This window comes from Impatiens glandulifera, chromosome 7 (genome assembly GCF_907164915.1).
Source record: "Impatiens glandulifera chromosome 7, dImpGla2.1, whole genome shotgun sequence".
NCBI lineage: Eukaryota > Viridiplantae > Streptophyta > Magnoliopsida > Ericales > Balsaminaceae > Impatiens > Impatiens glandulifera.
The window spans coordinates 3,455,087-3,527,175 of NC_061868.1; the positions used below are offsets into that span (position 1 = coordinate 3,455,087).

The 72,089-nt window shown below is 30.5% G+C and overlaps 6 protein-coding genes across 7 annotated transcripts; 1 reads left to right on the forward strand and 5 right to left on the reverse strand.

The window, feature by feature from the left end:
- Positions 1–1,808: 1,808 nt before the first annotated feature.
- On the reverse strand, positions 1,809–8,512 carry LOC124910332 (stem 28 kDa glycoprotein-like). Its single transcript, XM_047450965.1, has 4 exons — positions 8,432–8,512; positions 3,515–3,863; positions 2,229–2,438; positions 1,809–2,120 (listed from the first exon to the last, which is right to left on the reverse strand). The coding sequence occupies exons 1-4, from the start codon at positions 8,469–8,471 to the stop codon at positions 1,943–1,945; spliced, it is 777 nt and encodes a 258-aa protein (XP_047306921.1). The 5' UTR covers positions 8,472–8,512; the 3' UTR covers positions 1,809–1,942.
- An 11,151-nt stretch (positions 8,513–19,663) lies between these two features.
- LOC124944959 (protein ALP1-like) lies at positions 19,664–20,369 on the reverse strand. Its single transcript, XM_047485308.1, has 3 exons — positions 20,289–20,369; positions 19,974–20,199; positions 19,664–19,905 (listed from the first exon to the last, which is right to left on the reverse strand). The coding sequence occupies exons 1-3, from the start codon at positions 20,367–20,369 to the stop codon at positions 19,664–19,666; spliced, it is 549 nt and encodes a 182-aa protein (XP_047341264.1).
- Positions 20,370–39,382: 19,013 nt separating this feature from the next.
- On the reverse strand, positions 39,383–41,079 carry LOC124944961 (translation initiation factor IF-2-like). Its single transcript, XM_047485311.1, has 3 exons — positions 40,952–41,079; positions 40,106–40,820; positions 39,383–39,601 (listed from the first exon to the last, which is right to left on the reverse strand). The coding sequence occupies exons 1-3, from the start codon at positions 41,077–41,079 to the stop codon at positions 39,383–39,385; spliced, it is 1,062 nt and encodes a 353-aa protein (XP_047341267.1).
- Positions 41,080–44,897: 3,818 nt separating this feature from the next.
- LOC124944995 (protein CHUP1, chloroplastic) lies at positions 44,898–48,347 on the forward strand. Of its 2 annotated transcripts, none has more exons than XM_047485352.1 (4): positions 44,898–45,358; positions 45,434–45,510; positions 46,778–47,506; positions 47,585–48,347. In XM_047485352.1, the coding sequence occupies exons 1-4, from the start codon at positions 45,139–45,141 to the stop codon at positions 48,239–48,241; spliced, it is 1,683 nt and encodes a 560-aa protein (XP_047341308.1). In that variant the 5' UTR covers positions 44,898–45,138; the 3' UTR covers positions 48,242–48,347. The 2 variants fall into 2 exon arrangements, with proteins under 2 accessions (XP_047341308.1, XP_047341309.1); XM_047485353.1 differs by having other exon boundaries at positions 44,899–45,358; positions 45,449–45,510.
- Positions 48,348–49,942: 1,595 nt separating this feature from the next.
- Positions 49,943–51,989, reverse strand: LOC124944963 (GDSL esterase/lipase APG-like). Its single transcript, XM_047485314.1, has 5 exons — positions 51,728–51,989; positions 51,453–51,583; positions 51,114–51,347; positions 50,253–50,508; positions 49,943–50,177 (listed from the first exon to the last, which is right to left on the reverse strand). Exons 1-5 carry the CDS (start codon positions 51,987–51,989, stop codon positions 49,978–49,980), a joined length of 1,083 nt encoding a protein of 360 aa, XP_047341270.1. The 3' UTR covers positions 49,943–49,977.
- Positions 51,990–61,533: 9,544 nt separating this feature from the next.
- Positions 61,534–63,028, reverse strand: LOC124945376 (transcription factor bHLH87-like). The gene is made up of 3 exons (XM_047485803.1): positions 62,839–63,028; positions 62,304–62,738; positions 61,534–62,212 (listed from the first exon to the last, which is right to left on the reverse strand). The coding sequence occupies exons 2-3, from the start codon at positions 62,725–62,727 to the stop codon at positions 61,641–61,643; spliced, it is 996 nt and encodes a 331-aa protein (XP_047341759.1). The 5' UTR covers positions 62,728–62,738; positions 62,839–63,028; the 3' UTR covers positions 61,534–61,640.
- Positions 63,029–72,089: the final 9,061 nt, after the last annotated feature.

A 72,089-nucleotide genomic window follows, 5' to 3' on the forward strand; every position in this document is an offset into this window, starting at 1 on the left:
ATTATTTTACCATCTATATACCAGTTTGAGATTCAATGAAGACCCAATTTCTCTTATCTTATTGTCAAATTATTAGAATCATAAGCCAAATACAGAACATTACAATGAAAAACTGTTCAATAGTTTCATCAATTCTGAAAATACATAACCAACCAATCATCATTTTTCAACCCCAACTATTATGTACTCTTAAATAAGAAAGCAATGATAATCAACAAATTCTCACAATGCATAAAGGACAGATAGCCAAAGACTTCTCAAAATGTTTGTACACTGAAACCACGCCCCACGCTCAACTTCCACGCCCAACCCCCACGACCCACGACCAATCCCCACGCCCAACCCCCACGCCCAAGCCCAAGCCCAAGCACTAAACCCTAAACTAAAACCCTAAAAGTAATCTTGAGGTTTTAAGCATTCAAGTTTGTTCAGGTGAACCCTAACTAAGGGTTCAGGTTTGTTCGACATTTAGGAACAGAACGAAAAACTGAATGATTAGAACGAGAAATGAAGAATATAATGTGAAAAACCTGAGGAAGCTCAGCGTCGTCCGACTGGGGCTTGGACTCGAGGGGGAGTCGGCGATCGTGGGAGTTGAGTGTTGTCGTGGGCAGCGGATTCCCGGCTTGGGAGCAACAGGGGAAGAGATGGGGAAAGAAGACGGAAGAAATGGGAGAAAAAGAAAAGGAAAAGAAAAAAAGAAAAAAAGAAAAAAAAAATAAATAAAAAGGTTATTAAGGGTAAAATTGGAAAAAAATTAAAAAAAAGATTAAAAATCAAAATGATTTATTTTGAGGTTAAATATGAGAAATGTGGTCTTTTGAGGGTCATATTATTAAATTTTCTCCTTTAATTTAAGATATTTTTAAGTAAAATTAAATTCATAGTTTTTTTTTTTTATAATTTTTATTTTGTAGATACTTCAATCATGACATCTCATCTATATATTATTTTAGATCAGAAAATAGGAATTAGGTCTAATCATATAATTTTAGGGATTACTAAATCCAATTCTTTATTTTGTACTATCTTTGACTTTGAGGATTTGCCGACTGACAATGACTGCTTTAGTGGACTTATGGAATAAGCCCATTTCTTAGTAACACGAATAAGCCCAAATTACTCATAGTCATGGAATAATTAATCATAAATCATAGTTATATATATATATTTTTAATTTCTAAAATTATTTTAATTTTAGGATTTTATATTAAATAAAGTAAATTTATATTTAAAAATAAGTTATTATTAGTTCAAATAAATAAATTTATTTAATTATTCTTTTAATTGTTTTAAATATTAATTTTATATTTTATTATATATATAAATAATAATAATAATATATAACAAAATTTAAAAAATAAATAAACTAATTACTCGATTTTAAGAATTTACAAATAATAAATAATTTTAAATAAAATCAATATTTTTTGATAATACAAAATTAAATGTTAAAATAGTTAATCCTCTAACAAAAATAAGTCATGAATAATTTTTTTTTAAAAGTCAATACAATATAATATAAATGATATTTTGCTTAAACATAATACAAAATAGATGCTTAGCTTGTCACCAAACACATATGAAACACGAAATTAACCGTTTAGAAACAAATAAAATTAACCGTTTAGAAACAAATAAAAACAAGCCCGTCTTTACCAATTGTTTAGAAGAAATCTCTCTTGTCATCCTTAGAAATATATTAATTTTAAGAATTTGTTACTTAATTTAATTAATTTACCAAATTAAATAATTTATAAACCATCAAATTAATCTGAATAGTTTTAAATAGATTAGATTTATTTGAAATAAACTCATAAACACAACAACTTATAGATTCTATCACTAGCTTCATAATAATATAAAATCATAAATGATGAAATTGTCAACTTATTAGATGAAGCATGAAGATAATATAAAAATAACTAAAAGTAGTTGAAATTCAACTAATGTAATACATAGGATCAGGCAACTTGAATGTCCGGTTACCAATGTGGGTCCCCAAGATATCACTCCACTGATCTCCTATGTTCCCCACCACACTGTATCCTTCTCTCTCCATCTCTTCCCTTTTCCTTGACTTGTATGTAATTGCATTTATACCCTTATTCTTCCCATTCCTTCAACATCAAAAACAACAAATCAAAATAAAATTTTATTTGTCTATTTTTATATTTTAATTAAACAATTAAACTATATATGAAAAAAACGTGATTTATAAATCTTACCTAAATATGAGCTTGGTCCAATGAGAATAACCCGCATTTTTCAGATTAATTGCAGTTATGTTTCGTTGATCTTCCGGTCTCCCCGTCAAAAAAACCACTTTGATGCCCAAAGACAAAAGCTTCTTATAAAGTTTAAGGGTTTCCGGCAAGGCAGGAGCTTTCCCTTCTTCAACCCATTTGTTGAATAGAATTGGATTATATTGTTCCGCCCTATGACCACATAAAGAAATGATTTACGAGTTTGATTTATTAAACGTAACTTACAAACATAAGAAAAAAAATGTAAAAATGTAAATATGCATTTATAATTAATATAACTCATCAATATATGCATGTTGTTGAATGTTGATACTATTATTTTAAAAAAAGTGATTCAAATAATTGAACTAAGTACTATTCAGAATCTAGTATCATTCTAAAGGATTATACATGACCTTTACTTTTTTAATGTTTATCTAACATTTAACTTTTGAGAGTGTTTGGATAATGATATTTTTAAGTTTGAATTTCATTTTTCCTTTATTAGTTTATTCATAAAAAATTGTGCAAAAAGTTAACTATCATACTTGTTTTAAGTGCAATTACTTATGGCTTGTTTGATTAAAGGATTGCTTATATATTCAAATTAACTTGTTTGTTGATAGATTATGAGCTTGTTTGATGTAGATCTTGTAAAGTAAGTATTTTGTATAGTTACAATTACAGTCACTTTTAATAATTGTTAAAATAAAAAGTGAAGGTAGTTTTATTTTATTTAGAATCAAACATGTGATTGAATTAAATGAATATTTTAATGTGAAAAGTGGATGATAAAAATGATTTTTGATAAATAATTATACCAAACATGTTTTGTTTTGATTTTTGAAAAAGAAAATGAAAAAAAACTAACATCAAACAAACCCACAACAGAGTAGAGTTAATTGGGAAAAACTATTATAGGATGTAAAAAAGAATTATTTAGATATAGCCTAAATTGTTTTGGTTAATGATTTTAATGCAATACAATTGTAAATGAGTATGACATGGTTGACTTTGGATTATTTGAAAACTGTTAAAAGAAGATGTGGCCATTTCAACAAATTAAACCTCTACTATCTCCTTATTTCTCTAAACAAAAAGCCAACCTAATTCTTATTCTAGAAGGTGAGGTTTTGCTGACTTGACCACATATTCTTTAACATAAACAATTCCAAATAACTCACATCAAACCAACCAACCAAAGCCAATAGTTGAACTAATATAATAATTTAAAGTCAAAAAGAAAGAAGAAGAAGAAGAAAACATACCCAAATCCATGCTTTGCAAAATAAGGAAGATTAGATAAAGAAGTCTCATCAATGTCAAATACCCAAACATCTTTCCCATCTCTACCAAGCTTTAAGCTTTTTGCATATACCAAAGCCTCAGATATAACCGCCTTTGAATCTTTCCTATATTGTTGTCCCAACATATAATTCCCAACATATTTCTCACAACCCAATGGAACTGTCCCCCATCCAATTATGTTATGAGCCTCCACCCCTAACCGCCAGCTCAAGCACGACAGTCCAAGGGACCGGCCACCACCAACCGCCTCAGGCCGCTCCCTTAAAGGGTGAATTTTGTTACAAGTCATTGGTGCTGCCATGGTTACTACTACAAGAAGGAAGAGAAAGAATCTCATTTTTAATATTTTCAAGATGGATTGAAGATGTTACAATGGAAAAGAGAAAGTAAGGTGCATTTACTTTATATAGGGAAGTTCTTAATTTGCATGGGTCATATATATGTTTGGAGGAAATTACTAAACTGCCCTTTTAATAGGTAGTCTAAGAATCTATAGCTAGATACTACTTACTAATAATCAATCGGGATAATATCAATAATTAAAACAAAGTCATCTCCACAAAGTTTTAGAAAGATAATCATTACTTATCCATAATTAAATAATTTATATTTTAAAACCTCCTAAATGCACGTGTAAACCTAGCACTTCTTTTATGTCATTTTTCTAGATTAATCACTTCATTTAAATAATCAAACAAGGCCTTGAACAATATTATTTTCTCTCTATTAGAAAAAAATGTAAAATTGTTCTTGATCATTTTATAGATTAAAGGTGAGAAAACAAGCAAAGGGTAAATATTAGGGGGTAAAACACATAAATGAACAAAAAAGGTAAAGTGGACTGTGAATAATTAATGTAAGCAAAATAAAGACTAGTGGGAGAATACCCAATCACCAATCGACATTAAATATCAATCCAAAGACTACCTAAGAAAGAATCTATTTAATTGTATATATATATATATATATATATATATATATATATATATATATATATATATATATGCTCTATTACTCTTCAAGAAGTTCACAATATAGAGATAAAAAATGCAGAGACATGCAGTGGCTGATGAAGTCAACATTATTAATATCTAAGAAAACACTATTAATATTTAAGAAGTTATCACTCCCCACCATTAATGATGGATCTACCTCATGGTTTATCTAGATTCTAGCTAGGATAACCCGAAATGTTAGGTAATCTTGTGAAAATATTTTAGTCCGGATAGATTTTAAATCATAACTCTGCCCTGGTCCCACTTCAATTTAGCGTTACCAGCTTTCTCACAACCAAAACTATAGAGTAAGTTTAGTTTACAAACACAATCACATTTATTTATGATTTTATCTAAAATTTGAGCCTAAAACATAACATGCTCTTAATCCTGGTGACTCAAATAACAAGTATGTCATCCGCCGTGACATTTTGGTCTTTTAAACCGACTCTAACTACTGGGCTAACTTGGTTTGGAGTACTAGTCTTCCTAAGAATTGAATTAGTGAAAAGTATTAAAAAAATATATAAAATGCTTCTACGTGTATGTACCAAGAGGGGGGCATGATGAACTCCCTTTTGGCTTTTGTTACAGATGAATTCTTGAAAGAAATTATTGCACTCTAATGCAATCTTTTTTCCATTTCCAAAGACAAAATTCCGTGAGCACGTCAGCACCAATAGTGTCACTTACATATTTCAATATATTAATATTTTGGCCTATTATCAAGGTTGTATGACATCTTTCGGCCGAAAGTGGCTAAGAACTGGGCCATACACTGACGGGATCATTTTCCCTTCCCTAGTCAGTTCTTATAAGCTTTTTTTTCAAATTATATTAGTAATATATCACCTTTAGTCAGCTGTAGCCCAGGCCAGAAATGACAAAACCAGTCAGAACCTACCTATTATGGTTAGCAGCATCACCACCACTTAAATGGACAGGATTAACTACAAAAAGAATTCAAAATTTTGCAAATTGTGGTATCAAATCTACTTTTGAAAAAAAAAATGTTGTATAAGTGAAGAAAAATTGCATTCAAACTACACATAATATAAAGATTGCATCATAAACATACAAACCTTTTAAAGATAATTGAAAATGAGTTCTTTCGGTCTGTTCTTTAATGACTTCTTCTAAAAGAATAAGTACAAACACAATATCTCAAAAACAATTGCAAAGATTACATATATACCTATAATGAATAGAAATAGGTGAGAAAAAATTTGATTAAGATTTAAGAGACTTATCTATTCCCGTTAAAAACACCTAAATTGTTATGTTTGCCTTCTCGGAAACATGCTTAAAATATAGTAATTTTTAGACTATTCTTTTGAGAAAATTAAGACATCCTACAAAACCATGACTCCCCAAAAGTTCTTAATTGTTCTTTTAGTCATACTTTTGGGTGCTAAATAATACTTCTTTGGGTCAAGTCAAGGACTGAGATAATATTTTTAAATTGATAGATTAGTTGGTGTAACTCAAGAAGGTAAAGAAGATCTAGGTTAGGCTCCATAACTATAATTTATTGGATTGAAAGAATGGACTAGAAGGATCTTTAAAAGAAAAAAAGTATGAACAGTCTTGAAATTTAATTAAAGGATGTTGAATTCTTTTATTGCACGACTGGGATAAGAAAACAATGCAAGTATTTTTAAATAACTTTTTCAATGTTGAAGAATTTTTTAATAGATAGTTGTTACTTGATTTCTTTTTGTTTTAAAAGCAAGTTGTTGCTCATTTTGGGTAAACATTAATTTTTAGGGGGCTATATAAGGTTTATTTAGACAACCTTCTTTTTATATAAAAAAATTAGAAAGGCAAAAGAGACCTCTAGAGACTTTTAAATATAGTAAATAAATATGAAAGTGCTAATACAACAATCCACATATATGAAACAATTTAATTACATAGTGACTCCTATAATAGCAAATTGAAAACCTATCATGTAAAAGTTTGATTGAATTGTTGATTCTATTTAATGCATTTAAAAAAAAAACATAATTTATTTATATGAAGAAATCTAACACAACTCACCTTTTGAAAATAATAATTTATTTATTTATAAGAAGCTATCACGCCACCTACTGCCATGATCCCACGTCATTTGAAACGTTCTTAATGAGAATAGAAACGGTAACATTTATTTTTTCAAGTAACTCTTTTTTGAATTAAACTAATTTGTTGGATTCTCTGTTTAATAATATTAACTTTCAATTTGTCAAAATCATTGTTTGGGTCTATTTGCTGCTCTCTTTTGTTTTAAAAAAGGTCACCAAAATAACATTAAAGATCGTTTAATCAAAATCAACAAAGACAATAACAAAAAGGTCCAAAAATAAATGAAAAACTATCAAACAAAGTCATCTATTGGTCAAAAGTTGAAAGATATTTACTTTGTTTAAGAAAAGTTAATTGTACACATTATATATATATATTTCCCTTTAAGGAAGCTGGTGAGACTTAAAACCCACAATTAAGAACATTAGAAGTGCAAAATCTTAACTAAAGCTAACACTTATTGGCAGTCAAATGCTATCTTAAAAGAATTTGTTTTCTAGGTCAATATATTATTGGTAAAGGGCGTGGCACTTTGGCACAAGTGCCAAAGGCACATACATCCCAACATGGATGAGTTGACATATAGTATATAATATGAGGAGAATCAGACAATGGAGGACAAATGAAACATTGTATCAATAGATAAGAATCAATTGATCATTAACTAGATAACCTAATCATTAAATGAATCAAATTAAGAGAAGCCTGCATGTAGTTCAAAGGAAGAAAATCATACAAATCTAAGCAATATCTAAATGCTTAATGAGTACATACCCTAATTACATATAAGAAAATCTTTATCATATCTAGTTTTCTATCCATATGTAGATCTTGAAGCCACACACACACTCTCTCTCTTTGTCAGCTAGTAGTGCCTAGTGCCATTGTGAAAATTAAAGCTGGCCCCTACACCTACAATTGTGTGGTTTCCTTGGTGGGTGCCAAATGTATCTCATTGATTCTCAATGTCTACATGTTTTTTTCACAATAACTCTGTATCCTCCTCCTTCCTGTCAAAACTGATTCATCTCTTTTTTCTAGGACTACTCCCAAAGTATATCCCCACTAGCTACACTATTTTTATGCAAATCCTAGCCTCCACACCTAACTTATAACTCATTAAGTTTCAACAAGCAACAGTTGGTCTTGATTTCATTTCTCTCTTTTCCACATGTTTTCCTCTAATTTCCAAAGATTGGCTTATCTCAAATGTCAATGAATCAAAAGCATAGCATATTGTTTGGTCATATTTAGTCCGTCGGCATTTTTTTATACCACTATCATATGTTTGGCATCTAATTGGCTGTAAATGATTCTTAATGAAATCAGCATTTTCCTTTAATTGGGTGGAAAGAAGAAGTGGCAAAAAGTATTAACTTCCTGTGCAGAAGTCGTTAGGAAAAGACATGGAATTGATTCAATTGAAAAATGTATGGCTAAAAAAAAGTGATACCTCCAATATAGCCCCATTAGTGATGAATCTAATAATGATTTGAACTTTTCTATCAAGTGTTTATTGTGCTGTTAATACTATCTCATGCAATTCAAACCTTTTCAAAAGAGAATGATTGCTTAAATATTTATCCCCCTATTCCCTTTTCTTCTCAATTCCTTATAACAAGTCTATTGAAGTACACTAATTATATGTATTATGGGTGTTGAATATAGTCTATAATACATGAATACTGCTTAAACCTTTATTCCTTTATCTACCAATAAGCTTAATCATTTTAACAGATCAGTAGCATGCATATGGTTTATGAAATCTACTAAAAGAACAAAGGATTGGGTCCATTGGGACCAGGATGAAGAGCATACCTTTGCATTTGTTGGTAAAGCATCCAAAAACGCATAGCATTCACACATCTTTGTTGGAAATTGGAACTTGGAACCCCTCCTTGATTCATTGAAACCCGAGGAAGCCTAATTAAACCATGATAAGTAACCTGTTTCAGGCGAAACAATCGAATCAGAAATAAAGATCAAGGGAATTAGAATTGGAAGTATTCAAAGGCGATTTAAATTATTTATGAACTTTGGAAGCTTTGGAGGGATTTAGGGCTAGTATTAACTGAATGGAGATGTAATGAAGGGATCCGTTCGAAGGCGCGTCGCGGTCCATGCGAGGGAACAGCGGCTTGCGTTCATTTGAAGCAGTTGATTCCTACAACTAGCGGCTGGATTTAGATGCGAGAATGAACTTTCAGCGTTGTGTAGTTGAAGAAAGCAATCTGCAATTCTCACCGCCATTGTAATGGCGGGAGTTTGAAATGAGATTTTGTTGGCGCGAATTTGGATGACAATGGGATGATGTTTAAAAAATTTCTATTAATATTCCTACGTGTCAAAAAATGAACTCGACCCGTCGACCCGACACGAGTCGACCCGAAGAATATTGGGTTAGAGTTGGAGGTTTTCGGATTTGAATCATTTCGGGTCAGACTCAAAATATAACCTGAAAAAGAAAATTGGGTTGAATTGGGTTCGGGTCAATCCGGGTTGACCTGAATTAAAAAATTAGGTCACTCATCAACCCGAACCCACCCACCCAACCCGACCCACCTAATATATTAATAAAAAAAATAATTTGTCAACTTTACAAAAAAACCCTAACCCTAACGGGCCTAACCCATATCCTTAATTTCTATTCCTTTTCTTCTTTCCGTCTTTCTCACTATTCCTTTTCTTCCATCTTTCTCGCTTCTCTTCAATATACATTCTTTCTCTAATTTTCATATTTTTTAATCTCTTGAACTCCGCAAGTATCCAACAATAAAATGAGTTCACAAATTAATCTTGATCTTGAGGAGGATAGTGTGGAGGGTTCACCTATGACAAATTTAGATGCAAATAAAGAAACGTGCATTTTAAATTTTCTAAACATAATTATTATGTTTATGCCAATTTTATTATTTTGTATTTAAATTAAAGTATTATTATTAAGCAAAAAACTTATTTCAGGTTAGTCGGGTTGGTCTGGGTTCGAGTTTGTTGTTTTCAGGTTGGTTCAGGTTCGGGTCGGGTTCGGGTTGAAAATTTTGTTATAATGCACCTCCTTCAACCCACCCGACCCACCTGAATTGACACCACTAAATATTCCCGTGGTTCACTTTTATACCATATTTCTTTATAAAAATAAACAATAGTTTGGGACGGATTTGTGATAAGGACACAAATAATTTTCCGCCCAATTCCAATCAATTATCAGTTAAATTGAAAAAAAACGTAATAAAAAGTTATAATATCAAAACCGCAAGACAAATTATAATTGTTTAATAATAGTTAATGATAGTTTATAGTTTTCCGATTCTTGTGAAGATCTGCAGATAGTATTGGGTTTTCTATTGCCCAAATAATTTCATTCATATTTAGAAGAGATTACTATTTTTTTTTTAATCTTATTTCAAAAAGAAATAATATTACTAACTATATTTTTTAAATAAAAAACAGACTAAAGAATAAAATTATTTAATAACTAGTAGTTAAATTAAGAACCCTGCTATCCTATACCCCAATTGATCCTACTAAGGATCCTTATTATACGAGTTCTGTAGATTTAATCGGTGTTGAATTTACCAATGTCTTGCTTACTCGCAAGAATTACGATAAGTGGTCACGTTCTATTATTTGTGCTATTACTTCTTACATGAAGCTTACTTTTCTTCTCGGTAATGTGGAAAACCAGTTACAGATCCGCCCAAGATGGAGGATTGGAGGTGTATTCAGGCTTTGCTGGTTTTTTGGGTGATTAATACTATTTATAATGATCTAAAATCTCAAATATTGTATCATACTAAATTTTTTCCTCTATGGGATATGTTGAAAAAAGCGTTTTCAGTTAGGTAATGCCACGAGAATTCAGCAGTTGAAAAAGAAATTGGTTCTTTGTGAACAAACTACTACTATGTCGGTCGAGGAGTACATGGGTAAATTACAACCTATTTGGGAAGAACTTCATAATCTTACGTTTTTGCCATTATGTAATCGTAGAAATTGTACTTGTAATCTTCTTGAACAACAGATGGAGATTAGGAAGACTGTTCAGTTACACGATTTCTTATTTGAGATGTATACTGAATTTTATGGTACAGTTCGATCTAATATTTTGAATCAGGATCCTCTTCTATCTTTAGATATTGTTTACAATTGAATTCGTGATAAAGAAGCTTTGAAGTTGAAGGCGTTGCATGAGCGACATGTGGCAGATTTGTCGGCTCTTAGCCTTCGAGTTTCCCCCAATACAACTACTCCTTGAGTGGATCGTTCCAAACTAATGTGTACCCATTTTCGTAAGTCAAGCCACATCATGACTTACACTAATGATGCTTAATTTTTAAAGTGTCTGGATTGCCGGGTCAAGAACTGTGGTTAATTTGGATATATATGTTAGAGTAAATGTATATTTGAGTCGGATTGTGAGTTGACCCTCTCATAAACTTAAAACGATTAAAAATAAAATTAAAAATGTTATATGTGTGTTTTGAACTTACAACCTAACAAAACATGTATAACTTTTTAACCAAGTGTGATTGAGATGTGATTTTGCGAGAGATAATAGACCGATATAAATTGAAAGTGGTTAAAAATATATGAATCAAATATTTTATTGACCAAAGTTAAAGTGTAATGTCATAAGATGAGAGGTTCATTCGGAAAAAATATGTGAAAATATAAGTTGTTTTATCGAAATGAATAAAATGTGGAATGAGAGTGTTCTATTTTTTATTTTAATATATTATTCATAATTTATTAAGAATTTTTAATATTAAATACATATTATTATTATTATTTTTATTAAATTTCTTTTTTTTTACGAAAATCTTTTAGTTGTCATAATACTTCATATGTTTATATCTCTTCGTTCAAGAAAAAACAATTAAAAAAAATAGAGTATAGACATTTCAATCAATAGTTTCCATTTCTGAAATTTCAAAAATAAACCAAATTTTAAGAAGCTTAAATTGAAGTAAGCATATAATTTTTGTAAAGAATCTTCAAACTGTTTATAAAAATGGTAAGCAATTGTTAAATGCTGAGAGGAAATTGTACATAAATCATAACATGAACAAGGGCCGAAACACATCAAATTTTGGACTTGTCATGGATAGGGAAAATGAGATACTACAATTGACTTAGTAACACTATAGCTCGTGTAATGGCCCATTTACAGTCGTGGCAACCCAAATGGTTGTGTAAGTGTGTCTGAGGAACTTGTTTTTCAAAAAAAATATATATAATAATAATAATAATAATAATAATAATAATAATAATAATGGGCTTATTTCCTAAATTATGGGCACAAATGGGCTTAATTAATAATAATATATTATTTTATTAGGGCGTCACAATAATATTTCTATATTAGTCATCAAAACTTTCTATAAATAAATACACGAGGAACACAATGCTAACATAACCCTAAAGTTTGGGGGCGCCGCCCTCAAACAATTTCCTCATTTCTTATAATAGTCACATCATTTTTCTTTAGGCAATTATTTTATCGAAAGTTCATTTTCAGTTTCTTTTTAGTTTATTTCTCATTCATGTCAAATCCTCTTCGATGACTACATATCAAATCATATAGTTTGTTGAGTTTTTCAGTGAGATTCCTAGATGAACCATCAATTCATCGTCATTTAGCCTAATCTTTGATTGGTTAATTAGGCCCGCTTCCTTCGTAATGGCATTGATTAGTTTGCATTTTTACGTTATTTTGAAACCAGGACCTTGCTCGATTTCTTCTTTAGCTAGTTCTCCAAAAGGTACGAGGATTTACTAATTTATTTTTAATTCTTTATATTTTGTATATATATATATATATTATAAAACTCTCTTTACCTTTGATTTTATTCTAAAACAACTAAAGATCTATATAGGTTACAAGAAGCAAAGACAACACATATCAAATCAGAAATCTGAAACTCAGAAACGAAGAAACACCTTTTGAAGAACTTGAATTTGCTCAGGAGGAAACCGAGCAAGTTTTGGTTTCAAAATATCGTGAAAATGTAGAACTAATCAATAACATTTTGAAGGAAGAGGGTTTGACCGATTGAAGACTAGGTTAAGTGGTGATTCATTAATCGTCAATCTTGGGATTCTTACGGAAGAACTCAGTAAAACGTTATGATTTGATCATTAGTCTTAGATAACATATCTATTGTAGAAGATTGTGCTCTTAATAATTTGAAGATTTGTTTATTATTTTGGGAATTATTTTGATATGGCTTATATGGACCTTTATAAAGTTTTTTTTGGTTTTGTTGGAGACATGGTTATATATTTAATGGTAAACATAATGTTAAATTTTGTTAGTAAATAAGTACAACATAAAACTATGTGAAATATTACGAGTTTCTGAATTTATAAATTATTTTAATTTTTCGATTTAATAAGATTTTATAAAATAAAGTGAGTTTATATTTATAAATTCTTAACAAATATTATAATAAAAATTAATTAATTATTTTAATTGATTGTGTAATTATAATATTTTTTTATATTTTTTAGAATTTATTTTAATTTTATTGTTAATTATATATAAATAATAATAATTTATAACTTATATTATTTTAAATTAAGTTTAATGATTTAAAAGTAAATTCACGATTTGATTGACCAACCATTTGCAATAAATCTAGATTTTAACAATTTTGTTTATGTTTAATTTTTTATTTTTTTTTGCTAGAATGACCAACCATTTTCATTGAATCTCGATTTTAACAATTTTGCTTGTGTTTATTTAATTTTTTTCAAATAGGTTAGAAGATAATCTATAAGAAATTATCAAATACATGAATCTCTGACAACTATCATCATCTGCATTGCATTGCATGTGGATCTAAATTTTGGAAGTTTATGGAAAATAAAATATTGGGATAAATTTTAAAACAACCCATGAATTTGCACCTCATATTTAATAATAATTTTGAACTGAAAATGAAACAAATATATCATCAAATTGGTACAAAATATTATAAATATGGTTGAACTTGGAAAAAGAAAATACCTATTTACATTCAAGGGAACCGTCTTAGGGATAATAATAAGCCGAATTGAGAAGGACAGACTTACTATTCTCATTCCGTTCCTTTTTTCCCGATGTTTTACTACCATATTTCATCATGTTTGGTATAAAAAAATTCTCGCTTTAACATATTTTCTAACCATCAAAATTGTCTATTATAAAATTATGTTTTTATATATATTAAAAATTCATATTATTATAAAATATAAGCTTACAATTCTTATGAAATATGAATCATAAATAAATATAGAGAAATAATAGAAAAAGAGAATTTAGAGGATGGAAAGACATTACACAATCTAATTATATGAAAAATAAAATTAATTTTCTTTTTTCTCTCTCCTCAAATTTTTTCTTTTTCTCATCAATAATATGATGTCATATTACCCCTCTTTCAATTTCTCATTATTTATCACTCCCCATAAATATGGTAGTGATGTTATATATTTACTAGTGTTCGAGTGGGAGATATAAAATCTATCACCGCCATCCCCGGTTAGTTATATTTTCGGTCAACTACTTATTAAACCGCCGAAAAATCGTCCCAAACATGACAATTAGGATAAAAAAGGATAAAATACTGCTGTGCAAATTGTAATGGTCATCTTTAATTGAGACTAAACATATCTAAGCTTTGATTTTTAAAGATTAATTAATCATAGCAGCCCTTCTTCCATTTTGAACACCTAATGAACAAAATAAACAAATCCAAAATAAATTAATCTCATGAAATTAATCTCTATACATTAGGTATAATGAAAAAGAAGAAATTCAATAATAGAAAATAGATTACAATTATAAAGAAAAGAAGTGATTGTTTTGAGGGTAAATAGTAAATTTACGAAAAAAAACCCACGTTTTCAAGATTGTAACCTTATATAATCTATGTATCGAAACACTATCATGAACATGTTTTTTTTCAAATAAAAAAAACTACAAACCTAAATCAAATGTTTGCGAGATGGAATATAAACCAAGTATTTAGTTTTATAGAAAATAACTTTTTATGATGTATGATAGGATCGGTGTAACCAATAGAGACCAATGTCTGACTATTGATAACAACTCACGATAAACGATTCGATTTTAACTCTGTTAGAAGTTAAAATTTGTTTCTATTCTTCGCAAATTCTTCGAACTCTTAAAACGGTTTCAAGTGCGAAAGTGTTCGTCGAATTTGAAGCTTTGAACCAATGAAAGATAAAGAACTGGAAGTAAAGAACACAACAGGTGTTTATGGATGTTCAGAGCAAACTCTCCTACGTCACCTCTTCTTCCACAACCAGAAGGATTCACTAAATTCTTTGAATCAAATACAGTTTACTAATCTAGATAAACACTCTGTTGAACAAAACAACCTCTATTCAACTTACAATAATAAGAACAACATTCTCCCAGCTAGACAATTTTGATTTTTTCTCTCTTGAACTTGGAAGATGATAGAAATCAGTAAGTACAAGAGTAAGCTTGTAAGATAATAATGTGAGCAGAGTAACCGGTGATTCAACCGTTGTCCTTGAGCATCTATTTGTAGTAGAAGGACACAAATGGTCGAATCAACATCATGGGCACGTGGAAAGCGTCCATTGGAAGGCCGCCCAAAGGACAAGAGTACAACAAACTTTAAGCAATTGGAACGTGGCCGTATCGAACAGGTAGTGCGCCGAATATCCTTTCTGATATTGTCTTGTACTGGACAAACCGTTGGAAGGACATTTGTGTACATGGCGTTCGTTCATTGGATGCAATTAGCTTGCTAATCAGACTGCACATGAGTGAGTGGAGCAGAGTAGCAGACAACTAGTTGAGTGGGTAGACGTATGCTAACTTCATACGGCTGCTGAAGCGAGGCATTAAACGTGCTCCATTAGACTGCCTAGTCTAAGGAAGTTAGACGTCAACGTCTAATAGCGTGTTCCATTAGACCACACGTCTAATGGAGTTAGACTGCAGCGTCTAACTACGCATCCCTTCAGACTTGTCTGAAGGAGTTAGACTGCACGTCTAACTACATATCTGTTAGACTGCACGTTTAACTATGTATCTGTTAGACTGCACGTCTAACTACGTATCTGTTAAATTGCACGTCTAACTACGTATCTGTTAAACTGCACGTCTAACTATGTATCTATTAGACTACACGTCTAACTACGTATGACGTCTAATTAGCTTACTTAGACCACGTCTAAGTTAGTCAAGTCTGATGAACTTGCACAGAAACAATTTAGACGACTTAGCTTCATTCATATCTAAACATCATCAAAACTCAGTTTTAATCATAAATAAGTTTTAATGAGATATCTTCAAAATAAAGTTGGCATAGAGTGAATTTATTCTCATAATTATTTTAAATCAAATAATTTGACCCAACAATTTCCCCTTTTTGATTATTTAAGCTAAATGATAAAAATCCAGAAAACTTTTCCCTTTTTGATGATGTTAAAACTTAAATAAAAGATTAACAAAAAAGCAGTAACAAAATATTATACATTTAAAATATTTGGGGAAATGAATAACATAAGCGAAAATTTCCCAAGAACAAAAAGATTGAGTCTTTTCTTATCCCTTTCTATCATTAGTTCTCCCTGGGCCTAATGCCACTTCTCTTACTTTCCCCCTTTTGAACATCATAGAGAGAGAAAGATTCCTAATATGCCCTTTCATCCAAATAGGCTGCTCAATTTCTTCTTTTCAACCTGAGCCTACTTACCCATAGAACATAGTCGAGAACATTTTTGGTTTTTCAAGACTTTGGATGGATTAAAGTGGACACCGTGTCCAGCTTCAGAGAGGAGACAACAAAGGAACATGCTGAGAGGAGCATCATATCCATAGTGTTTATTTGGAGAAGATATCATCTTCACCAAATTATTGACAAGAAATTTCGACCAATTGATGGCTACACCCCTTGTGATGACCACCATTATTTCAAAGACTTTGTTGCAGTAGATGTAGGATGAGTCCTTGGAAAGAAGAGATTTTGAAATGATAGTTGTTGAGTAGAGTGAACTCAAATTTTAGACAGGAACTCTTTCCGTGAGAAGCAACAGGAAAGAGGTGCCCTTCAAAGGATTGGTCTGAGAAAACGAGTTTCATCTTAGACAAGATTTCATCGGAGGAGGAAGGGAACTCAGAGATCCCTTCAGATGGAAGCCTGGAGAAAAGAGCGAATGTTTCCTCGGTGAAACAAATGCGTTTACCAAGAATGGTTGAACGGATATACTTGTTATGGTAAAATCCGGCCGTTTCAAAAAATTCACGAACCGCCTATTCATGAAAGATGCAGTTTATACTCAAAAACTTCTTCAGCCCAGAAGTCTCTAGAGATTTAAACATAGAGACCATTTTTGGAATTACTAGGGATGAGACAGATGCAAAATCTATTTGGAGAGATTTTTCAGTGAGAGAGCCCATTTCAATAAGTTGAAAGAAGAACTTATGTTGTGTTTGGTATACAGGGTTGTCAGGTTAGAATTTTTATCAGAATTGGATTTAGATTAGAAATAGGTAGATTTGGTATTTTAATTATAATATTATGTTTGGTAAATAATTAGAAATAAACCCAGTAATAATTTTCCAGTGTTTGGTACATATAAAAACTGGACTTGGACTTGTTGTTAGATTACCAAAATACCCTCCTTTTACTTTATCACTCCACCTTGTTCCAGCCTTAGTAAACATATCCCGCCCAAAATATTGTGCCAGATTCACGGTGTGTTCCTTTCGCTCAGCTCAAGAAGGTCGTTCCTCTCCACGGTAAGTATTCGCTTAGGTGTGTTCCCTTCGCTCAGCTCAAAGAGGTCGTTCCTCTCCACGGTAAGTATTCGTTCAGCTCAGTTGTGGTTCTCCATACTTAATTTTTTCTCAGTTGTATGTTGTAACTGTTTAGGGTTTGTGAAAGCGATATCTACATGATGTATTATCAATTTTTCTTCTAATTTTACAATTAGGGAATTAAGGAAAATCATGAGTTCACATGTGGAAAGTGTGAATGGGAAGGTTTCAACCAGAACAAAAAGATGTTGGTCCGATGAAGAGGACGCATTGCTTATCCAGATTCTTCTTGAATTACATATCACTGGGAAGTACAAAGCAGATCGTGGATTCAAGCCATGGCTATTTCAGGCAACCGAAAGAGAATTTAAACAAAAGATGCCCGGTTGTGGAATTCGAGCTGATCCCCATATTTACTAACGAATTAAAACATTGAAAACACATTTCAACACAGTTTACGACATGTTGTACGGGTCAACAAGCGAATTTGGTTGGATCCCATCCGAAAATGTGTTGTTGCTGATAAACATGTTTGGGACTCTTATCTGCAGGTACTCAAACACTTGTAATGTTGTTATGTTCTTCATTGATAACATTATACCTTTTATATGTTTAATGTGTAATTTGGAAATTGTGTAGAGTCATAAGAATGCCGCTCCATTCAAGGACAAATCATTTCGCTACTTCGATGAACTTGCAATCATTTTTGGAGTGGATCGTGCCAATGGGAATGGCGCTATCGATTATGTCCGAGCTGAGGATGATGTCAATCGAGGGGATGAGCAGTTGGGCTGTAATCTTGAAGATGACTTTACTGACCATATTTCAACACCTGTTTCCCAGCCTACTACTGAAAGAAGCTCGCTAGAGGGAAGAAAACCTAGCCGCAAGCGAAAAGCTTCCAAAGATGTCGACTTGGTTGAGGTACTAAGGGACAACGCAACAACAATAGTGGCTGGCTTTGAGAATGCAACTGACAAGATTTGTAATGCAATTACCGACATTGAAGTGCGTAGGAAAAGGGGTTTGCTGAATGGTGAGCTTCTAAAGCTAGTTGGGTTGATATGTAGAGATCGCATGAAGGCATATCATGTGATAGGTTGCAGCAAAGATCTAATTGAGCTCTTCTTTGGTCTACCTGAAGAGCATAGAGAGGAATGGGTTCACTCGCTCATCCATGATAGCATATGAAGCATCACTAATCACGTTTTTTTGTTATAAGCTTCACCTTTTGATTAATGCAAGAACACTAATGATATCTTACTAATCACATTATTTTGTTATAAGCTTAACCCTTTTGATTAATGCAAAAACACTAATGATATCTTTATATTTGTATTTTGACAATTGTAATACTACTGAAAGCTGAAAGATTTTTGCATGTTTATTGTTGTTTCTTGCATTAGCAAAGGTTCTATATAGTTGTTATTGTTGTTAGCAGAGAACATTTGGTTTTTTTAACCATTTATGACTGCCTTTCATATTAATATGCAGATTCAGATTTTTCAAAGAGTGTTTCCAAATATATAACTGTTTCTTACATGATCTAAGAGACTAAGACAATTTATAAACTTTGTCTATAACTTATACAGATGCATTGCACTGAAGATAACTTATACAAATGCATCTTTGTCTATAATTTACCAATCCAATGCATCTTTACTACAAACCTATAATTTATACAGATGCATTGCACTGAAGATAAAAAATATTACAAACCTGAACATTGTGTCAATAATAGAACTATATGAATTATATGAATTTGTCATGTATTTGAAAACAAATATATAAAAAAGAAACATGGATAAGTGATAAAAAACAGTAATATATGCTTATATAAACATTAACATATTGTTCTTCAAAATATTTTCCCGTCATAAGTGATATGTGAATTCTTAACTTCACTACACTATAATTACTCCGAGAATACCAACAAGAACTGGAGATTTACAAGTAGAATTGAGAATCACAATAGCCTAAAGGACTCTAGAAACAGAACCTCGTCTAGAAAGGCTTCTACTTTCCAATTTCAAACATTATCCATAGTGTGAACTTGCCCACTCATTATACATGTTATGCGCTAGGTGTTCTCGAAAGGAGGTCCATGCATCAGATGTTTCAACCCCGGTTATGCTTTCAGAAAACTCTACATTGGGTTGACTTCCGCTCGAATGAATGTCATCTCCCAACAGATCAACCAACATGATTTTCTTTATATGATTATGTAACAAACAACAAGCCAACACTATTTATGTTTGGATTCCAATAGGATAGAAAGAAGGACTTCTAAGAATAGCCCATCGAGCTTTAAGCTGACCAAAACACCTTTCTATCACGTTTCTAGCTGATGAATGCTTCATATTGAAATATTCTTCGGCAGTAGTAGGCCGATGTCCATCCCTCCAATCATTCAAATGATATCTTTGTCCTCTATATGGTGCAAGAAAGCCCTCACCATTAGTGTATCCGGCATCAACAAGATAATACTGACCTAAAAGTATAATAATTCATCATTTTAGATAATGCAATTGCAATCACAATCACAAAAAAATTAATTACCTATAGAAACCTTTAGCCCATTTGGTCTCGAAATTGCATCACGCAAAACTCTACTATCAGCCGCAGATCCTTCCCAACCAGCCAGAACATAAATAAATTGCTCATCCGGTGAGCATACTGCTAAAACATTTTGAGCAATCTCCCCCTTTCTGTTCCTGTATCTAGGTTTGTCTGTTGAGGATACCCTAACATTTATGTATGTCCCATCTATGGCTCCTAAACAATTCTATCAGATCACACACAAAAAATCAAATTAGGTTTATATAACTATTGACTGTATAAAGATAATGTAAGACTAAAACCTTTTAATTATACCTTAAACCATTTCCACCTTTCATCTGTGGAGTCAATGGGAATTGGTTCTGGTATCTTCAACAAATCCTTGTGCAGTCGCATAATAGAATTTAAAACACCTCGAAAATGTCTACTAATTGTTTCACCTTATCGTCGAAATCTAAACTTTATCACCCGATTTTTGACATGATGGGCTAGAATGTGTAGAAAAATTGCAACTTGTTCATCAATCAACATGTGCTTTGTATCTCGCAACCTTCCTTTAACCTCAAGCATGGTGCATAATGTCTTAAAAGTATATCTATCCATTCTCAATTGCTGAATACAGGTTTCATCACTTTGGTATACTAATATATCCAAATGAGCCCGCCTAATGAGAAAGTCATGAAAGTATCTTCTCTCTAGTGATAGATTACGAGTGTTCATGATGACAATCACATATTGATGTTCAAGAAATAACAACAGCAAACGCAACATACACAACCAGTGTTGTATTAACAGAACAATTTTATTAGTTTCGTCGACTTCCATCTCAGTTACGTCTAATTGATTCATGCTTGCAACCAAAAAGTTTGAAGTAAAAAATCAATTGCAATTTCTTTGATATAGAAAGAGCTATCAATAATATATCGTAGAAACTCTAGGGTTCGACGATTTGGTGGATTCAGCGGCTAGGGTTGAAGAACAAGTTGAACAAGTCTTTAACGTTGTCTAAACTTGGGAAAAATGAGGTCTGGAGGAGGGGCAACAATGGAAGACAATCTGGACGAACAAATTTTTTGAGATAGAAAGAGCTATCAATAATACCTTGCAACAACGCTAGGGTTCATCGATTTGTTGTATTCGGCGGCTAGGGTTAATGAACAAATCGAACAAGTCTTCAGCATTGTCTAAATTTGGGAGAAAATGAGATCTGGAGGAGGAGGGGCAACAATGGAAGATAATCTGATGAGAGAACTGAGAAAGATTAGAAATAGAAATCCTTGGATTTGAAATAGGAAATGTATTTCAGGAAGAATAAGGAATTATTTTGCCAATAGGAAAACAACTCCAACTCTATGTTTAAACCAAACATGGAAAACTGTCCAATCAAATGAAAAATATTACCAACTCTATCAACTCAATGAAACCAAACACAACATTAGGGATTCAGAATATTTGGAGACAAGAGAGGATTTCTTAGAGAGAGAGCACTAAAAGAGATATTCAGACCCTTGAATATTACCGTTCTTTTATAGAAGAAAGTAGACGTTTATTCATTAAAGGTAGTAATTATATGAACCGTCAAAAACAGAAACGCATGTTTCCAAGAAGTGCATCACTTAATGATAAGCCGCAATTAAGAGTAATCATGAAAATGTGTCATTAAGGCAATACGCGCAGTAAAGAAACATCAGAGATTTTAGTCATTCTTTTAACATTGAAAGATACCTGTCTTCAAGTTATTGAAGAAATGAATTTTTAATTTTTGGCGGGAATAGTACATATACAATTAATGTAGCAGTAGACAACTGTTCCACTAGCCTGAAGATGAGCAGTCCAAGTACACATGTAGTTAGACATTTCAACTTACTGTCTACATTCTTTGCCTCTAAGTTGGATAGGCGTCTATTAGACGTCGACGTCTAATCACGCATGTCTTTCAGACAACCAAGAGTCTATTAGACTTCAGACGTCTAATTACGCATAAACAACACGTACTAGACGTGTGTCTGGTTAGACGTTAACGTCTAATCACGCCAGTCTTATAAACGTCTAAACGTCTATTAGACTTCGACGTCTAATCACATAGATTTTAAATCAAGACATTCCAACTTGGAAGCACAGACTGCTTAGGCAAGAGTACGTCTAAGTAGGTGCATTCCTTAGACTATTGATCTGTTAGACAAATTGAGACCTCCATCCACATGAGTCTGTCCAGTAACATTTAGGCAACATGTTCCCCTCAATTTATGCACGATCAAATGAGATAAATTAGTCAAGATCAACAAGACCTAAAATATTTCTAAAGTAAGAAAACTTAGTCCCGGGTAGTGGCTTCGTGAACATGTCTATCACTTGTTGATCTGTTGGAATATATTCCATGCGAATATGCTTCTGACTGACATGCTCTCGGATGAAATGATGTCTGATTTCGACATGCTTTGTCCGAGAGTGCAATTACTGGATTGTAGGTGATGACAATTGCACTTGTATTGTCACAGAAAATTGGAGATTTTTCTACTTTAATTCCATAATCCCTTAGTTGTTGTTGAATTCACAAGAGCAAAGAGCGACAGCTTCCTCTACAAGATATTCAGCTTCAACTGTAGACGTAGCAACCGACGTCTGTTTCTTGCTAAACCAAGAGATCAAACGATCACCAAGAAACTGACAAGTTCCACTAGTGCTCTTTCAATCAATCTTGCAACTTGCATAGTCTGCATCTGAGAAACTCTTTAGATTGAAACTGGAATTCTTCGGATACCACAGTCCCACATTTTGAGTCCCCTTTAAATATTTCAAAATACGCTTAGCAGCAATAAAATGAGATAGTTTAGGATTAGCCTGAAATCTTCCACAGACACCAACAACAAACTAGATGTCTGGCCGGCTGGCAGTAAAATAGAGCAAAGAACCGATGAGTCTTCTATAGGCAATGATGTCAACGCTTTGTCCATCTTCATCTTTTTCTAACTTGCTGGAAGAGCTCATTGGAGTGGCTAGTGCCGAGCAACTCTCCATCCCAAACTTCTTTAACAATTCCTTGGTGTATTTGGCTTGGTTGATGAGAGTCCATGTTTCAAGTTGGCGAACTTGAAGACCTAGGAAGAAGGTTAATTCTCCCATCATACTCATCTCGAATCTGTCCTACATCAGCTTGGCAAATTTCTCACATAACTTGGGGTCAGTTGATCCAAATATGATATCATCAACATATACTTGAACTAGAAGAATGTGAGAGTCTTTAACAAATCTAAACAATATTTTGTCAACTGACCCAATAATAAAGTCATGATCAAATAGAAACTTAGTCAAAATATCATACCATTTAGTGTCCTGACCCTTCTCTCAGTAATACTATTTTGCTGTGGAGTTCTGGCACTAGACAACTCGTGTCTAATACCAGATTCCTCGAGATATGAAGTTAGACGTCTATTGGTGAATTTGGTTCCCCGATCACTTCTAATTCGAATAATGCTTAAAGATTTTTGGTTTTGAATTCTTCTAAGGATCTTAATAAAATTCTCACCCGTCTGATCTTTAGATTGAAAAAATACAACCCATGTAAATCGTGAAAAATCATCAATAATAATTAGGGTGAATCTCATTTCTCCCAAACTCTTTACAGGAATTGAACCAAACAAATATGTAAAAGTTCCAAGCACCGGTCGGACTGATATTTCCCTTTACTTTTGAACGATGATTTACTCTATTTGCCTAACTAGCAAGCAGGACAAACCTTGTCCTTTGAAAACTTCAAGTTGGGTAAGACATAAACTAAGTTATGCGAACAAATGTTGTTAATGGTTTTAAAATTGAGATGATTCAACCTCTTATGCCATAACCAGTTTTGATCAGTTTTAGTAATCATGCATATGTGATTAGATATTTCAGTTTTCCAGTTCATTTTGTAAGAATTTTCTACCCTACTTCCGGTTAGCAAAACGTTGCCATGTTGATCCTTAACTAAGCATGCATGAGTTTGAAAATCAACAGAAAATCAATTATCACATAATTGACTAATACTTATCAGGTTATAACACAAGTTTTCAACAAGTAATATGTTGTTGATGGTTAGATCACCATGGATAATCTTACCCTTACCCATGGTCTTACCCTTGCAGTTATCTTTAAAAGTGATCTTAGGACCTAAGCATTCTGTTATATCCATTAGATGCCGTCTTTCTCCAGTCATGTGTCTCGAACATCCATTGTCCAAATACCAAACTGAGTCCTCTAGGCAGCTAATCTACACAAAAACATATTTACAAATTTTTGGTACCCACATTCACTTGGGTCCTCGATTAATCAGTCCCTTTGGAATCCATATTTGAGTTATTCTGATAGACTTCCTTTTTGTGTAGCAATAAGTCCGTATGATTTAGGCTTAGCAAACGCCTTCCTGCTAGCAGTTGTTCCCTTAACCTTAGAGAATGATTTTTGTTTAAAGCTCTTTGACTTCTTGTCAGGTTTTGGTTTGCCAGACTTGCTAGCTGTTTACTTTCTAGGTTTCAGCCAACTAATAGTTGGCAGAATATGAATAAATTCATCCTTTAATGTTAGATTCTCACAGCTTGGATCAGTTTCATTATCAGTTAAACTCCCTCTAACAAAGTTTATAGGCTTAAACTTGTCTGTTACCGAGTTCAACTTCTTACAAGAGTTGTCTGAGTCATTGTTATCAAATCCTAAACCAGATTTGCATCCGGCAGGCCTTAACACACTTATTTGTTGTCTGACAACGTCTCCAGACCTCGTTCAGAAACTAACCACATATGTCAAACGTTGATTTTCTGAAGCTAGAGTTTAAACTTTCTCTTTGAGCATCTCATTCTCAGATGAGAGTTCATCCACTTTGTTTTCAAAAATATTTTGTTTAGAAACTTGAGATGAAGAGAAATTATTGGCCTCATATTTTGATTTCATCTCATTAAATGAGTCTGATAACTTATTGTACTCAATGACCATGTCATTGAGTGAAATAGTTAACTCATCTCGTGTAAAACCTTTTGAGGAAGAGTTAAGTACCTTGGATTGGTCATTTGTCATCAAGCATGTGACAACTTCGATATCACTTTTGCTAGATGAGTCCTCTAAGTCGCTATCGATCCACTTGGACTTATTTTCAGCACATATAAGAACCTTCTGCTCTTTTCGGTTCTTCTTTGTTTGAACATTACAACCATATATTTAAATCAGCTTCTCCCAAATTTCTTTAGCAGAGGAGCAAGACTTGATTTCACTAAGTATGTTCATGTTGATCGATTTGCACAAGACATCTTTGACAACATTATCAAGATTGTTCATCTTCTTTTTTCTTCAGTTGTCCAGCTACATCTTAGCTTTTCAATCTTTATCGGACCATTAGTGCTGACATTCCACATGTCACAATCAAGGGCAACCAAATGAGATTGCATTCTCATCATCCAATACTCATAGTTTTCTTTTGAGAGCACGAGAATTTGGTTGATGACAGACATGATTCAGGTTCTTGTTGCTTGAGAATAGAAAACTTTGCTCCGATACCAATTGATTGGATCAGTGTAACCAATAGAGACTGGGGTCTGACTATTGATAACAACTCACGATAAACGATTCGATTTTAACTCTGTTAGAAGTTAAAATATATTTCTATTCTTCGCAAATCCTTCGAACTCTTGAAACGGTTTCAAGTGCGGAAGTGTTCGTCGGATTTGAAACTTTGAACCAATGAAAGATAAAGAACTGAAAGTAAAGAACACATCAGGTGTTTATGGATGTTTAGAGCAAACTCTCCTACGTCACCCCTTCTTCCACAACCGGAAGGATTCACTAAATTCTTTGAATCAAATACAGTTTACAGATCTAGTTAAACACTCTAATGAACAAAACAACCTTTATTCAACTTACAATAATAAGAACAATATTCTCTCAGCTAAACAGTTTTGATTCTTTCTCTCTTGAACTTGGAAGATGATAGAAATCAGTAATTACAAGAGTAAGCTTGTAAGATAGTAATGTGAACAGAGTAACCGGTGATTCAACCGTTGTCCTTCAGCATCTATTTGTAGTAGAAGGACACCAACGGTCGAATCTTCTTCATGGACACGTGGCAAGCGTCCATTGGAAGGCCGCCCAAAGGACAAGAGTACAACAGACTCTGAGCAATTGGAACGTGGCCGTACCAAACAGGTAGTGCACCGAATATCCTTTCTGATATTATCTTGTACTGGATAAACCGTTGGAATGACATTTGTGTACGTGGCGTTCGTTCATTGGATGCAATTAGCTGGCTTATCAGACTGCAAAGGAGTGAGTGAAGCAGAGTAGCAGACAACTAGTTGATCGTGTGTAGACGTATGTTAACTTCAGACGGCTGCTGAAGCGAGGCATTAGACATGCTCCATTAGATTTCCTAGTCTAAGGAAGTTAGATGTCAACGTCTAATAGCGTGTTCCATTAGACCACACGTCTAATGGAGTTAGACTACAACGTCTAACTACGCATCCCTTCAGACTTGTCTGAAGGAGTTAGACTACACGTCTAACTATGTATCTGTTAGACTACACGTCTAACTACGTATCTGTTAGACTGCACGTTACGTATCTATTAGACTGCACGTCTAACTACATATCTATTAGACTGCACGTCTAACTACGTATCTGTTAGATTACACGTCTAACTACGTATGCCGTCTAATTAACCTGCTTAGACCACGCCTAAGTTAGCCAAGTCTGATGCACCTGCACATAAATAATTTAGACAACTTAGCTTCATTCATATCTAAACATCATCAAAAGACAGTTTTAATCATAATTAAGTTTAAATAGATATCATCAAAATGAAGTTGGCATAGAGTGGATTTATTCTCTTAATTATTTTAAATCAAATCATTTGACCCAACAATGTAAGATATGATGAAAGAATGCATTTAGTATAACTTGTAAAATATTGTAAGATATGATGTACAACTTGTATATATATATTGTAAGTTTGTGGTCCTCCAAGAAGCAACAAGAAACAAGAAATCAACTCCACTAGGTATTTATGTTTATAAAATAGAACAATATAATAACATTGACAAGATACCACAAAAGGATAACCATTTAGAGAATTATTTATTACAAGTAGTAAAACAATAATTATATTTTAATTGTTTTTAGTTAATTTTTTCTTGTTAGACAAACACCTTCTTCATTTTATTTATTCATCTTTCTCATTGTAAAACACCTTGAAAATGCAGAACTAATCAATAACATTGTTGAAGGTAGAGGGTCTGACCGATTAAAGACTAGGCTAAGCGTTGATGAATTAATTGCCAATCTTGGGATTCTCAAGGAAGACTCAATAACACTTCATGATCTGATGATTAGTCTTCAAAGATAGAACATATATGATATTGGTGGTAAAGGATCATATCATATCTATCTATTGTAGAAGAATGTGCTCTTTCTTTCTCCCTCGGGTGCTTTCCTAAGCTCAATCAGGCCCAAATTTTCCGACACCACCGCTTGTTGACTCCTCTCTGTCTTTAGTGGGAGCTCTTATCAGACTACGAATTGCTTAATCAAGAAATTTATTCTTATTAAGCCCCTTCTCTCACATAAGGACGGTAAGGTCATTCAAATAGCGGATATATCTTAGAGGATATACTTTAGACTCTACTAAAATAACTTTTTCTAAGACTGCTTCTACAGGCGTTAAGAACTCTAAGAGGTCGGAGCTTTACTATCTATCTTTATTATTAACACTAAAGAGCATATAAAAAAACACTTATTTGAATGCAAGGAAAACTTTATTCCATACCTCCTTCTTTTGTCTTCGATTGCCCACGCTTAGCACACATACATGTTTTTATTTTGACATCTCCTCTCAATAGGTAAAAGAATACTAGCTAGGAAGATAATTGGCTACTTTCTTTTCTGCTTTCGAGTTTGATCCCTATGTTCTGCCTATTCACTTTTCCTAATGCTATCGAGAAGGGATTGATTCTATTCACAGATAGCTTTCCTTCTAGCGGCTATGAGACAGATTCACAGTAAGTAGATTCACAGTAAGCACAACTTTTGCTTATCCCCTTGTTATCATTTCATGCTTGACACACTAAGAGAGGAAGGATTTCCACGCAGGGTTGGGCTTCTTAGTGAGCCTTATTGTGCCTAAGTTCATAGAAGGTTAAGGAAGAGCAATACTTACCTTACTTACCATACAATAGTATATTGGTCCATTGGGAGTTACTACTGATTCCGGCTTGAGATTCCTAGAGTTCAAAGGTCAAAAAAGGCAACAAAGACATGCAATGAATCTAATAAAGAAGGTCGACAAGGTAAATATAGAGCTCCACACATAGTTTTTAGTAAATATAGAGCTCCACACATAGGTTTTAGTTCAGCGCAAGGCTAGCTCTCATCTATTATTCCTTATATGCTTTTTGCCTACCTTTAGGAACCTTAAAATTCATCTCGCGTCCTATCTACACACGTACTTGCCTCGTTCCAGTGCCAGGACCAATAAAATCCAAATAATTCTACCAATAAGATCTTAACAAGCCATTTAGTAGTAACTCTGGTTTATTTACCGATCGACGAGAGAGGTCATTCTGTAGCCTGACCTTATGCGCCTTATTTTCTTTTCTCTATGCGTATGTCTCGATAATCTTTTAGGATAGCTTCCATGCCCATCTTATTCAATTTGAATCTCATCTCTTACTATCTTGCTTGCCTGTCTTCGTCATCATACACTTGAGCAAACCTAACTTCTCTTGTATGACTAGCTCTTCTGATACCACATAGTATTAAGTTCAAGACAGGTTTTATCTCTAGAATGACACTAGCTAGAGATAAGGATCAATGATCAAACTTATTACTAAGAATTAAGCTATAAAATAGATTTAACTCATAGAAGGAGATCGTAGAAGCCACCATCCTCTTTTTATTTCCATGTGTTTTCAAGTAGTTAGGAAAGAGGTCAAAGATGTCGGAGATCACACATTCCTTTCTTCGCTGAGCTATTGAGTATCATTACTGACCAATCAGTCTTTCTGGAGTACTCTCTGTGCTGGATACTCAACCCTGAATTATTCTTTGTGTTTTTTAAAAACAATTTGGTTTAGCCTTATACATAATGTATTTATCTAAACACTATTGTGAACCAGTTTTTTCAAATAAAAAAAACTACTAACCTAAATCAAATGTTCCCGAGATGCTATATAAACCATAAGGCTCAAGATATAGGAGCATTTAATTTCATAGAAAATAACTTGTTGTGTTGTAAGATATGATGAAAGAATGCATTAAGTAAATATAAGTTGTAAAAATGAAGTTGTTCTAATTAAGTATAACCTGTTTTGTTCATTTGTGGTTCTTCAAGATACAACAAGAAACAACAAGAAACAACAAATCAACTTCATGTTTATAAAATAGAACAATATGATAACATTGGCAAGATGCCACAAAAGGATAACCATATAGAGAATTATTTATTACAAGTTATACACACTCATTTTATACCCCAATTTATAGTTTTAAATAATCTCGACGCAACGAAATTAATTTCCAAAATTCGTGCATTGATCTAGTGTATTTCTAAGTTTGAATGATATCAATACCTTCTAACTACTATTGGCAAGTCGTTGATTAATCTGGATTCGTTCCATTATTCTTGGATTAAAAAAAACATCTGATTCATCTGAAATATTTTGATAACCAAGTTCATAGTCATAGTTGCTGCTTATGTAATTCATATTATGAGTCTTCCTGGAGGTATTTTAGAATATGTATGCATGTTTGTGGATGTTTGATTTGAACAATAACATAGTTTGTGAGAAGGTTGTAAGTTGAACGATTTGTTTTCTGATTTTCGTGATGAGTATGGTTGGATGAAGTTGTACTGGTAATTGATAATGGAAACATGTTTTCCTAACTTTGATGATTACATACATGTAGTTATTTGATAATAATAATAATAATAATAATAATAATAATAATAATAATAATAATAATAATAATAATGGACTTATTTCCTAAAATATGGACACAAATGGGCTTAATTCATATAACTTGTACTTTTTTTTAGGGGCGTCACACAAATATCTTTTTACAATAAATGCATAAGGACTATAATGCTAACAAAACTGGGGGTGCCGCCCCTGCACAATTCTCTCCTTTCTTACCGTAGTCGCATCGTTTTCTTGTACGCAATTTTTTTTCTCTTGAAAGATCTCATTCTTCTTCAGTTTCTTTTTCATTTTATTTTTGATCTCATAGTCTAGGAGTTCATTTCTCATTCGTGTCATCCTCTTCGATGACTACATATTAAATCATGTGGTTTGTAGAAGTTGTTCGGTGAGATTCCTAGATGGCCTATCAGTTCATTGCCATTTAGCCTAATCTCTTATTGGTTAATTAGTCTTGCTTCCTTCATCAATGACATTTATTAGCTTGCATTTTTACGTTATTCTGATGCCAAAATCTTGCTCGATTTCTTCCTTAGCTAGTTCTTCAAAAGATACGAAAATTTACTATTTTGTTTTCAATTATATATATATATATTATAAAACTCTATTTCCTTTTGATTTTATTCTAAAGCAACAAAAGATCTATATAGGTTACAAGAAACAAAAGCAACAAATATCAAGTCAGAAATCTAAAACTCTGAAACAAGCACCACCTTTTGAAGAATTTGAATTTGCTCACGAGGAAACCGAGCAAGTTTTGGTTTCAAAATAGCGTGAAAATGCAGAACTATTCAATAACTTTGTTGAAGGAAGAGGGGTTGATTGATTGAAGACTGGACTAAGTGGCGATGCATTAATCGTCAATCTTGGGATTCTCACATAGACTTTAAAGATAGAACATATATGATAGAGGTGGTTAAGGATCATATCTATTGTAGAAGATTGTGCTCTTAATACTTTGAAGATTAATAGATATTATTTTAGGAATTATTTTGATATTGATGATGGAACTTTTATAAAGTTGTTTTTATTTTTATAGTTGACATTGTTATATATTTAATGTTAAACAAAATGTAATATTTTGTTAGTAAATAAGTGCAACATAAAATTATGTCAAATATTACGAGTTTGTGAATTTATACACTATTTTAATTTTTTTAATTTAATAAAATTTTATAAAAATAAAGTGAGTTTATATTTATAAATTCTTAACAAATATTTTAATAAAACTAAATTAATTATTTTAATTGATTGTAACTATAATATTTTTTTATATTTTAATTCTATTCTTAATGATATATAAATAACAATATTTTATAATAAATATTATTTCAAATTAAGCTTTTATGATTTACAAGTAAATTTTCGATTTGAACCAATAATTTTTAATAAATTTTTAATTTTAACAATTTTGTTTCGTGTCTATTTTTATTTTTTTCAAATAGGGTATACAATAATTGATAAGAATTTTCAATTACATTAATTTTTGGATTAACAGCCATCTGTGGATCTATATTTTTGGAAGTTCATATAAACTAAAATTTATACATAAGATTGAGAATTTATTAGAATAAATTTTAAAACAACATATGAATTTGCACCATATATTTAATTATATTGAAAAGGGAACCAAAGATACATCAAATTGGCACTAAATATTGTGATTATTGTTGAACTTGGTAAAAAAAAAAATTACCTCTTTACATTTAAGTGAACAAGTAATTTGTATTGGATTTCCAATTCTCAGGGTCGATCCTGAGTCTTACCATTCTCATTAGGCTCTATTTCGAAGGGTTTTTACTTTTTACTACCATATCTGTCACATTCCGTTGTACCATATTTTCTAACAAATTAACGTTTTATATAATATATATAAGTTTCATCTATAATAAGTGTACAAGGAACACAATGCTAACATAACTCTAAAGTTTGGGGCGCCACCCTCACACAATTACCTTATTTCTCACTGTAGTCACCTCATTTTCTTTTAAGCGTCTCTTTTTGTTTTCAAAAGTTGTTCTTCTTCTTCCTTTTCTTTTTCATTTGATTTTTTATCTTATAGTTTAGGAGTTTAATTCTCATTCATGACATCCTCTTCGATGATTGCTACATATCAAATCATGTAGTTTGTTGAGTTCTTCAATAAGATTCCTAGATGAGTCATCAGTTCATCGCCATTCAGCCTAATCTTCGATCGGTTAAATAGACTTGCTTCCTTTGTCAATGACATTGATTAGCTTGGCATTTCTACCTTGTTTTTGAGCCAGAACTTGCTCGATTTCTTCTTTAGCTAGTTCTTCAAGAGGTATGATGATTTATTATTTGTTTTCAATTCAATGTACTTCTATATATATTTATATACTATTATAAAACTCTCTTGCTCTTTGATTTTATTTTAAAGAAAAGATCTATATAGGTTACAAGAAGCGAAGACAATAAATATCAAATTATAAATCTGAAGCTCCTCGGTAACAAAACGCTGACTTTTGAAGAACTTGAATTTGCTCACGTGGAAATCGAACAAGTTTTGGTTGCAAAACATAGTGAAAACTAATGCAGACTAATCAATAGCATTGTTGGAGGTAGATGGTTTGACTGATTGAAAACTAACCTAAGTGACGATGAATTAATCAGCCCTAAAGAATACAATACGTTGTTCTATTCCATCCAAAATGTAAACTATAAATAAAAGATTATAGCATTGAGGTCCACTAATATAGTCATTAATTTAGCCACTAATTTAGAGATCTGAAATATATTAATTAAACAAACCAGTTATAGAAAACCCAAAATAATTTTTAATTGATTACATTTAGGTAATTTAGTCATTAATTTAATCACTAATCTAGAGATCTCTAATATATTAATTAAGCAGACTACTTATATAAAAACTCAAGATAACTATTAATTAATTATATTTAGGTACAACTCGGAATTACAGAAGAACACAATAAAACTTCATTATCCAATCAGTAGTCTTCGAAGAAGAGAGATATAAAACATATATGATATAGGTGGTGGAGGATCATATCTATTGTAATTGTATACTTTGAGCATCAATATTAATAGAGGTTATTATTTTGATATTGGTGATGAAACTTTTATAAAAAAAAAAATTATTATTATTATTTTGAGTAGATGTTATAATATATTTAATGTTTAACATAATACAAAAATTGGTTACTAAATAAGTACAACATAAAAGTATGCCAATATTTTTTAAAGTTAAATTAAACTAGCTTAAGAAATTAAATGTCAAGTACAACATAAAAGTATGTCAATATTTTTTAAAGTCAAATTAAACTGGCTTGAGAAATTAAATGTCTAAGAACAAGTACAACATAAAAGTATGTCGATATTTTTTAAAATCAAATTAAACTGGCTTAAGAAATTAAATGTCTAAGAACAAGTACAACATAAAAGTATGTCAATATTTTTTAAAGTCAAATTAAACTAGCTTAAGAAATTAAATTTCTAAGAACAAGTACAACATAATAAAAATATGTCAATATTTTTTAAAGTCAAGTTAAACTAGCTTAAGAAATTAAATGTCTAAGAACTTCTTTAAAATAAGTCTCCATAAATTGTGGTCGTCTTGAAAGTCTAGTTAGGCTTTGAAATTTGCTCGAAGTTATATTCATCCTTAATAAGATATATGTTGAAATTATGTAACATTTTAAATTTAAGAATGAATAAGGTTAGATGTTGATTATTGGAGTTGAGATTAATATGGAATATATTTTATTATTATCTTCATAATCTTAGGATTAGTTTAACTTTTTTTATTGATGAGTTTTCCATAAGAAATAATATTTTTTTTAAATTATATTTTTTTTACTAAAGAGTCATAATATTTTTTTAATTTAAAAAAGCAAATAGTTATAGTGATCAATCAAGTTTTTTTAAGAATTAGGTTTGAATTTTATAGAATTCTAATATAATAAAACAATTATTTCATCCACTATTTATCAATCAAATCATATCACTTATTAATTAAAATATCTTCTATTTTTTCTAAATTATTTTATTATTATTTATTAATACATTTAATTATGTTTAAAAAAAAATATCTCTTTAAAATCACTATAAATCAATATTTTTTAAATAATTCATAAATTATATTAATAAAAAAAAATCAATATTGAACTAGACCTTAGTGTGGGTAATAAATTATTGTTGATTGGTAATCAATTAAATTATATGATCATGACAAAAAAAAAAAAAAAAACAAGAACAATAACCTGGAAAAAAAATTTCATCTCAAGATTCAAAGCAACAAATAAATGTAAAATCTTATATCAAGTGCAAAACAAACTTACACTAATTCAATCATATTGGAATTACAATACAACTAATATCTATTATCATTCAATGCTATAATCTAAACTTCTAAAATAATTGATAATCCAATTTCAAATCAACCAAAGCATGCATACAACAATTCACTTTTTGATTGATCTAAAGTAATAACAAATGTAAACGCGAGCCAATAATACTTTTTATGTTTAATTTTTTTCTCATTAAGGACAAACAATTCATAATTAAATGTATAAAAAAAAAGTTCAATCCACGAATTTGTAAGCAAGAAAATTTGACATGCCCTATTTTATAAATAATATATATTATTATTTTTAATAATATTAAAAAAATATTTTAAATTTTTAAATTTAAAATAATATAAATAGAGATTAAAACCAAATTAAGGGTTAATTATAGTGTAATTAAACATTAATTAGAAAAATTAAATACAGATCTAAAAATAATTTGAGATTAAAATTTATTTACCCAAATTAAACCTAAAAAGGAGTTGAAATTATTTAATTGTGATTTTAAAGATAAATTATGTTTAATTTATTACTAGAACAATTAAATAAACTAGGAAAAATTTCGTACTATACACACGGATAAAAATATAATTAAAATAAATTTAATAAAAAATATATATGTATTTAATGTTTAAAATTTTTAATAAATCACTAATAAAAATAAAACGCTCTTATTCCAAATTTTATTTACTTCGGTAAAATAACTTATATTCTCACATATTTTTCTAAATGAATCTCTCATTTCGTGACCTTACACTTTCACTTTGATCAATCAAATATTTGATTCATATTATACATTAGTTAGTTAAAAAGTTGAACTTATATTGTTAAAATATTCCGCATTCATCAAATTTAGTGTTGAATTTAAATTATAAAGTGTTATTAGTCTAGTTGGTTAAAAGGTTGTACTTGTTTTGTTAGGTTGCAAGTTCGAAACACACATATATCATTTTAAATTTTATTTTTAACCGTTTTAATTATATATGGGCGGGTAAACCCACAATTCGACTCAAGTATCCATTTACTCTCACAATTCGACTCAAGTATCCATATCCAAATTAACCACAACTCTTTACCCGGCAATTCGGACACTTTAAAAGTTAAGCATCATTATATATATATATATATATACCATAAAATACCCAAAAATAAAAATAATGAACATAATTTTTATTATGTTTCCAAAAATATTTTTTTGGAATTTTTGGTGAAGAAAAACGCAAAAAGGGATTAAAATTTGATTCAAATACCATTTTATTAAAAATAAAACTGATAATGTGGTATAGCCGAAATGATTAATAGGTTACATCAGGATTCTCATCCATCGAATTAGTGCTGGATTTTAATCTAACGCCCAGGAACACGTCACACAGTCGTTATAAGCCTGTAACGGAGCCAACATGTGCCCGCTCCAATGGATCAACTAACAGGATGGCTAAGTCCATTAGCCCTAGATTGCCCACATGTTGACGAACGAGGACAGAACGCCAAACAACACCACAGAACGATGTTGTTTTGGGTCTTCTTCTTCGCTGAAACGGGACACTTGCCGAAATCGCGACTGATCGGAGGCGATTATTCTAGAAGGTCTAGTTCTTTCGTCTCTCAACCTTATCCTCTGATTTTTTCACCATCATGCACGGCTCTTCCTCGCGATCATTATCACTAAGTCTATTAACCCTATCTTATCCTAGAACTAGGCTGCCATGAATGAAAATAAAAAAGGAGATAAGAATGGGAGAAAGCGAAATTCAATCCAAATTCGATGAGGGAACTGACCTAGATTGGGTATAAATAGTCCATCATCATTCTTCTATCAAACCATTAAATAATCACAACATATTACACTACATATCGAAGAATTCAAATTCCGCCAAGAACAGTTTTTATAAAAACTTTCTCTGATGATCTCATCTTCGATTCAGTCATCAGAAAAGCTTCCAACACATCTAAGGAGTGTTCTCCATCTGTTGGTATACTTCCATATCATTTGTATATCGATTAGTGATTGAGAATTTGATTTTTTTCAAAATTTTCAAGTTTGATCGGTTTGATCTGTTCTAGGGCTTAATTATGTGTGTTCTTTGTTTAATATCACTCCCTATATCATGTATGAATTTTCTGTTGAAAGATAATTGATTAATTAACCTAAAATAAAATTTTCGAAAAATTAGTTTGAAAATTTGGATTTTTTGAAATTGATGTTCTTGAGCTTTTAGGCTTGAATTTTGATTCAAATAATTGCCTAACATGTTTTAAACATGTTAGGATGAATTCTAGATCATTGTAACATCATTTCGATCATGTTTGATCAAACTGTATTTTTAAAATTTTTAGTTTGAATTTCATCTTTAAAAATGGTTCCTCTGATGATTTGATATTTTTGTTTTAGTTGTGTTCGACTATATTTATCATTTCAAAGTTAATGGAACAAAAATCAGATCTTGAAATGTGTTAGGATCGGGTACAACAATAGCAGGAGGTTGAATATTGTTGAACTCGAAATGACACTTTCAATTCGATTTTAATCATATTAGGGATGAAAATTTATTTCTATTCTTCACAAATCTTCGCAAGCTCTTGAAAGGATTCAAGTGCGGAAATGCTTGCTCGATTTGAAGTATCAGATAAATGATTGGAAGATGCAGAAATTAAATAACACAAGGCGTTTTATGAATGTTCGAAGATAAAACTCCTACGTCACCATTCTTTTGTTTCCAAAAGGATTTTCACTAGAATCTTTGATTCGTATAGCAACTACACAAACCCAGTCAGACACACAGGACATGACAACTGACTGTTAAATTCTCTTATCACGAATAACACGATCGGCACGAACGACACGATATTGGAGAATGGGCATACTTACATAGGATCAAATTGCATGAAGCTGAAAAAGTGGTCAGAATAGATGAATCTACAGAGTAGACCAAAGGAAACTGCCCAGATTTGGTTTAAGCTCTGGAATATTCCAGCCCACATGTACAATGCTGAAACGATTAGTCACTTTGCAGGTACAATTGGGAAACTATTATATATGGACCCAATAACTGAAGAAGGGGAGCACTTGTCCTTTACTAGAATTAGCATTGAAGTGCATCCTAGGAGTGTCCTGCCAATGAAAATGGCAGTTGTTGACAGAAAAGAAAAGCACAATGTCATGGAGATCTCTTATGAATGGAAACCAAAAAGGTGTGCTTTCTATAACACTTTTATGCAAAATAAATGTGATAAAGCTAAATAAGAATAGTAGAAAATCCAGGAAACAAAAAAGAAAATGAAGGAAACAGAGGAGGCTAAACTCAAAGATCAAACATTTATAGAAGAAAGCAAGAAGGATTCTGAGAAAATGGAAAGCAACGAAAGAAAGAAACTAAAGGGAATAAAGGTGAAGAGGAAAAGAAAATTTTCTGTAATGCAAAGGATTAGGTCTAAAATGGAAGATGAACCTCAAGTTGTTGTTGAGAAAACTCAAGATGAAAATACCAAGAATTTCAAAGCTGAAATAGAGAATTCTAAAGCCGATAAAGAAGATTCCAAAACCGATGTGGAGTCTAAAGCTGAAGCTGAAGATAAGGAAAACAATAATACATAAATTCAAGTTGAAGATAACAAAGGTAAAGTCCTGAAATTCTCAGAAACAATTCTTTATATCAAATTAGAACGGGCTCGTACAAAGAGAGAATTCAAAATGAGAAAACAACAATACTCATCATCCTCTTCAATACAATCTCCTTTTATCGTTAGAAGAAGAGGAAGAGGAAGAGGAAGAGGAAGAGGAAGGGGGAGAAGGCCTCTCAATGAAGATAGATGGCATACGAAAATCCCAAGTTGGGATGATTAGGTTTGAACGTAGTCTTTTCTATTTGTAATCTCTATTTTTTTAGAATGTATGAATGTTACTAATCAATTTTTTTAGGGTCTTTTGATTGTCATCCTTAATCATAACTAGGGTTTGTCTAGCTTTAATTTCTAACCCTCCCACTTTTGAGATTTTAATGAAATGATTTTAACCCCCAAAAAAACAGCTGACTATTACTGAACTCTTAGCTAACACTCTATTGAATAGACAACCTCTATTCAACTTACAACACTGATAATACACTCAGGTAAAACAATAGATGAATTACATAATGATCATAGAACGAGAATAATCACAGCGCTATAGAAATTCTTAATTCGTGTAGAGATGTTGTATAAATCGAGAGATCGAGAGATTCACCATTATATTTTGATCACCTTTTATATTGAAGTCGGGAAACAGTCAAATTCGTCTATTGAATAGGTGTCAGATTTCCGTTAGACGTATGCCAAGTGTACGGGATCGTACATCAGAATATATTCGTTGGATCGTGACGTACCAGATTGTACTGTAGAAATTTTGGTAGATCGTTGTGTACGGGAAGGTACAAGACGGGTTGATGAAATATTTGAGTACTTGGCAGTTAAGCATATGAAGCTGATTAGGCACACGACTGATAACGAATACAAATGTTCATTATTATAATAAGTTGATTAGATAAGCGGACGCTTCTTCAGACGGCTTCTGAAGCAAGACATCTGCTCACACTTCTTCAGACCAGAGCGTCTTTAGATCTTAGATGCCTGCTCGTGCACTTCTTAAGACTAACATGTCTGTAAAAGTTATACTTCTGCTCGCACACTTCTTCAGACTAACATGTCTGTATAAGTTAGACGTCAGTTCGCGCACTTCTTCAGACTAACACATCTGTAGAAATTATACGTTTGTTCGCGTACTTCTTCAGACTAACACGTCTGTAGAAGTTAGGCGTCTGCTCGCGCACTTCTTCAGAGTAACACGTCTGCTCGTGCGTCTTGAGATATATCTGCGCATAGACAATTTTACAACTTAGTTTTGTTCATGAGCACATCATTAAAACTATGTCGTATTGATTTAAATGTATTCTCCTAAGTTTATTAAAACATATTTCCTTAATTAATTATTTCACTTTTAATTAATTTCCTTTTTTCTTTATTTAACTTAATTTAATAATTTCTCCATTTTTGATGATGTTAAAACTAAGTTAAAATTAAGTTAAGAACATGGAATTTAAAAAATAGTCAATATATTTATATAAATATGAAAAGCATAAGATATACAAGGTTTTAGATCCCCTTTTGGTCATGAAACTTCAGCCATCAAGGCCTTTATCGCCGGAGAGGAGATGTTCCAAGCCTCCACTCATTCCTCGTCCTCTTTGTCCTCTTGCACTTCCTCCACCACGTCCTCCACCGCAATATGCACCTCTACCTCGAACACCTCCTCGGCTACCTCCTCGTCCTTCTTGGTCTAGCTTACTTATGGAACGAGTGCCCCTAGAGGAAGTTTCCCCTCGATTGCTACCTTCCCCCTTTTTAAAATTATCAAGGGCGAGAGCCGCATCTTCTTCAACTTGGAAGCGTTATACAACTGCTTCAGCATCTTCGATTCACTCAGCTTCTTCTATCTTAAGGGATTGAGAAATTTCCATAAGTTGGTGGACGATAATTTTTATTGAAGACTTTGTCTCTTTGTGAAGATCGAAATTATTATTGAGCAGAGTGGTCTTCATCTTGGTCATCTGAATTATGAGCTTCAATACATCACACGAAGTCCTCAAAATTTCTTTGTTTGCATCAGATTGAGCCAGGGCTACTTCAGTAGTAGCTTTTGCGTTCGTAGAGGTTTGCTCTTCAAGACTCTCCAACTTATTAAATATTGTCTTAATTCTCTACTGTATAGGCTCAAGAGCTTCTAGAATGAAGTTGCGAAGATCTATTGTTCTCTGAGAGGACTCGTCAAGGGAATTGGGAGCCAAAGAGATAATGAGTGAACCAACAGGGATATATTAAAGAGGGATTTGGTGAAAGCTTACTTGAATAGATTGCACGGGAGACGCGACTTGAGGCACATTAACCATTACCCGCGATTCGTCGTCTGCCCCTTCAATTTCTTCACGCAAGTCCTTTAGAAATGTCGTCGATTTTTCAGAATGAAACGATTTAGATGAAATGGATTTCTCAGATGTAGCAAAGATTGAACGCTTGGACTTTGGGGAGGCTGACTGCTTCTCTTCAGACGCCTGCCCGTCTGATGATATCGTCTGAATGGACGAGGTCTTCTTTGAGACAGGGGTTGAGCTCTGATCAACATTCTTAGAAAGTCCCCCCTCATCAGACGACTTCTGCTTAGACGATCTTAGATGCTTAGGAGTAGATGAGAGCTCCTTCTCTTGATCTAGGGAGATGAGCTCCTCAACAACTTTTGAATGTTGTTCATCAGCAGTCTTTGAGGATTGCTCCTTCTCAGTAGAAGGAACTTGTTGCTGAATAGTAGGAATAGATAACTCCTTTTCAACGGAAGGGAGTTGATGTTGTTCTTCAGGCGCAGGGATGTGCTGCTGCTTAGTAAAGAGAAGGTCAGGCAAACGCATCTCCTCAACGGATTGAGCAGTAGGAGGCAGCAATTTCTCAATGAAAGTAAGCTCCTCTTCAGCATCCGAGTAGTTCAGCTCGGGATTAGATGCCTTATTGCGGAGTTCTTCAGTTCTGGACGACTCCGTGCCATGAATGAAACGTAGAGCTGTCGAACTATAAGAATCCAAGATTAGTTACAGACGACTGTTCACTTTGCCGTCTACCAAGGCCGTCCTCTCCGGGGGATTATAGTTAGCTTACTTGTCTTATATAATCAGAAATAGGGCACACCCTTTGGCGATTACAGTAGAGCTTCATTAATATCTTGGGTGTGGGTCCAAGAGAGGACCGATTTCTCCAACTTGAGTAGTGTCTTCCATTGCTTACTCACATTAACACCTTTAATAATGTCACTAAACTTCGTATGAAGCATTGTTTTAGTTGTGTTTGACTATATTCATCATTTCAAAGCTAATGGAACAAAATCAAACCTTGAAATGGTTTAATTCAAAAGATCCCAAATTTTGACCTAAAAATAGTTCTTAAAAATTGATCTTTAAAGATAGAATGATCGTGATTAGGGTTAGGGCTTTTGTTCTCCATAATCATATGAATCATCTGTAACTTACAGATAATGATTCCATGATTTCTATCAAAAGTTATGAGATCTGCAATTTCTTCATACCAAATGAAGAACTCGGTCCTATGACCAAAAACTTGTAGAACTGGGACCGAGAAATAAGACCGAGAATCTTCGGTCAGGACTTTGACCAAGGATTGATGTTCTTGAGTCGGGACAAAGACCAAGAACTAATGTTCTTGAGTTTGGACCAAGACTGAGGACCGGTGTTTTTGAGCTAGGACCGAGAGTTAAGATCGGTGTTCTTGAGTTAGGACCAAGACTAAAGACCGATGTACTTGAATAAGGACCGATGAACCCAACCGAGCTTTCTAATCTCGGACCGAGAAGTCTGACTTGGGACCGAGCCTCCTAGTTCACGATCGAAGAAACCTAAACCTAGTACCGAGCCTCCCAGACCTAGGACCGAGCAGTCTGAGTTCAGGATCGAGCCCTCTGGTCCCTCAACTAAGTAGCCCGAGTTCGAGATCGAGCCTCCCAAACCCAAGACCGAGCCCTCCGGTCTCTTGACCCATGTTCCCGAGCCTTGGTCTAGACCACCCCGGCTTAGATCGAGTCCGTCCGAGCCTAGATCACTAAAACTAAACCCAAACCCTAGGACTCTGGTCCTAAAGTTTGTTTGGTTCCACTTTTCAAAATCCAAAATTATTTTTCTAATTTTGGAATCCGAATCCAATTTCAAATAATTCTGAAAGGTCAGAAAATGATAGTTAAATATTTTTAGGATATTTTCTAAACCAATATTATTGTCTAAGGCCCTATTTAGAATTAATTTTTAAATTTAACACTTTTCTAATACTTTTTAGAGTTTTTACTCAGTACAATATCAACGCAATACATGTATGCCCTTTTAAATAATTTTGTATAATTTTTTATGCATTCTAAACATATCTTTGTTTAGGACCATCGAATTACTATTTAAAGAAAATAAATGTTATAAATAAATCTTAAATAGCCAGACTTTGTTTATTTTAAAATTTTAAAACCGTCATTTGACGGGCGCGGAGGACATAGCGTTAAAGCCTTTTCTCGAGCGTAACCAAAAATTGAACCCCTTATAGAAATTCTGATAAAATACGTTTATACACACATCATTTTATTGATTTTTCTAAAATCATTTGGTGACTCTAATTTTAAATAAATAATCTTTTAAATTAGTTATGTTTAACTAATTTAAACTGAGTTTTAACCAAAATTGTTATTTGGCCTCCTAAATTATTAAAATTTGAATAAAATTAATTATTTTTACATGATTAATTTCAAAGCTCCAAACTATTATTTTAAAACCTTTTAAAATAATATTTTCTTTTAAGTTGACACGCAAACCAATGTTAAAACATATCGAACATCAAGTCACCCCGCGATATTCCATGTATTGTTACGTGTCTATAATACGTGCTAAGCTACCAAGAGAGCGATTCCTGAGAATTATAGGTTTCATCCACAAAATTCCAAACATAAAAAGTAATTGTTAAATACAAAAAGAAAATAGTATTTGGATTTAATTGGTTGGAATTTAAATAAATAAATAAATAAAGAGTTAATGACATTTCAATAATAAATAAAATATAATAACATTGAATAATAATTAAAATAAAAATAAGTCATTTGGATTTAATTAGTTAATTACTAGTAAAACATTTTGGTTATCGTAACAAATAAAAATAAATAAAAGAGGGATTTGATTCTTAGAATTATTATAATAAAGAGAATTTATAAAAATTAAAAAAATAATTTAAGAGCTTTTTTAATAAATAAAAAAAATACTTTAATTTTTAATTAGTTTAATTATTAAAAAAAATATTTAAAATTTAAAATTAATAAAATTATTTAGTATTTGATGTAATGAAACGTGATTGTAATGAAAGTGATAGGAAAGAGGACGGAATTTATTAAAAATAATTAAAAGAAAATATTTATAAAAATGCAGATCAATCATACCTCTAAGAGTCAAATCATATCATTTATAACGAATAATCAACTAGTATTAGTATTGATTAAACTAGCATTTAGCCCTTACATTTGCACGAGTAATAATATAAAAAACCGTGAAAAAAAATTACGGATAATATTTTTAATTTTATTTTTAACCGTTTTAAGTTTATGGGTGGGTCAACCCACAATCCGACCCAAATATCCATTTACTCAACATCATTATATATTAGTTAGTTAAAAAGTTGAACTTATATTAATATTAAAACATCTCGCGTTTATCAAATTTGGTGTTGAATTTAAAATATAAAGTTTTAGTAGCCTAGTTGATTAAAAAGTTGTACTTGTTTTTGTTAGTTTGCAAGTTCGAAACATACTTCTAGCATTTTTAATTTTATTTTTAACCGTTTTAAATTTAAAGGCGGGTCAACCCACAATCCGACCCAAGTATCCAAATTAACCACAGCTTTCGACCGGCAATCCAGACACTTTAAAAATTAAGCATCATTATATATATATATATAGATTAGTTAGTTAAAAAGTTGAACTTATATTAATATTAAAACGTCTCGCGTTTATCAAATTTGGTGTTAAATTTAAAATATAAAATCTTTTTAGCCTAGTTGGTTAAAGAGTTGTACTTGTTTTGTTAGGTTGTAAGTTCGAAACATACCTCTAGTATTTTTAATTTTATTTTTAACCGTTTTAAATTTAAAAATGGGTCAACCCACAATCCGACCCAAATATTCAAATTAACCACAGCTCTCGATCCGACAATCTGGACACTTTAAAAATTAAGCATCATTATATATATATATATATATAGAGATAAGTCATAGTAAATTTTTTTTTGTATACATTTGTATTTACAATTTAATGTTTGAATTTAAGAAAGAGTAATGATAGAGGAGAATTTTTAGAGAGGAAATAGATGAAGGAATAATGTGTCACCATATATTATTCGTTGAAAAATGATAAAAATTGAGAAGAGAGTAATTCTCTCTTCCAAATTTCCTTCCTTAATCATTTTTTTTAAATAATAAATTAAAAAAAATCCATTTATATTAATAAAATATGAAAATGACCTAAGTATAACAACAAAGTATTAAATACAAAGAAAAAATAAAAATAAAAAACTTTACTTAATAGGATATGGAGCTCTTAACTACTAACTAGTCCAGAAAGAACAATTAATTACTAGGTGGAGGCGTCATTAATAACATTATAAATGATATTAATGTTAATTAACTAAAATTATTGAAAGATTGACCATTTATCATGATAGTCCACCAAATAATATTGTGATAATAAATCAGATATGTAGTTATGTCATCCGTCCAAACTTCTTTTAACAATTATTCAAAGATTTTAACATAACTCAATTAATAAATATATAGATAATACACGAGTAAGTGAATTGTTTTTCGTAATATATAATAATTTATTATTATAATATATTTATTAATTAGTAAATAAAAAAGCTATATATATTAAATGATGATTATTAGTCCCACCAGTCATATCAAAACAAAAAGAAAGTCATCTCTTCGGCATGTTTAAAATTTCCACTTTTTTTCTTTTCTTCCCCAATTCAAATTTTCGATTTTGCAGGATCTTATTCTCTTTCTCTCTCTACCTTCTTCGTCCAGGTCACAGAAGACGCAAACTCTCTGTAATAATAAACACGCGTTTGGCAAGGGGTGGTTGTGATAGTTAATAATCGAACTCAACACAAATTCATCAAGGAATCCTCGTCTTCAGAGAGACTTCATTACCAATTCATGCTTTGTTGAGTTTTCATTCCTTACGCAGCCGTTACGGAAAGTATTTGATTGATTCATTCATCGGATTGTCTTTCGAAGTTGATTTCTCTTTCTAGAAGTTTTCCTGATTGGTAGACTCAACGCATGGAGCGAGTAGATGGAGAATGAGGAAGGTGAGCTGCGATCTGCATCTCTTCCATGGTTCTATTTCCTCTTAATTTGTCTAGGAAACGAGATGACGATGTCGAGAGAGAAGAAGGGGGATATAAGGCCTTTCTTATTCAAATTCGGCTTGACTGTTGCTCTTTCACTCGGCGGGATTGTTTATTCCGTCTTCAAAAACAATCTGAAGATTAAGCAATCTCAATCATCTCCAGGTTTGACTGTTTTCTCTATCTATGAATTTCATTTCATCTAGGTTTTGATCCAAATCGTGTTTAATTTGAACTCAGATCCTGTTGATTCAGAAGTGAGGAGAGCTGAAAAGGAAATTGATCAACGATTGAATCCAGTAGCTATAGAGAAACATGTAAGATCATGTTCTTCCCCCTCCTTTTACTTCTCTTTAAATGAATATAGAAGAAAACTTCTACTTGCTAGGCAATGGAAATTCATCTTATGGATCAAATTCATGATGATACTCTGCAAGTTGATGTTTGTGCTGAATTAATCAAACTATGATTCTAAGTTTTGATTAATCTAAAAGTATAACTGCATTTGATCAATCACAAACACAAACTCTAATCGAAAACAATAGAGAATGGTGAAAAAGAAAAGAACATGACTCGCCTGCTTTGTGTCATGTTTTAGGGTTCAAAAGCTCGAAATACCCTTTAGGATAAGTAGTGAGACATACTCAACAATCTCTACCTTGTTAAATATCAAGCTTCTTCCAGATACAATCACAAAGCTTTCATCTAACTCCAACTTGATTAGGCTTACCATGCTACTTCATTGACAAGAGATGACTAATTGACATTTGAGCACACTAGAATTCAACATTATGACTCTGTTCAACAAAATCTTTACCCTTGTTTTCCACAAATTGAATGCCATTTTCCTCAAGATTGGCCTCGACTTTGACTTAAACGAGGATAATCAATCAAGTAACCTATGCTTTGACTTAAACGAGGATAATCAATCAAGTAACCTATTTATGCTTTGACATAAACGAGGATAATCAAGATTGGCTTTGACTTAAACGAGGATAATCAATCTTTACCCGTCACCTTTTGGTCTCTTAGGAACAACTCTTGTCACTTGAGATACTAATTGACATTTGAGCACACTAGAATTCAAAATTATTACTCTGTCCAACAAAAACTTACCCTTGTTTTCTACAAATCGAATGTCATTTTCCTCAAGATTGGCTTTGACTTAAACGAGGATAATCAATCAAGTAACCTATGCTTTGACTTAAACGAGGATAATCAATCAAGTAACCTATTTATGCTTTGACTTAAACGAGGATAATCAATCTTTACCCGTGACCTTTTGGTCTCTTAGGAACAACTCTTGTCACTTGAGCTACCTACCTTAGCGGGTTGTTTTACGAAAAAACTTTGTTGGATGAAAATGCATTATTTAGATGACTAATATAATCCTTGTATGTTATATTTAAAATGTTATAAAGAATAAATCAAGTGTATTTTGGTATTCAAACAAAGCCCTGCTACTGACTATAACCGAGAAGAACCAAAACAAGCATCCAAACCCTGAAAATGTATTCTCTATTGCTTACATTAGTGTTAGTAATTGTTCTATTTAATGACCATTTTTGTGATTTTGAACTGCAGGACGACTTGTCAGTTAAAGAGAACATTTCAGTAAATAATTTGATCGCGTCTCTATCTCCAAGTCATAAATACAATGAAGAGAAAGATGAATTCCTCATTTCAGAGTTCATGGAGCTAGTAAAAGATTTCGATGTCATAAACACATCTCAATTGGAAATAGAAACACGCGTGATAAGAGAAGACTACGAAGAAGAGATTAAGAAACTCAAAAACACAGTCAATTTCCTCAAGGAGAAAGAGAGGTCATTGGAGTTCCAATTGCTCGAATACTACGGCCTCAAAGAGCAGGAAATTGCTTCCATGGAGCTTAAAAACCGATTGAAGATAAAAAACACAGAGGCGAAACAATTTGCTCTCAAGGTCGAATTGTTACAGGAAGATAACAGAAGATTGAAGAGTCAAGTGGCTGATCACACTAGAATTGCGGTTGAGCTTGATCTTGCAATGAAAGAAATCGAGTTTCTGAAAGGAAAGCTCAGGTCTATAGATGAACATAATAAGGAACAGCTTCGAGTTCTTAAGGAAAGAGTTCAAAAGATGCAAGAAGATGAAGCTATTGTAGTAACAGATGTTAATACCCGAATTAACCTTCAAAGGCTGAGTTATTTGGAAGAGGAAGCTCAGAGTTTAAGGATGTCTAATCAGAATTTGCTGCTCGAGATTTCTGATTTATCTCAGAAACTCGAACACACTCAAATGCTGGCTAACTCTGTTTTTGAGGATACAACGGTAATTTTAATAGTTTAACCAATTCATAGATTCTAGAGTCGAAAATAACAATATAAGCTGTTGGTATTTTCCTCGCAGGCAGAAGAATTGAAGAAAGAAACAGACTATCTAAAAAAAGAAGTGGAACAACTAAAATCAGATCGTTGTGCAGATGCAGAAGAACTCGTGTATCTAAAATGGATAAACGCATGCCTACGATACGAGCTAAGAAACTACCAGCCCGAGTCTGCAAACAAGACAGTTGCTAGTAACCTAAGCATAACATTAAGTCCTGAATCAGAGGAGAAAGCCAAACAGCTAATTCTCGAGTACGCAGATATGGAAGAAACTCAAAAACACTCAAACACATGCGAGAAAGGAATCAACAACAGCCTCTTCGATTTCGATTTTGACGGATGGTCATCTTCCTCACAATCAAACAGAACAGAATCATCTTCAATTGACAACAAAACAACCAGCTCTTCTTCTTCCACTAGGATGAAAGTTATTCGAAAGTTGAAAAAACTTCTAGAACTTGGAAAAACTAAAACATCGATGGATTTATCGAGGTCTTCCTCTGATATTCAAACGATAACGAGGAGTGTGAATGTGGATAATTTGGTTATAGGACGAAGTAACAGCGACGTTGGACAGGGGGAAGAGAAATTGGTGAAGTATGCTGAAGTTATAAGAGATTCTTATGGGGAAATGACTTATAATAGAGTTAGAAGAGTATCATCTTCTGTTTCCTTCTGAGAAATTATTGATGATTAGTGTCGATAATGTTTGTTTGTAGATACCCGAAAACCGACAGTTTGTTAGTTGGTACCTTAAGCGGTTTTATTTTTAAGTCGTTTTTTAACATGTTTAAGAAAAACTTTGCAATATACCATCTTTAAGATCTTTAATTAGTTGGCAATCATAATAAATTTGTTGTTTGTTATAAATATAAATTGTAAATTATGTTGCGAGTTATAATCATAATTGTATTAATGAATTGAGGAAGGATAAACTCAGCGAAAACAAGACCACGAATCCGATGTGGTTTGCTACGTTGCCTCCACGTGCTGAAACGCTCATTTCGGGTTTCGCAACACTCATTTTGGGAGCATAATTTTTTTTCTTCTTGAAATGACCGTTTCGGAACATTTTTTATTTTTTTTCTCCTCCCCGTGTGCGTTTTGGGACAGTTTTAATTTTCTTTCTCCTTCCCACGTGCATTTTAAAAAAAAAAATTCTCTAACACATATCATGTCATGTCGATCCGTGAACTTGCTTTCTCTGAATTTTTCGTTAAATTTATCATTTTTCTAATAAATTATATAGTGTATATATTTTTTTAGAAAATTGAAGTTCATTTAGAATGATTATAAGAGTAATTTATATTTAAATTATAAATAAAAATATATTTATTGAAAATTGTTGTGATATTACACCTAATTTTAAAACATATTTTTAATTTATGGTGAAAACTTGAATTTTCATATAAAGTACTCCTTCAAACTCAATTTAAGTAGCACTAACTTAATATAAAAAATAAATCCAAAATAAAAATGCATTTTTTTAGAATCTAAACCCTAAACAGAATATAATTAATTGTTTATCTTAAAACTATTAAAATAGTAGTGTATTATAAATTTTAAAAATTAAATATAAAAATATTTAATATTAATAAACAAATTGAGTTGACCTTAGTTAAAGTAGAGCCCCTACATAAAATCCGCGCACATGTTGGTTATTTGGTGTCAAATATTAATACATTAATAAACATAAAATTAAATATGCTTGTGTGTTAATATAATTGAATATATAAATTTTATTTGATATAAATTTTCTAGAAATCCTTTGCTTATAAAGTACTTAGTCAAACTATATATAACATTTAGAAAATGTATATTCTTTGTTATAATAATTGTTAAAAAAAATGATTTATAAATTAGATCATTAATAATTTTTATAAAACTTTTGGTCATAAACCAGTTGAATAAAACAAATAAACTAGATCGTGAGTAAAATTAAATACATAAAAAGTATAAATATATATTTTTAAAAAGTACAAAAACTTGTATAAATTGAGTCATTTCTCCAGAAAATGTAGGGTCGAAATATTTGACGATAAAACCAGGCTCATTCGGTATATTAGAAATATGATATTTTAATTGCAAACTATGTTTTAGTTATTTGATTGTGACATATTCAATGTGCTTTTGTGTAATAGATTATACATTATTTATTTAAAACCAACCTGGCAGGGGGGCACTCCTAACTTGTGTCATCCAAAATATGTTTATCATTCAACTATAATATAAAAAACAAATATCAAGATAAATAATATAAATCCAGATAAAATAAAACTTTAGGATATATTTACAGGGATATTAAGAAGATAACATTGCAATAATATTTGTAGATTTAATTAGAATATTTTGGTAGTAAGTAACGTTTATTTAGAAGGAATGCAAACTTGACGAGACGGTTCGGCTAAGAGGTCATCAAATGAGTTTGATGCCTTCTACAATAAGCGAATCAGCGAGGACTTGATTAGCATTCTCAGACGGATGAAGACTGTCCCAAAATACATATGTCGTCGCATTATCGCATGTTCCAAATGAAATAGGATTGCACAAGAGGATTGTGGCCTCTACTAAACCTGTCCCACAACAGCCCCTCCTTGCTTCTGTAAATCCTGAAAAAAAAAAAAATCAAAGGATACATTTTTTTTGGAAAAAAAATCAAAGGTGATATAGAAAAGTGAAGTTTATATTACCTTTGCTTGATGGAGATTGAACTAGGTTATATAAGGGTGTGTAAATGTCCAAAATAACTATTTTAAGGCCTGGAAGTTGATTATGAAGATTTGATGCTTCTGAATTGATTTTCTCATTGAATTCTTGTGCATCATAGTTGAGTTTAGGTATGCAACCATTTTGAAGAAATCCAAATATGGTGATGGCAGCTGGAAGACAACCCATTGGTGGTAGTGAAGTCACCCCGATTTTTCTAGCACCTAAATCGTACAAATCCTGTTCATTTTCTTAGGTTAAGGCGTTAGTTTTGATTCAACTTATCTAACTAAATATTATTTTAGTATTTTGATTTAACGAATTAAATGAGGTGATTGATAAATAGTGAATTTATGTTTTCGTGTCAGATCATGATTTGATTTTTGTGCTATAAGTTTGTAAAACTTTATATCTCACACCCATGTTATTTTAACAAGAAAATTACTTAATTTATCAACTATTTTTTTTAACATAAAAAAATGTTTTGTATAATTCATTATACAAAAAATCCCAAATAACTTACTCTTTTATCAAATAATTTTTTAAAAAAAATCCAAGATGAAAAAACCCTAATTTTCTATACCCATTTGGAAACACATTTTTCTGAGATACTCTAAGATACATTTAAAAGTTTATTAAGTGTTCTTATCTAAATCTAGATGTAAAAACAAATCTAAGACACTATGGGCTAGCTAGTTTCATCTTAGTATTTTTTAAAATTTTAAAAAAATATTATATCACATAATTATTATTCTAATCATCAAATCACTTAATTTATCTAACGAAAAATTCAAATAACCAATTTTAAAATCAAAACAATATAATTTTGTTCATATAATTTATACCTGGATGAAATCAGAAAATATGTTGATAAGGTATGAACCATATTGATCAGGAGAATAGAGCTGATTTAGCAAAGGATTGATATAATAGTTTTGAAGAAAGTCACTACTTCCAAAACTCACTATATACAAACCATCCTTTATTATGGATATTGCTTTCTCATCACCACTCACTTCTATCAATTTTTCCATATACTCTTTATATAAATCAAGTTGTTCATAAATTGTAATAGCATTCTGCAAAAACAAATTTAAATTTTAATATGGGTAAGCATTAGTTTTTCAATAAATTTGAAATTTTTTTCAAATATCTCATTCGAATATTAATTTAGATATATTTACGTTTAAGATTGCTGTATTGTCATCGTAACCAGATGCAGCCGATGCAAAGTTAGCTCCGATAAGTAGATTTTTTCCTCTGGCCTTCGGACTGAGATATGCTAGTGGATATGTCTGAAATCCCAATATATCAGCTGTGAAGATAGGAAATTAAAAAAAATAGTTATATTAGTTGTTTAGTGGTTAATGTGACAATTATTTCGTTGTCACAATGATTTTGCAAAAGAAAATTTAAATAAATAGAGTAAGAAATTAAATTTTTTTTTTTATATATGTACCAATGAGATCAGTGGCTAGCTTTCCATTACAGAATCTTCCAGTAGGTTTATTATTGATGAAATCTCTACCATAAGGTGGGAAATTGGCTTTGAAAATTGTGTGAAGATAATCATTGTTTCCGACATCAACTGTGGAATCTCCGAATGTTATAATCGCCGGAAAGAGGGTTGTCGGGACCTGAGCATTTCCGGCGGTGATGAGAATGCAGACCAGTGTAATTACATCTATCAAAGATGATTCTCTCATGAAGAAGATACCCATTTAGCAAGAACACTTTTTTTTGTTTTTTTTTTTATTGTTTGGATAGTGAATTGATAGATTGATTATAGGAAAGTATATATATATATATATATATATATATATATATATATATATATATATATATATATATATATATATATATATATATATATATATATATATACTTGATGAGGGGAAAGATTTGTAATTATGAGTTTTTAATATGGGATGATGTTTGAGAGAGATATCTTAACTTCTACATTGAATGAGTTACATATGATTTTTCATCATTTTGGAAAATTCATATTTTTAGGTCAAGCAACAATTTGGGATATACCAATTATTATTTTTTATAATAAGAAGATGTAATAATCAGTGATGTTAGATATTTTATTGGGTTATGAATGAACAAAATATAAAATATGATTTAAAATTCAAATATGAATATTAAAGGTGTAAGTGTTTAAAGCAGGGTACAGTTATAACAAAATTATGAATTTTTTAAACAATTTTGATAAAATTATATATTTTTTTATTTAGGAATATATTGAATATTCAACCTAGCATTAACTCTACTCTTCTATTTTCAATAAATTGTTCGACTATGTTTTGCTCAACTTAAGTTTGACTTTGACTAAATTTGAGTTGAGCTCGAGCCGACTCGTTTAATATTCGAGTCGAACTCATATAATATTTTTTGATGACTTATCGAGCTTGATAATAAATAATATATAGTTTTTATTTATTTTAATATTAAAACATAAAATTTAAATAAATATTTTTTTTTCACAAATATTTGAAAATTTAATTTTAGTTCAAGTTTTTCGAGTCGAGTTTGTAGGTATATAGTCGAGTCGAGCTCGAACTCAAATTTATAAACTCGTTCGAGATCGAGTCGAGTTAATAAATATTTAATCGAGTCGAGCTTGAGCTCAAGCTGCCGTGAGCTCGACTTACTCATTTGCAGCCCTAGGTAAGACAACCAATTCAGCCGCCTAAGGCCCTTCAATCTTAGGGCCCAAAAAAATACATTAGAAAGGTTTAAACCTACGACCTCTTAAAAAATATTATACAATTTAACCAACTAAAATAAACTCTTTAGGTTAAATAAAATACAAAATTATTAATCTTTATCCTATAACATAAAAAAATAACAAGTTAAATAAAAATAAGAACAATTTTTTTCTTTTTGCATAAGCCCCAAAACTTCGAGGTTGTTTTGGAAAGCCCTGAGCGTTCTTCGTGCAAATCATAGTCACCGACTCTTTTTACTTAATCTATTATTGTGAGTTATAATTGATTCTCTCTATCGCTAAGTTTGAAGATTTTTATTTTTTTCAACTCAAAAGTCTCGTTGAAATGATATTTTGTGATCGACAAAAGTAGAAACAAAAGGAAGCAGATCTATGTATGAAAACTTAGTCATTTTGTGAAAAACCATAATCAATGGTTAAATCACATTAAAGACTTAGCTAGTCTCAAATGTGCCCAATTATGGTAATACTTGATGGTCACATTTTAAATTAATTTCTACCAAGTTTTTTAAAGAAAAAAAATTCTATAAATTATATTAAAAACATTTTTTTATATTAATTATGTGGCGAGAAAGAAAAGTTTTGAAATGAGATAATATTCTACTTAATTAGACATTTATTTATAATTTTATTAACATTTCTTGCTTCAAATTTTAAATTCGTGTAAAATTTTAAAATATCACATTAGTGAAGAGGCCCTGTTAATAAATTAACTAACAATTTATTTTCTTTTACTTTTTTTTGTTTATGTAATTTTTCATCGCAACTTAAATCAATAAGAAATATAAGATTTGAAAAGTTTATTTCACTAAAACCAATCTAACAAAGTTTAATATAAATAATAACATAAAATGTCAAAAATTAATCAAATGATGTTATCAAAATGAAATGTGAAAAAGGAAGAGCAAATCTCCAAAACATCCTCCAAATTTCAAATTGAAAATCTTCAAATTTGTTTCCCATATTGGATCCAAATCATTATTGTCATTATTATTAATTTTTAAGTGGTAATTACAAAATTAAAAAAGAAACCAAGTTAAGAAACTTATTAGTTAATTTTGGGCTTTTCAAAAGAGCCTTTTTAACTGTCAAACATCATTATTTTATATTTTAAATCAAAAGTCCAATCTTAAATTTGTTTGTTGAATTCGAAGCCCACTTTTAACCTAATAATTCTTTCTTTAAAAGAGAGAATTCACAAATATTTCCATACTAGGCTACTTATCATGTTATTGATCCACAAGATTGTAAGGCCCAAGATTTGGCTAACGGATAATTTACTGGTAACATTTATTTTATTTTATTGGGCTATATATAATGTCATTGATCCACAAATATTGTAAGGCCCAAGATATTAAGGGCTCGTTTGATCTAATATGTCCGGTTCATTTGAAATTAGTTAAAGATTAATTTCAAATAACTACCGTACCATTTTATATTTTCTCTTATCAATTATATAATTTAACTATCAACTAAAATATCCTCTCTTTTAATATCATGTTTATGCATCTAATATCTTTTTATACAATTAACATTTATTTAATAACTAAAAAACAAAATTATTTAAAAATTATATATAACATTCCAACAAGGCCCAACCACATTGACTCACTATTTCTATCTATGATATAATATTAAACTAATCATATTTATTTTTTTTATTTCTTTTAATATAAAGACTATTATATTTAAATAATTTATTTCTTCATTAAACAATATATTTTTTTAATTATTTTATTTTAAAGAATAACCTACATCAAACAAGCTAAAGAAACATCCCTAAAACTTTCTTATACTAAGTAAGATGCATATAAGAATACATGTCATGATACCCTTAATTATTTAGAAAACTTAATTAATTGAACCAAAATATACATTTAAAGATAATTATAACTTAATAATTTCACAAATTGGTATTTTGTGTAATTTTATAGACTTCAAAACTTAAGAAAATCTTACAAATAAATTTATGTGAAATCAATAGATTTCACAATCTGGTTACAACATTAGTAATTAAATGGTAAATTAAAATTATTTTATTAAAAAAAATACAAAATTTATTATAGTATTTAATCAATTAACCCCCAAATAAACTTTTTTTTTTATCAAACAGTAATTTTGATTCAAAAAATATCTAATAAAATTCCTAATAAACCTAACATCAAACAAGGTCCAAGTGACCTTTAATTATATATAAGTTAATAATATTATAATTTATAAGCAAACAAGAATGATTGATCATGATGATCATCATTAGTCATTCATAAGGATTTTGTGGGCCATAAAATCAAGTGATTTACAATTATTCTAAAATTAGTCAACTGGCCGTTAAGATATGATTCGATCATAACACAACCATTAGATAATGTTTTCAAATGAATCATAGGTAGCCGTTACAATAAAAAAAGTCAACGATATTACTATCTACGAAATCATCAAGTCTATATTTGAATTTTTCTTTGATAATGCATGCAAGCTGCAGCATTATCATCAAAATTTATTTTACTATTAATGAATATTTATTTAATAATTTTTATTTAAAGATCTCTTATTGCCTCTATGCAATGGCGCCAAGGTGAATTATTAATTTTGGGATACACAAATTGAATTGGGCCAATTTGATGTCATTTGGAAACAATAGATGTTGATGTTTGTCATATTGTGTGTTATTTGTTAGCAAAGAAATATAAGTGGTTTTGAATATATGTCGAGATAGATCTCATCGACATGGGTAAACATATAACCTTCTTAAAAAAAATTAGGTATGTGTTAATCGAGTTTACGAATTTAAAATTTGTTTCTTTATATGTTGTATATGTCTTTCATTTACTGCGGTAATGTTATCTATCACTTACAATTTAAAAAATAATAATAATAAATTTGTTAGTATGAGTGAACAAAAAGTCATACAATACTAGTCACTAATTGTTTCAAAATAAACTAATATTTTTTTTATAAGCTATGACCCATTTGGAAACAAGTTTTTAAATTGGATTTAAGTCGAGTTTGGACGAAAAAATTCAATAAATTTTCTTTAAATAACTTTATTTTGTCTAAGTGTTTTATTCGAATATTGATAATTAGATATAATAATATTTTAAAACATAACTGATTTAGATCGATTCACTGAAATTTAGATACAAAAATTTGCATAAATAATTTGTAAAATGTATTATTAACCAGCTGTATAAATCTATTTAGCTCACAAGACTCTTCTTAACTTGGTGTCTTAATTTATGATTTTCAAAATGGTTATAATTTATGTTTCTCTATCTCAAATTACAAACAAAAAATTTAATTAGTTCATTAAATATATAAATTGTATGTAATTGAACTTTTCACACATATATTTTTGGAGAACCAATAAATCCAAATTTAACGCCTTTTGTACTACCCTTTTCGGACTCCATTAATAGAATCCAATACATATATAAATATTATATATGAAATCACATATAGAAAAGAAGGATTACATGCATTAATATTAAAATGGAAAGGTTAGAAAAGAAACAGCTGTTACAAAAAAGAGAGGGAATAATAGTAAATAGTAATAATAATAATAATAATATATTACTTACTGTGCATGAATCATGTGCAGAGCAATAAGGAATTGTTGGTTGGGTGGGGGCGATCTTCTCAAGGGGCACGCCTTGGGTTGAATCAGGGAGACAATGCTCCTGACTAGTTCAAATCGTGTGCTAAGAATAATGTCTCCTTTACTCATATCGATTTAAGAGACTTAACTCGAAAATTAAATCGGAAATTATATATATTACAAGCAAGTTTGAACTCTTGACACGTAATATCGATTTTCAATGAACTTTTTTTTGTTGAATTGATGTCATTATCAATATTGTAGATCACAAATTTCTATGTTTCACGATAATAAGACTTGGTATTTAGTATAACTAGTTTACAAAATATAAACAATGCCAAATAATATAAGAATATATATATTGGACATTCATGATATTATTCAAAGTGTGAAAAAGTATTGGAAATAGTTATTATAATATTAAAATAAAATTAACTATAATAAAAAATTCATATTCAAATTATAGACTTTAAACTATATCCAATAGAGAAATGATTTAGGTAGCGAAAATATAACAAAAACAAGACTACGAATCTGACGTGGTCTACCACGTGTGTATGACAGAGAAATAAAATAAATTATGTTTAAAAAAATAATAATAAATTTTAAAAAATGGTCATGTTCGAGACATTTTTGACAAACCATGTCACAATATTGCTTCTTTCTCAACTTCGTTACCCTTATGATCACGAGTCCTTCAATATAATTCTACACAAATAATTCTTTTATTTTTATTTGGGATTCAAACTCTAGACTTAACTTTTGAACTTGTTATATTTGAATTATATATATTACTAAATTAATAATTATATATATATATATATTATTTCATCGTAATTTTTAAACTATTGTGACTTTCTAAAATAATCTGACATGTTAATCACAATACAAAATATAATATTTTGATGACATATTTACAATAACATAATGAATTTGAGGGGATAATTGGAAGGAAATATATCATTTAATTTAATGTGCAATGACAATTAACGGTGATAATTTAATCCGATTATGTTAGGAGTCACAGTGATTTGTTAGAAGCCAACTACGATTAATGGGGTTAAACTCATGGCTATTATAATTGGGTCATATGAGGTAACACACTTAGAGTTGGCAGAATAGATTAATGAGAATGAAATCTAATTATTAATAATATATTAGATATTATTAATAATTAGAAATAATATATAATATTTTATTTATGAAATAAAATAATTAACCATGGTAAATTGATTATGGAAACGTGATATATCAAATTAATTATGAATATAATGATTTGAATAGATTTTATTTAGAAAATAAAACGTGTATCATAAATATTAATTGCAAAACGGAGGAATGTCAAAAGATGATTTTTTGATTTTCTTTTGCCATGACTCTCTAATTTAACAGCTTAAAAGAGGGATATGAGAGAGGGTGAATAGGTGATTGAAAAACTCATTTTTTTTTCCATAAGCAATTAGATTGCTTCTGTTGTTCTTTCGTCCTAACAGTCGAAGTCAACTGAATCTTGACGAGCTCGTGTGGACCAATTAGAGGAGCAACATGTGGGGCTCTCATCCTTTATACTACAAGATATACCCGAATTCACGCATCAAAGGTATCACCTTTTCGATAATACTTTTAATCGTTAAATGTATGAACATCCTGAATAAATGTTAAGATATTATCTTATTTTCCGCAACATACCTCTAATCTAATGAATGTCAACATAATTATCAATATTCAGTCTTAAATTAGAGAACAAAAATATATATTTTTAGTTATTCAACTCATTTAAACTCCAATAAAAGGTGAGATGTAAGATAAATTTATACTATAATCTTCATGATTATTTTATATTTTGTAAAATTAAATGATTAATTACAAATTTATAGTGGAATGAGACATTACAAATTTTATTTTATTTTATAAATTTATTGATTCGATGACTTAGCTTAATATTTAATTAACTATTTTAACATCACATTTAAACCATTATATTTGTTTAATTGAAAGCCAGTTTCTTAATTTTTTTTTTTTTTTGAAAACGACTTAGTGTAATTTTATTAAAATCCCAAAACGGGAAAGAAAACGGACATAGTTTTCTCTAACTTTCTAACAAACCTAAAAAGTTAGAATAAAGTTCAAGAACCAAACAATTTTAACAAAGCAACATACATGACTTAGTTTCTTAATTTTATATTAGAAGCAAGGTGTTATGATTATATGAATTGTTACTTACTAAAACAAGACTGCTTTGTTGTAGGGTCGATATTGATATGAGGCTTCTTTTTAACTATGGAATTACTTTTGTAACTATAAAATCCTACTTACTTTTGTAACTATAAAATCCTACTTAGTATACTTTTTTTTGGAAAAAGAGTTTATTCTCAAAGGAATTCCTATGAATAACCAACAAGTGATCGCTTTGTTGGAAGGTCGATGAAATTTGCAACACATCGATCTTATCATCCATTGCCTTATTGTTGAGATTTAGAATTTAATGTGGGAGGCCATTGACAACTATATGATTTTCAATTTCATTAATGTTCAATTTTAAGATGCTTGGGTTTGGTGGGGAACAAAGACCAGGATTGACAAGTTAGTGGAGGAGGTTGGCTATGGATGGAATTGCTCTTAATGTTGTTCTTGGACCATTGGATTTTTTTAATCATAAATTGCGCCCTTTGATTTGTCATCCAAATTTATATGATATTTAAGAGAGCAATGGTCACAGATTTAATTTCCACTAAAAAAAAGATAACTTACTAAATTCAAAATCATATAGAATCATATCTGATTTTGATTAATCAATGAACTATTTGCTACTCACGTGAGAAGTCAAGCAATAGTACATTTCTGCATTATGCATGCATTACAGAAATACTCAACATGTGCTAAATTGGGATGATTTCCCCCCTAATTTAACATAGAGGTTTGATATAAAGGTTATTGATTTTTTTTAAACAAGCAGGAAACTGATTGGGCTAGAATGGGGTGCATCAATCCGATTCACATATCCGTTTACCGAAATCTATATGGGTTGATAACGGACACGAGTGTATATAAGGCGATGGTTATGCCTCAATGTTCTATTGTTGTGTCTTCTTCATCGGGAACAAACACATCAAATTTGCTTATGTTGGAGCCATCGACTTTGTTTAGGCAAATGAGAGAGTCGGTGATAACCATATTTTACGTTATTCGAATCTGTATAACTGGTCTTACGGATGTTGAAAAACTAATTGTTGAGATGATAAATTCGGAGAGATTTAATATGGGCAAGATGGATGTCGTGTATACTGAAAGGGATTAAATGAGACAATAAATTTTCGTGAGGCTGGGATCGAGTATTCACAATCCACAGGTTGCGATGCCAACCCGAATATAAAAAAAGGGAGGGAGGGTGCAAGTGATTGCTAAGGACCAAGAATGGTTCCCATTTTACTTTGTCAAGTTTTATCTGAACGTAACTTCAAACGATCTCTAGTCACGAGAAAATGTTATAAGTGGTGGAGTATCAAAAGTTGAGGTCATTAAACTTATCCTATTTTGAATTTGTTGTCCGAACAAGAAGCGATTGATGAGGTAGAAAAGGGATGATGGTCACCCGTGGAATACATAATTCAAGTCACCCCTATTAGAATCATGTATCCTCAAATTAAAATTCATGAATTGACAGTTTTCACTTGTCCGATGAGAAATCGATTAATTCTTAGTCAAATTATGATGTCAATGAGAATATTTAATAGAATTTTTTACACATAATATAACGTTGAAGAAAAACAAACCCCCTTGAGAAATTTATTAGATTATAAACTAAAGTGTAGCCCAATGTGTGCGAGATCACAACATTTTCGTATACTTTCCACCCAAGCTCTAACTATCAACATTTTCAGCTAAAAAAAACTAAATGTATCACAGAGTTATATGCAAGAGGGAAATCGTGTCTCGAAGTCGAGAAATGATTACTCAAATTTGATTTCATCAATGATTGGAAATATTATTGTTATTGTTATCGTTATCAAAGTAAGCCAACCTATGATAGTTTGGTTCCCAAGATTAGACCTTAGCGAGTCGGACCACAAGCGTTAAGTCTTTGGAAAAGTGATTTCTCGAGAGTTGTCCAAGGAAAGGAGACTCGAGAGCATCGATTGTCGAAGGGATTCCCTAGATCGAGAACGTCGTACAAAGGTAGGTCATCGGGGACTATTAACCAAGACGGGTGAGTCGTTAATACCTTAACAAAAAAATTAAGATAGCAACGCCTGTAAGAAACTAATTCCGTTAACTTTAAAAAAAATAAGAAACAATTTTATTTTTGTTCGTTATACTTGGCCATTAACGAATTAGGATTTTTTTTACTGTCACTACTACTAGTAAATTGATGACTTTTAACAACTATTTATTTACCTTGGATAAAAGTGTACTTGTGATATGTGTTTTACTAGGTATATATGGAAAAACATAAATAAATTCTATCAAACAAACTAGGTAAATATTTCACAATGAAGGGAGCCTAAGGTTTTTTTATTATTATTTGATAGATTGATCTCTGCTTTTCATATATAAAAAGTGACTTTCTCCATTAAGCTTTTTTGTTACTGTCACGCTTACTTACACCCTTATCGAACTTATTATTATAATAATTATCGGAAGAAGATATCAAAGGCTGAATTTCTTTTAGGGTTTGTGAGGACCATCATCATGATTACCATGATTAGGTCAAAAACACTTTACTCATGATCATATATAATGATCACAATTTTTATTATAATTTAATTGTGGCCCATATAAGTCACCTAGGATTATTACTAACTTAGTTTGTTATTCACAAATAATTTTAAAATAAAAACTCTAAATAAAGCTAGAAGACATACAAATCAAACCAAATTTGTTACATGGACCATGTATGATATAAAAGTTTCGAGTTTTATATATAATATCTCATGACTCATGAACAAAATAAAATTCATGGGATATTTACAAACTCGATGAAATTCGACATTACAATTAATTAGTGGTGAACTATAAAGCTAAGAATTACAAGGACAATTATTTTTATCGGGTTGTCGGGTCGGGTTGTTGGGGGAATATCATGTTTTGGAGAGAGAAATGTGGGAAAAGGAAAGGATTTGGAGTGGGACTTGGAAAATTAACAAAAGGATCAAATTTGTGGCCAACGTTTTCTAGTGATTTCACCTGCGACCTTAAAAACTTGAGGTAATTCGCAGCCTCATCCAACATTGAAGCAGTATCCATCTTGTTTCCTCCTGGTACTAACCTTTGTAAAACCCTAATTCTCTCACTTATCCTCTCTCGTCTCTCTCTAGCTGCAACCGTTTGTGGGTCTTTGGATATCCTAACGTTTTTCCTCTTAGGTTTTTCAACTATTTCTGGACCGAGAGTTACAGGTCGGAAGACGGCTGCTCTGTATATCATCTCTTTCATCTGCGCTATTGCTTCGGAATCAGGCTCGTCAATTGATGATGCTGCTGATGAGTTGTTGGGTTGTTGGAAACTTATGTTTGATGATGTCGGAAGTTTGTTGGATCTTGGTTTTTTAGGGTTTGGTTGATATTGATCGTGTTCGGTTATGAACTTGAATGACCCTTCATCCTTTGATGGAATATCTGTATGTATGAATGATCAATAATAACATATAATTAATTAGTCGCCACAAGAGAGTTAAATATTCAAGAAAAAACAAAAATAAATTTGTACCCATTTTGATTTGGCTCCTTTTGTTGTTGGGTTTCCAAAGATTTTGACATTCGGAGAAGATAATTGAAATTCCATCATCTTCAACGGAAGTGTCGGTATTGATGCTGTTAGTTCCCGACAGAAGACAATGATCAAGAGAATCTAGTGAAGATCCAGTCGTTGAAACGCCGGCCATCTCGCGATCTTGATGAACGGTTAGATTGTGAAGTGGGGTTACATTAATATTATTATTAATATTATAATTGTTACCCATAATAGAGGGAAAACTCAATTGGGGTCCATCCTTTGATGACATTACTAATGGACCAGAAGCTTCTTGAAAATCAAAAATAGAGCCAACGGTATAATTCTGATGATTATTGCCCCACAACAAGGACGACGACGTCGTATTCATTGTCACATCCCTCCATCCCATACTGTCCATTGTTCAATTTTCTAAAAAAAAAAATCAAAAAATCAAAACTTTATACTTTGAATTCAAAGGTAGAACTAATTAACTACATGAAATGATCAAGATCATGATATATATACTTACAATAACAAAATGAAAGCTCAAAATCAATCTTTTTCTCTAACCCTTTATATATAATGTGATGAATCACAAGGAACTTCAATGCATGGGTAAAGAAGATGGAGATTTTCAGTTAGGGTTTGAAGCTTCCATGGCTGAAGATATAGAGGGGACAAATGAAGAAGAAGAAGGAGAAATAACTCAAAACCGTGTGCATATATGTGAGTTGTCTATGTGTATATATATTGGAAATTTTAGCTTTAAAACAAAACAAGTATGAAAAGGAAAGGAGAGGGGGATTTGATAAATGGAGGATTTTTTTATTTATTTTATCTTTTCGAGAGAGAGAGAGATAGTCATAAGGGCTTTTGGTCAGTTTGGTGGGGCTGTATAATTTTTATTAATTAATTTCTTATTCAGAAAGAGGGAAGCATGAGCTAGAGTTCAGAGAAGAGAAGAAGAAACAGTTTCAATTATAAAATTTTAATATTTTGAAAAATAATATTATTTATTTAAAAGTATGTTTGATATTGAGTTATTAAAGAGTGAGTTAGTTGTTGAAAAGATTTAGATAATGTATTCACATTTAATGAAAATTTATTTATTTAAAAATAAATAGAGAGTATTTTAGATAAATTAAATTAAATTAATTACTTTGATTTATGAAAAATAAGTGAGAAAATAATAAATTATTTAAATATCTAATCTATTATTCAAATAAATTTAACTCATTAAATGATAAAAATAATTTCTTAGAGACCAAATATCTTAAGTTAAATAAATGCTATGACTATGAAATAATGCTGTCATGCATTCTACATTAAAAAAACATTTTATATTCTGTTTAATATATATATAATTTAACAACCAATTAATCAATTAAAATACAAAATTATTTCTATTTTATTATTTTTAAAATTTAATATAAAATAATAATTTAACTTAAATAATCCTAATAATTAAATTATTTAGTTTATACTCCAGAATTTTTTCCAGTAACTCAAATCAAACTATATATAAGTTCTAGAATTTTTATTTGAAACTTAACCATATATTTTCATTGGAAAAGATAAAATTTTATTTTTGAAACCCCATAAAATAAGGTCTAATATGAAGATAATAATAATAATAATATTTTGGGTGGAGAAAACTGTAGCCTGGGCTGGACTGTAACATGCCATTGGTGTTGCACTTGCTCATCTTCTCCATGTTTTTTAATAAAAAGGTTCTGAAAAGAACTGCAGTAAACTACTCTGACCATTTTATATTTTTCTATTTCTTCTCCAAAGATTTTTTAGTAATCATATAGTTTTGATCATAAAGCAATTAATCATTCTTCAATAATCATGTTTCAGAAACTTTATGATCATTAACCTTATGTTTCAAAGTTTATTCTTTCCAAATTTATATTGGACAAAGATATTTGTGATAATTTCAGTTTATTCATTATCTTTACAAGGAGCTTGTTTGATCTTTTGATTATTTGAGATTTTTTTTGGGTTTTGTTCAAAAACAAATCTTGTTTATATAAAAAAAAGTAAGTTATATTAAAAATACTTTTATATTTAAAATTAAAATTTAATAAAATTTAAAATGTGAGTATTTTAGTATTTCAATTGATGAAATAAATGAGAGAGATTTTTTTTAAACTCCATAAAATCCTAAATCCCCATATCAAACTAGCTCTAGGTGTGTTTGATATGCTAGCTAGCTTGAGGTATTATTCATTGTATTTACAATAATTTATTTGTTAAAATCATTATAACAACTTATTTCACCATGCTTAAAATTTAAATAATTGATTGAAGACATCATCACATCCTTTTATTTGTAACTCCCCCAAAAAATATTATATTTTATCCTCATTTCAATAACACTTATTGTGAGAATAACATTACATAAGAAGATATAGTTGCATCTTGCTGATCATCACGAAATTATCAATTGTACAAAGTCGTATATAAGAAATTAAAAGATATTGTTTATCGAATCTTGTTTAATCTTTTTATATTTTTTTTATGTTAAATGATTAATATGGAAGATAAGTTGGGCGAGTCAAATTAAGTCGAAAGAGTTTAAAAGACACGCAAAAGAACTTGATTTCTCCATATTTCTTTTAAATTAAATTTTATGAAATGGATATATTTTTTTTTTCTCTCTTTTTTATGCGAGTTTACTATAACTAGAATCCTCGTATATAATCATGAATTCCATTTAAATTAGATTATATTAGTAAACATGAAACAAGATGATTGATCTCAGGTATGATTCTTAAGTCTTGACTATGGTAAATTAACGAGTTGATAATATTATTTTTCCGCATATGAACATGATTATAAGGTATGTATATATTCAATGTTCAAACTCTAAATCAAATCAACATTTTGGTTAATTATATGATAATAATTGAGCAATAAATCCAAATCGATCACTCAATTTCTTGAAAAACAATCTTTTTCGTAACATAAATTCTATTGGCATCATGTATGACTGTTGGATATATATGAGTATGTATGTGCATGCTATTGATAGATCGATAGAGACTTATTTTGTATTATCTTATGAAATTTTATATACAATAACTTAATTTGAGTGACAATATATAATCATGTCATCCCCACACCTCTTGTCATTTTATATATAGTATTTGATTTATGAAATAAATTAAAAAATAGAATAATAACTAAATATAATATTTAATTAATTAATTAATGTCAATCTTAGACGTCATGCTTTTCAATCTTCTTTTATATTAAATTACTTAATTTGTCACAAATCATTTAATGTCTAGTTTTTTTAATAACTTAATTTTGTTACATTTTAAAAGAAGAAAGATATAATAAAATATAAGGATTAAAAGATATTTTTATCTTTTTATTTAAAGTGTTAATATTAATACAATTTTTTATTGTTTTTTTTATTAATATCTGATAACATAAAATTTGGCAAAACAATATAAGAGACATGAAAAAGCTTATTATTGGATTGGGCAAGATTTTTTATTTGTTTAAATTGAAAATTTTGTCACCTTAAGATTTCTAAGGAATAATCTTTTTGGATAAAAAAAATGTTTCTTTTGATAATGAAATATGAAATTTTGTTTTATTGAGAAACTAGATTTGAGTGAATAGTCCGACGATATCAGTAATTTAATATTGTTTTTATTGTGTATTTCTGTATAATTTAACATCATCTTTATAAATACTATAATTTTATATATCCCTTCAAACTAAATGGTTTGTAGCTAAATACAAGTATAGTCAAATAAGATATTGAAATAACTTTTATTATTTTAACAATATTATAAAATCAACCCAAAAGCTATAAATATATATAGGATTTGAAAATATTTTTAAAGAAATTGTGATGCTCATTGGTAGAGCTCAAAACAATATAAGATAATATATAAAATTATAAATGCAAATAAAACCAACAGTTGATTAATGGAGTGAAAATGGTTGGCAGTGAGAAAATAGAAAGTGAATTAAGAGATCCAGAAATAGATCTGCGAGGTTGTTTGTATTTATTCTTCTTGGTGCTTATTTTAATAATTTTATTTTTCTAAATTTTTAAATAATAAATGTTGGCAGACAAGCCAACTTGTTTGTTTAATTTGAGAATTCTTTTAAGGAATATTGCATCTATATTAAAATTAATATTTATATCAGTACTAGCTATTTTAGTTTGATCTAATTATTAATTTCTCTAAGAAATTAACTTCAATAATATTAAAACAATATAATTGATAAAATTGATTAATGAGAAATCCAGGATCTTTTTGTTTTTCTACAAAAGATAATTTATTAGAAAAAATTGGATGAGAATAGAAAATAGTAATAATGGAGCTGACCCTATTTGAAAACCATTTAAGTTGAGCTCAATCTGGATTTGATTAAAAAAAACTCAATTAATCTGTGTATAATTAAGTTATGACTTAGAAATAATCTCATATAACTTAATATTTAGATAACCACATATCTAATAAAATCAAATAAATTTATTGATATTTTTTCGTGTAACCCAACTTCCAACTCCGGATTCAGGTCTTTTCAAACATGACCAGGAACGAAACGTGGCAAATTGAGAGTATGTCGTGATTTTTTTTCTCTAAAACCTTACATTTTAAATGAGCTACGAAAAGATAATATGAATTGTGATTCACCCAATAAAAGTAGGCCGCATATCATATCATATCCATTCCAAATCTTCCAATTCGAAGAGGACATCATCCATTCCACATTAAAGATATTAAGAAATCCAAAAAAACTTAGTCACAAATCAATATGAAGCTTGATAAGAAAGACATATTTTGAATCCATATGACATCTACTACAAATGTAAATTAATTTTCAAACAACTTTGATCATAACACAAACTGGAGACAAAACGAGTTCTACTTAGGATTTTTTAAAACTAGGAGTTGTTGTTCTAAGTTATGATTTGTTTTCAAAGTCGAAAATGACTATTATCATTAAACCTAACGAATCTAAAAATTGTTTATTTTTATTGAACAACTAATACAAGATCGAGTAAAAGCCTAAGGAGATCAAGAAGTTGACCATTTGTAGAATGGAAGTATATGTTTTGGGATTTTTTGTTTATCATTTTGATTTTGATTTTTTTTTTATTTTGAATTTGTTTGAGATGAGCCCACATGTGCCCCATGATTTACAGCTCAATGAATGGGTTCCCATGGCACATTCACCATCCTTTTGTCACCCATCAAACTGAAACACATTTGTCAACTCTTGTTTTTCTTCACCTGACCTAATTAAGGCTGGTTTGTTTTTTTGAAATAAGTTAATTCTATAAATAAATTAAAACTTGTTCATTTCTTGAGTAACCAATTCATTTTTAAGATGTCATAATTAAAGAGTAAGGTACTGATATATATTTTAATTTTTGTTTATTAATAATTTGATAAATAAAAAAGGGATTGATGATGACCTACTCTGATTTAATCCAAATAAAGTGAACAAATTATTAAAATGAAATTTTTTATCAATATTTTAAAAAATAATAATAGACAATCATCTAAATATATTTTTGATTAACTAGAACTTTTCTTTTTAATAATGATGATTCCAAATCAGATAAGATGAAGAAAAATAAAAATTTACAAGGAAGCATTTAGGGGGGGGGGGGGGGGGGTAGTTTGTGGTTTTCCTCAATTTTGATATTTATTATCTATTTTAAGCATAACATAACAAATTATGACATCCAAAAAATTAAAGTACATAAAGAAACAGACATATATATGAAAAACTAAATAATAAGAATATAAATATATCACAAAATGTTAAAAGTTGTATTTAAAACGATAAACATTGGACGAATTATTTGTTTATGTTACTTATTTTGCTTGACAAGATTGAATTTGTTCTAACTATATATATTTAGTGTTTTTGTTATTAATTCAGTATAGAGAATATCTATTTTATTTAATAACAACTTAACATATTACATTTTTACATTTTTAATTGGGAGGAAGATCAAGATGAAAAAAAAAACGATTTAAATTCAACACTAAAATCTAGCTTAAATTGAATTGATTTCTTCTTTTGAGAAAATGAAGGTTATCCATTTAGTTATGGATTGAAACGTTCAATTATTTCAATGTGTTTCATGTAAGATTAATGAAATAGTATAATATTCATAATAAGTCCGCTTTAAAATAAATTTTAGTTTTTTCATTCTTTTATAAATGCAACCTCTAAACTCTATTATTTTACTACCACAATCCATTTTTTTTCTAATTAATTTTTAAGAGTGTTTTGATTCCAAATAATTTCAAATCACTCAAAATCTTTAAAATCAGCTCATTAAATTAATCATAATGATTTTTTTTTTTTTGTAAATTAATTGGGTCAATTTACCAATTAAATATTTTTATATTAAAATAACAACCCCTTGAGTAATAATGTTGGTAAATAATGTTGGATATATGTTGCTTTTGATTTTTTTTTCCCTCTACTTAGTGCCTCCGTGCATTCTTATTCAAACTCTATAAACAATGCAAGCATTAATTATCAAATAGTAATATAGAAATGGGAAAATACAATGAATTGAATCTGACTAATTAATTAATACAAATATTTAAAATTAATTTGTTGGGACCAGGAAGGACATGTATTTGGTTGAGTCGACAAAGAGGTGCAGTTGACTATTTCAGAAGAGGATCTATTGAGCTAACTAGTTAGGGTGTGTTTGTTTGCAAGATTAACAATACTATTTTTATAATGTTTTTTTGATATTCGTTTGAAAAAGTTGATGGATTTGATCGGAGAACTAATCGTCATTCTCAATAATCTACGAGTTTGATAATTTGTTGGACATCTTTTTTCTATTTTTGTTCTTATTTATGGTGTGTTTGTTTGCAAGTACGAATGTTGTATTTAAATGGTTTGATCGATTATCAAATGATACACTCGTTTACAAAGGGAAAATGCTAATATTAATTACAATATTAGTCGGGATGAATTTAGGGGAAGACAAATAAACCGCAAAAACTTGATGGGCCTAATATGATGATTTGTTTTTCGGTTTGATCGATACTAATAATGATTTGTTTTTCGGTTTGATCGATACTAATAATGATTTGTTTTTCGGTTTCATTGATAGTTGATGAAGATAATATTTGAATGATAGATATAAATATTAAAAAATGTGACCACAAAAAGATTAAACACATAGCCCGTAAACATACTTATAACCAGAGACACAAAACTTATCGTCTAACGGGTTCGAATCTAGGATCCCTCCAGAAGTTTGAGAATATCCACATTATAAATATTAGTCAAAACTCTTTAATATAATAATTTTTATTTATTTATTTTCTTTCATATTTGTAAGAAAATTAAAGTTATTTTTATTTATTTTTTATACTAATAGAAAATTTAATATATTTAATTATTTATAATAGATAAATGATGCAATATGGTTATTTGCATAAACGAGACTTCACGATTGGATTGAGTCGATGAATCACTATCTCGATTAGTTTTTGGGGGTCTATTTAACTCGAAAAGAATCGTAAAACGTTTAGTGATCATGTTCGACCAATGTGTTTATTTCACAACGCTATTATTATGATGATATGGAAGATTTTTTCTAAAAAACTAGTGAAACATTCAGTAATCTCATTGGTCATCTTGAGAATCTCTGAACACATTAATGCTTGATTTTATTTTATGTATATTTGTTCATTAATGAAATTTTTTGCTTATGTTAAATAGTTAATCTCGTTGTATTTCGAATAGTGTTTTTAGAATATTTTTATCAAAATATTTAAACGGTTCTCATTTACATACACATTTTTCTCAAGAAAAAAATACAAATTATTTATAATGTAAAAAATAGTTAAAACATTTCTTAATATAAAAATTAAAATTATAAATATAATATCATAGGTGATAATTGTTATCGACACAAAAATATAGTAAAATAAAATTTTCAAAATAAAATGAGATCATAATAGGGAACTCTATATTACTAAAATTCGTCTATACTACAGTTATTTTTCAATCACATTATTTAATTAACTCATTTTGTAAAATATAAAAACACTTTTATTTTAATTCTATAATATTTAAATATAATAAATTCTAAGGAAATATTTTAAATATTTTATCCATATAATAATCTTTTACATCGCATATTATTTTGCATAACTAATTACATATGTTATAGTAATTTTGGAATATATATTTCCATAAATAATATATATAGTCAACAATTGCTTTCACACATAATTCAAATGTGACTAATTTTATAAAGAATAAAGAAAAAAATATGGTAAAAAAAAGACTTAGGTGTTATTTTCTTTAATCATATTTATGGTAAAAAAAAAGGCTCTTGTACTTGCTTTATAACACTATATAAACCCCACATCTTCATATTGTACTTGTTTTTTTTTTCTTTGAAAAGTTGACCAAACATTTCACTCAAATCAAGTTTTCACACGAATTTAATTTATAAATATTTCATTTTAAGTTTACACACTTTTATCAATTGAACTAACATAATCACCTCGTAACCCCGACAAAACAAATATTAAAAACGAAAAAAAAAACGCAATGATCAACGGGAGAATGAGTCCGCGGTTAGTGGACCTAAGTTGGGAGAGTCCAAAAATCCAGCAGGGTGTGGATGATCCAACGGTCGGCCCGCCAGCCATCAATCAAAGTGGTCCTTAAATAATTTTATTTTATTTTAAAAGAAAATGTCAAAATCTTAATTAATTTATTTCTCTCATTCTCTATATAAAGAGACGGACGGACCTGAGTTGTCGGCTCCGCATCAATTTCTAGGCTCTTCGGCTTTGGTTGGGCTCGCTCAGTGGTCCCACCATCCTCTTCCAATATTTGCTTAGTGGTCTGAGTCACACGTGATTATACCTCCTCATTCCTACGTGGCTACTCCTCATTGGATAATTCGTGTTACATTACCCTCATTTGCACATGCCAAATCGTGAACTTATACGAGAACACAAAAATGGGACCAATCTATATTTCTATCAAAATACACTCAATATTATTATTATTATTCACTTACACATACATAGTTTATGTTATCTTCTTCAATTATATCTCTTTTTCTTACACAATCAATAGGGTTGTTTCTCATCTTCTGCTTCCCAGACTTGTTTGATGTTGGTTCTTATTGATTTTTAAAAAATAATTATTTAATATTTTAGTTTGTTGGATTATTACTTAATGTTCTCATTTGATAATTGAAAATAAAATGATAAAACATATGAATTTTGAGTAAGATCTCAAACTTTATCTACTAATCCATCAAAGGAAATAAAGATGGTCTTTGAATCAATAATTGAAGATGCTTGCATAAACCTAACATCCACTTCCATTTAAAACACACTTGACCTTTAATTTTCAAAAAACACTCAACTAATCTAATTAGACAACTTTTGTTTTCACATAATCCTTCTAAGTCATATATTTCATCTAAAAATTCACAATCCTCTTGAGTGCAACTTGTTGAGAAATTCACGTGGACAATTGGGTCTATTCATTAAGAATCGACTAATCTTGAGTTTTCTAGTTAGATTTGTGAACTACCAATTGAATGTTGAAGGAGTCAAACAAGTTAAGCAATTGATCAAGATTCATGTACATCTTATGAAGTGGGGAATCATGAAATTGACCTTAAACTCGGAGAAATGATCAGTTTGTCGGGCCAAATTAGTAAACGACAAATTTTGCACTAGACCCCACTCACCGCCCATTTTTATCTAGTAGATGATAAATTCCCATCTA

What these genes read in the sequence shown, in the direction of transcription:
- LOC124910332 (XM_047450965.1), bottom strand. Translation starts at nt 8,471, where the DNA reads ATGCTATGCGTTTTTGGATGCTTTACCAACAAATGCAAAG. An exon ending in TTTGCAAAGCATGGATTTGG is followed by an intron (nt 2,439 to 3,514) that starts GTATGTTTTCTT and finishes ATGTGGTCATAG; the next exon opens with GGCGGAACAATATAATCCAA. An exon ending in TGGACCAAGCTCATATTTAG is followed by an intron (nt 2,121 to 2,228) that starts GTAAGATTTATA and finishes TTGATGTTGAAG; the next exon opens with GAATGGGAAGAATAAGGGTA.
- LOC124944959 (XM_047485308.1), bottom strand. Translation starts at nt 20,369, where the DNA reads ATGCGACTGCACAAGGATTTGTTGAAGATACCAGAACCAATTCCCATT. An exon ending in AAAGGTGGAAATGGTTTAAG is followed by an intron (nt 20,200 to 20,288) that starts GTATAATTAAAA and finishes GTGATCTGATAG; the next exon opens with AATTGTTTAGGAGCCATAGA. An exon ending in TGGGCTAAAGGTTTCTATAG is followed by an intron (nt 19,906 to 19,973) that starts GTAATTAATTTT and finishes TTATACTTTTAG; the next exon opens with GTCAGTATTATCTTGTTGAT.
- LOC124944961 (XM_047485311.1), bottom strand. Translation starts at nt 41,079, where the DNA reads ATGCTTCATACGAAGTTTAGTGACATTATTAAAGGTGTTAATGTGAGT. An exon ending in GATATTAATGAAGCTCTACT is followed by an intron (nt 40,821 to 40,951) that starts GTAATCGCCAAA and finishes GGATTCTTATAG; the next exon opens with TTCGACAGCTCTACGTTTCA. An exon ending in CTCCCGTGCAATCTATTCAA is followed by an intron (nt 39,602 to 40,105) that starts GTAAGCTTTCAC and finishes AATTTTAAAAAG; the next exon opens with GGGGAAGGTAGCAATCGAGG.
- LOC124944995 (XM_047485352.1), top strand. Translation starts at nt 45,139, where the DNA reads ATGGAGAATGAGGAAGGTGAGCTGCGATCTGCATCTCTTCCATGGTTC. An exon ending in GCAATCTCAATCATCTCCAG is followed by an intron (nt 45,359 to 45,433) that starts GTTTGACTGTTT and finishes ATTTGAACTCAG; the next exon opens with ATCCTGTTGATTCAGAAGTG. An exon ending in CTGTTTTTGAGGATACAACG is followed by an intron (nt 47,507 to 47,584) that starts GTAATTTTAATA and finishes TTTTCCTCGCAG; the next exon opens with GCAGAAGAATTGAAGAAAGA.
- LOC124944963 (XM_047485314.1), bottom strand. Translation starts at nt 51,989, where the DNA reads ATGGGTATCTTCTTCATGAGAGAATCATCTTTGATAGATGTAATTACA. An exon ending in TATTTTCTGATTTCATCCAG is followed by an intron (nt 50,509 to 51,113) that starts GTATAAATTATA and finishes GAAAATGAACAG; the next exon opens with GATTTGTACGATTTAGGTGC. An exon ending in TCAATCTCCATCAAGCAAAG is followed by an intron (nt 50,178 to 50,252) that starts GTAATATAAACT and finishes GATTTTTTTTTT; the next exon opens with TTTCAGGATTTACAGAAGCA.
- LOC124945376 (XM_047485803.1), bottom strand. Translation starts at nt 62,727, where the DNA reads ATGGACAGTATGGGATGGAGGGATGTGACAATGAATACGACGTCGTCG. An exon ending in AAGGAGCCAAATCAAAATGG is followed by an intron (nt 62,213 to 62,303) that starts GTACAAATTTAT and finishes TCATACATACAG; the next exon opens with ATATTCCATCAAAGGATGAA.